Here is a 72,089-nt window from a genome sequence, read left to right as displayed (position 1 = left end):
CAGAGTGGGAAATGCTTGTTAAAAATTTAAATAGGTACCTGTTCCTTGAAAGGAGACGTTACTCAAAATCTCACACAATTAAAGCCATTTAAGTAATATAATTCCTACTGTCCACACCAACAGTTCATAATTCTTCTTTTAAAAAAACATTAATTCTCTCACCAATTTAGAAATATTCTTTAACTCATATATTAGTTTGTGTGTTTGTTTTTATTACATATTTCAGGCAAATACCTTGGACTCTAAAACAACTAGGAGTATTTTAGAACCAGAGGAGTACGAAGGCCAGGAAATGGGTTCGTCTGTAACATATAGTGTTCACAAAACGAGTCAATATTTCCAAGTTCTCAGAGAAAGATGTATAAGTAAATCTCACCTTCAGAAAATCCAGTCTGTGTATATTCACTTTACGAAATAGACAAACCACGCTGTAATCTCGTTGTAGGGAGATTTATTGCCACTCCTAACACAGCTAAAACAGAATTCACTTTATCAAGATTGCAGAAATATTTACAACCAAATCTCCCAGTCTCTATTAAGTGTTCAGAGCCCTGGTGGTGCAGTGGTTAAGAGTTCAGCTGCTAACCAAAAGGTCAACAGTTAGAATCTTCCAGCCCTTCCTTGGAAACCCTATGGGACAGTTCTACTCTGTCCTATAGGGTAGCTATGAGTTGGAATTGGCTCGCCAGCAATGGGTTTGGTTTGGTTTTGGAATGAGTGTTCAATTTTGGAGAACATCTATACTTAACTGTTGACCACGCATTTCAAATTGCCTTAAAAGAAACTCTCTCTGTTCCCACCCACCCCCCAAAAAAGTTACCCTCTTGTCTAAATTTTTAAGTAAATTTGAAAGGTGTTGTTGTGTATACAGCGTACAAATATGTTCTGATCCTTCAAACTTAAAGTATCGTAAAAAATATTCTTTTCCACAGAAAAACTGGCTCAAAGAACAGGCTGTACTGGATGCCAACCTTCAGAATTCTGGGAACTTGTATAGGATCCCAGAGGGATTTCCCTGCTCCTCTCACTCAGTAAATTCTCCGGGATCAGGGTCTTCTTTTCTCTGCAGTGCAGACGTATTAACTCTTCCAGTGACACGCTCATAATAAAACTATACTGACTCTTCCTGTATCGTGATTGACCTTCCTTTTTATCAAAGGGCTCCTTGTTGCTGTTAATTGCCTTTGAGTTGATAGGTCCCTAGGTAGTGCAGATGGTTAAGTGTTCGACTACTAGCTGAAAGGTTGGTGGTTCGAACACACCCAGAAGTACCTAGAAAAATAGGCCTGGTGACCTGCTTCCAAAAGGTCACAGCATTGAAAATGCTCAGGAGCAGTCTTAGTTACCTAAAGCCGCTATGACGGAAATATCACAAGTGGACGGCTTTAATAAACAGAAATTTATTCTCTCACAGTTTAGGAGGCTAGAAGCCCAATTCAGGGTATCAGCTTCAAGGGAAGGCTTTCTCTCTCTGTCAAACCTGGGGAAAGGTCTTTGTCATCAATCTTCCCCTAGTCTAGGATCTTCTCAATGCAAGGACTCTGGGTCCAAAGGACACACTCTGCTCCGGCTCTTGTTTCTTAGTGGTAATGAGGTCCCTTCCCTCTGCCGATTCTTTCTTTTATATCTCAAAAGAGATTGACTCAAGGTACGGCCTAATCTTGTAGATTGAGTCCAGCCTCATTAATGTAACTGCCTCTAATTCTGACTCATTAATTCACGGAAGTAGGATATACAACACATAGGCAAATCACATCAAATGACAAAATGGTGAACAACCACACAATACTGGGAATCATGGCCTAGTCAGGTTGACACACATTTTGGGGAGACACAATTCAACCCATAACATCTGCACACATGGAATCACTGTGATTCAAATGGCCAAGGGGGTTGAATTCATCTTTGAGATAAAGTCATTTCCATCAAACACCTTAATCTGGTACCAGATGGAGGCTAAAGATAATTCGGGCATAAAATTTTCAGTGGAAAAAGTCAAAGTGAGAGTCTGGTTCACCAACCACTCCAGATTCTCCCAAAATAGTAACACAGTCATTACAGGGCATAACCATAGTGGTAAAACTGCTGGGGGAAAAAAAAGTCATAAATCCAGAGAAGAGTATAAAACTACCAAAACATGTATTTACCAAACTGATCTGAAAAACTATGTCCAAAAAAAACATGCACACGAATGTTTATAACAGCTTTATTCATGGTCACCAAAAACTAAAAGCAACCAAGATGTTCTTCAACAGGTGATTTGATAAATAAACTGAGGTACATCATACAATAGAATATTATTCAGCGATAAAAAGAAATGAGCTATGAAAAGACATGGAGAAACCTTAAATGTATAGTACTTAGTGCAAGAGGCCAGTCTGAGAAGGCTACATATTATGATTACAACTAACTGATAGTGAGGACTAAGGTGCACCTGACCTGAGCCATGGTGTTTTCAATCGTTTCATATGCGTGTGAAAGCTAGACAATGGATAAGGAAAACTGAAGAAGGATTGAAGCTTCTGAATTATGGTGTTGACAAAGAATATTGAATATACCAAGGACTGCTAGAAGAACTAACAAGTCTGTCGTGGAAGAAGTAAAGCCAGAAACCTCCTTATAAATGAGGATGGCAAGACTTCGTCTCATGTACTTTGGACATGTTACCAGGAGAGACCAGTCCCTGGAGAAGGACATCATGCTTGGTAAGGTAAAGGGTCAGTGAAAAAGAGGAAGACCTTCAATGAGATGGATTGACACAGTGGCTGCAACAAAGAGCTCAAACATAGCAACGGTTGTGAGGCTGGCAAAGGACTGGGCAGTGTTTTGTTCTGTTGTACATGGGGTCGCTATGAGTCGGAATCAACTCAACCGTACCTAAAAACAATCTGATATTGTAGCAAAAAATAATAGTAAACAGCTTCATGGTTTTTAGGGGTTCAGTGGATTGGGAAACTGGTTGAATAAGCAAAGCATAGGGGGATTTTTAGGACAGTGAAATTATTCCACATGATACTATAGTGGTAAACACAAAAAGTATTTGTCAGGTACAAAACATTTTATACCATTAAGAATAAACTTTAACGTATACAAAAATTTTTTAAAGAGCATTTGGGGGTCAAGAGATCTCAGGATGCCACACATCAGACAAATCACAACTGAGGGACATTCTAGAAACTACCTGATCAATAATCCTGAGAACTGTCCAGGTCATCAAAAACATGGAGAGTCTATGACACTGTCAAACCAAGAGGAGACTAAAGACCTGTGACTAGCAAATCCAGTGTGCTGTCCTGAATGGGATCCTGGAACAGAAAAAGATTAGGGAAAACCTGAGGAAATGTGAGTAACATGTGGACTTCAAATAATAATGACGTATCAAGAACGGATCAAGAATGAATCAAAATTAACCTTTGCAATAACTTCATAAACCTAAAACTGTTCTAAAATATGGAACTCATTTAAAATTTTTTCAATAGTGTTATATACATTTATTTTATTTTATTGTGGTAAATACATGTAACAAAAAAAAATTTCCTTTTTATCCATTTTTAAGCAGACAATTCAGTAACACTGATTGCATTCACTATGTTGTGCAGCCAACACCACTACCTAGTTCCAAAAACCTTTCATCAGCCCCAAAACAAATGCTGTATCCCTTCAGCAATAACTCCCCATGTCCCCCTCCCCTCAGCCCCTGCGTGTGCTACGTGCCCTCAAGTCAGTTCTGACTCATAGCTACCCTGCAGAACAAAGTAGAACTGCCCCATAGGGTTTCCAAGGAATGGCTGGTGGATTTGAACTGCCGACACTTTGGTTAGCAGCTGAGCTCCCAACCACTAGGCCACCAGGGCTCCACTAACAAACTTTGCCTCTATGCATTTGCGTGTTCTAGACATTTCAGGTAAGAAGTGTCATATGATGTTTGTCTGTCTGGCTTATTTCACTATGCATAATATTTTCAAGGCTCATCCATCTAGGCATGTATGAGAATTTCATTTCTCTTTACGACTGAATAATATTCCATTGTATATATAGACTACATTTTGTGTATCCATTCTGTCTATGGGTACTTAAGATGTTTCTACATTTTGGCTATTGTGAATAGTGCTGCAGTGAACACTAGCATACAAATATCTAGTAAAAATGTCGTAGCAGCTGCATCTGACCTCCTCTTACTTCACAAAGAGGGGGAAGAATCAGTATCAACAGCCCAGGCTGATTCCTATGAGGCGTGGTTCAGCCATGCCTCCTCTCTACACCTCTCTGCCGCCTTACTAGCTCTCACACTAACTGTCCCTCCCATAACATACTCTCTACTTCTCTTCTGGGTTCGGTAACTCGTTGCAGTGGCCACAGAGAACTCACAGACAATACTCATGGTGATGGGGTTTATTAGGGAAGTAACAGGCTACAGTTCAGGCTCAGGGACGCTCAAGGATACAGTTCGTCCATCGAGACAGCCTTTTCCCAGCCATGCTTGCAGGCACACCTTGCCCTGGGCCTAGGCCTCTGCCCAAAGGCAGTCAGTTTTCTCCGTGGGCCAGGAAGCCCACCACGCCATCGCCTGTGGCCAGGTCTCTCCTGCCGGGCCTCATCTGCTGGGTCTTTCCTGCTACCACTTCTCACCTCTTCAGGATTACAACCCTCACTTTCTCTCTCTCCCTTCCCTGGTCCCAGGAGCCTCCCAGCACAGGGATCCCAGGTCCAAAGGACTCACTGGCTCCTGGCTCGTCTTCCTTGGTGGTATAGGGCCTTCTCTCTTTTGGTGTCATATTTAAGAATATCACATCCATTTTAAAACAATCTAGATATAAAACCACATCTCATTTCAGGATAGACAAGTTGAGACAAATAAAAGAACTTTATTTATGCTGCATTGTCCCTGAAGAATAAGTAAGAGTCTCTTTCTTGTTTCTTTTACCCCTAAAGCCAAGGTGTGTATGACAGTTGGAGGAGTTAGGAATATAAAATGTTTCCACCCCCTGATGCAATTTTTTCACTCTTTGAGTTTCTAAAGCCAGGGTGTATTTGACAATTGACAGAGACATTTAATATGGTAGAGTTTTTGTTTAGTTTGTTTTGGTTTCTTTTCTGGAAAAAAAGTGTTATTAAATTATGCATCTTACAATCTGTGATATTTTATAATTGAAGAAATATGGTATACGAACGCCATGCAAGTGTACAGAATTATATTGTCCTTCCCAAAAAAAGTCTTTCAGTTCCTGTTTCAGTTCATATGATGGGCTAAACTGCTCCTCCAGGAGGAAGTTTCATTTGTTTATTTTTATATTCCTAATTGTACTTTTTCAGAGCATAGGTCAAGGTTTACCGAGCACACAGTTCTCCACATTTAAATGCTATTTTACATACATTTGTCCAAGCCCTTCTAGCTGTCACCAGCCAAGCTAGACTCCAGGGTGAGGGTGTCTGAATGTTGTACCACTTTTTTTTTTTTTATGTCAAGGCTCTAGAGAATAGAGAATGTTCCTTGGGTAATATCAATGCTGAAACCAAAACTCAACAAAAGTGCAAAATTGGTGAAATTTGCATTTTTTTGCCAGCCATACTCTCTTAAAGCACGTTACTATCCCACCTTCCCCTCCTTAAAGGCCCTCAGCTGTCCACGGTGACTTCTTGAAATGGAATAACCAGTTGCCCTCCTCAGAGAAAGTTTTAAATCTTCAAATTCTCTCCCTGGGTTTTCCCATCTATAGTTCGCATTCTTGTAGAGCCCCTTCTCCTTACTCTCAGATGTTACAGGTATGATCATTGATGACACATTAATATTAATATGTTAATAACAGGGGTCAGCTAACTACTGTACATGGGACAAACCCAGCCTACTCCCTGCTTTCATAAATAAAGTTTTATTGGAATACAAATGTCTTAGTCATCTGGTGCTGCTGTAACAGAAATACCACAAGTGGATGGTTTTAACAAAGAGAAATGTATTCTCTCATAGTCTAGTAGGCTACAAGGCCAAATTCGGGGCATCAACTCAGAAAAAAGGCTTTCTTTCTCTGCAGGTTCTGAAGAAAGGTCCTTGTCTTCAATCTTACCCTGGACTAGGAGCTTCTCAGCTCAGAGAACCTGGTTCCAAAGGACTTGCTCTTCTCTTGGCACTATTTTCTTGGTGATATGAGGTCCTTCCCTCTTCCTCCTACCCCTCACTTCCCTTTCCTTTTATCTCTTGTAAGATAAAAGGTGATACAGGCCGCACCCCAGGGAAACTCCCTTTACATTGGATCAGGATGTGACCTTAATAAGGGTGCTACAATCCCACCCTAACCCTCTTTAACATAACATTACAATCACAAAATGGAGGTCAACCACACAATAGTGGGAATCATGTCCTAACCAAGCTGACACATTTTGGGGGGACACAATTCAATCTATGACAATAGCCATGCCTGCTTGTTTAAGTAAGGTCCATGACTGCCTTTGCTATGATGGCAGAGGTGAGCAGTAACAACAGAGATTGTACAGTCCTCAAAGTCTGAAATATTTATTATCTGGCCCTTTACATGGAAAGTGTGCTGACCCCGGTGTTAATATGCCATTTACGTTGGAGCAGAGGGATAATTGATTTGAAAGAGTCCTACTGAATAACAGCAGGTCATCCCTTACATTCAATTTTACTTTACAAGGGAAATCTGGAAACAACCCGTTAAACAAAGATTGTGATGATAATATCAAGAGAGAGCTTATGAACTAGAGAACACTGAGCATAAGCTTCCATTATTTCATCAAGATATCTGACAAATGTATCATGGCATCCTCATGATAAAAAAAAAAAATAGACACTGAGAAATACTGGTTCAATTGTAACAAGGTTAGGTGAATTTTATAACTATTATTTTCTACATAGTTAATCTGAATTAGGTGTACTTCAGAGTCCTGCTGTATTCAACAATTTTATTAAAGACAGTTGTAAGGACCTTTGCTGCATGCCGATCAAACTTACAGATGAGAGAATACGGATCTCAACAGTTTGAAACAAGAAGCTGACTGTATCCAGAAGTAATTTAACAAGAATTTCATGAAAGTCCCTAAACGTGGGTACTCAAGACAATTTGCTCAACTACAAATTATGTTGCTCGTAGATTAACAGCTTGGGTAGGAAATTTGCTAAGGATTTAACTAATAATAAACTCAATATGATTCCCCTGTGTAGGTCAAATGACAAAAAAAAAAGTTCCATTATTATGTATTTATCAGAATATATGTCCAGAAGGAGAGAGGAAATTGCCATATAACATGCAGATAGCGTATTGTGTTGCATCGAGTGTTGACTTTTCAGAGGAACGTTCACAAATTGGAGCATGTCTAAAGGAAAGCAACTAGGATGGTGAGGGACTTGAAGTTATTTCAAAAGAATAAGAGCAAAAGGAAAGGAACTATTTATTCTGATGTCTTCAAATGGTTGAAGGAATGATTGGAAGTTTTAATCTTTCCTATAGCACCCATCTTTGGTTCTAAACAAATATATCCATACGTACATACTTACATACATAAACTATGAGAGTTGACTCAGAATTAGCACAACTAACCGTACGTTTGTTATCACTGGGGCAATGAAAGCAGATGAAGAAGGGTCATTTAGGGGCTGGAACTTTAAGTTTTTTTTCTAAGGCCTCTTCCTTAGAAGGTTCTACGATTCATAATTATTTGGATTTTAGATGCTATGAAGTGTTGTCGATGAGGGTTAAAGAAAGGCCTGCCTCCAAGCACCTGGCCATGACATTCTCAATTCTTTCATCATCTGACTCCTATTAGAATTTTCGTCTTTGACTTCTACTATACCAGATTGGATTATTATGAAATGGCTGCTATTTGACTAAATCTTCCTTACAAAATAGCACTTCATATGGTTAAACCGAATAATATAAATCCTCTCCAAACATACGTAAATATTTCAACCTTTGTTTCAGTGATTCCATTTCTCCAACATGAGAGAACTTTCCAGGACATCATGTCTCCACCTCTGCTTATCGAATGGCTACCTTTTAAGGTTCAGTTTGCCCAATCATCCACGAAGTTGTCTTTAGTCACTCTGTTGGTGTCTATCTCTGCACACCTTTAGGATTTCTCACCTAGGACCAATGATGTTGTTTTTATGGTTATTTGCCTTTTCTTATGTAAGTCCTGGTTCTTAGGAGCACCCAACTTAGGCCGTAGGCACCATGTGCCTTTGCACACAGTAAGCACTCAATATATAGCTGCTACAGACGAGGTTGACAAGTTCAGAGCTGGCCAACCACTCTGCCTTTAAATAGAACCAATCTTTAATGAAACCACATAATGAGATAATCCCTTCGCACACCCTCTGACCCACGATTCACTATGAAATGTTGTTCTTACACAGTTCTCACACTTTGCAGTTAGCAGAGACAAAGGTGAACATTCACAGGTACACGCATATTGTAGGAAGGCTTTTGGCAGTACCGTTACTGAGGATTTTGTGCAGAATTATGAATTTACCAGCTTTGCCAAGGCAAGTCGAATATTCTTTTCTGCACAATGAGGTAGATCTTCAATTTTAAAATTCACTCCCTTTTTTCAGCCCTTTCTCTCTCTCTCTCTCTCAATTTGTTTTGCAAGAGCATTTTAATGCGTTTATCTCTTTCCCTCAGCTTGTGAAATTACTCACCCTTGAGATGCATAATTGAGAGGTGTCCTATTACACCCGTGGGCTTACAGCCTTTATGAATCACTTCGACATGAGAAAAAACGTTTGTATAAGAAGCACTAGATTTATGTGAAAAGGGTACAAAGAATTCTTAATAACCCCGGCTCTTGATTTGGGCAGGACTACAAGGGAGCATTTCTATACATGCAGGCTGCAAATTACATATCGTTGGCACCATTTAAATGTAAAATGCCTTCATGCCAGCAGGTGCTTTTCAACTGGGAATTTAGAGTGTACATTTCCATTGGTTTCTCCCCCTCAGAAGCCTAAGACTTTGACACACTGGAAGGAAAGTCTTTAATCCTCAGATTAGTGCATGGCAGAACTTTAAAATTGAAATAGCAATTTCCCCAAGCATAAGAACCTCTGTGGTACAGGAAAGAGATAATTATCTTTACAGAAGAGCTACTAGGATGAGTAGCCTGAGGGTAGAGATGAAACCCTCTGCTCATCTTTCAGAACACTAGAGCAACTTTTCGAAGCATGGATGTTCAGCTATAGTCCACTGGAAACCAAAGATTTTGTTTCTATGGGCAGAGGCTTTACATTCATCCTAGTCAAATCAAGGTGTGTGTATGCTGTTTATAATTTAACTTATATTCATTAAAATGAGTTCAAGGCTTTCAAGGATATTTGGAGCACTGGTGACTTCCTTGTCACATCAGGAATCACTGGAATTTTACTCTTTTTAGTCCCGTGAGGCCTTTTTCATAAGATGGCTAATCCTGGCAACAGTGCTGGGCCTAAGCAAAGTGCGAAATTTGGAAACTTTGAGACTTCTATTTCTTTGATAGTTCCTCCTCATTAGTGTTCCTTTTCTCTGTGCCTTTCTTTTGAAGTGTTTTAATTTGTTTATTTTTCAGAAACTGCTTTCGTAAAAGCATCTGAATCCCATTCACATTAAATGAAAATGAATCACTGAATGTAACAAAAAGATCTGAGCCGCATAGGAGACTTGGATCATAGGAGATTCAACAGCCTTATCATTTTGTAATAACAAAAGAAGTTAAGCGTGCAGCCAAATTATTGAAAAGTTGGACACCTAGAAAACATACCCATGCCTTCTCGTTGCTGCCACTTTGGATTTGTTTGATCAAATATCCTTCCCTGCCCCTGGGATGAATCTTGAGCTGAAAATATTGCTTTTATAGCCATTATCAGGTATTAATGAATAATCTGACTTTTCAGGCATTTAAAAGCCTAAAAAACCGTTGCCATCAAGTCGAATCTGACTCATAGCGACCCTTTAGCACAGAACAGAACTGCCCCATAGGGTTTCCAAGGAGCTGCTGGTGGATTCGCAATGTCAGCCTTTTGCTTAGCAGCCAAGCGCTTAACCACTGCGCTACCAGTGCCCCTTTAAAAACCTAGTCCAGTTTAATACAACTTCACTCTTTTATCTAATTAATAGCTTCACTCTCTTACCTAATTCATAGATAAATCCTGACTAAACCAGCTTTAGGGAAAGGGCCACCTTTGCTTGGGTTTATTTTATTATTCTTCCTGAATTTTGTACTTCTCCCATATTCACAATGCTGCTTCTGTCTTCTGTGGTATAGAAGAAGGATGGAGAAAGAAAGAAAGAAAGAGAACTCATATCATTTGTTCTCTTTTAGTTGTCCATAAAGATCCTGAAATGTTGGCTTTATCTCCCATGGGGTACCTCTGGGGGCTTTTCCAAGACAACTGTCATGACCAGAGATCTTCCAGATAAAGACTCAAAAAAATACCACACGCCATCTCCTCTAGCTATCTCTCTCTCTGGCCTTCCTCAGCCCCTACTTCGAGGAGTCCCGCAGAGACCCTCCTGATGTAACCATGCCCCTCTGTGGCTTTCTTAATCAGGGTCCCTTTTCAGAGAACTCAAATCCAGCTTCCTTGTCTTGGGCCATGGAAATGCCTACCTTAGCCTTAGCATTCCTTAGTCGAGAATAATGATAAAAACTAGCACATACTATGTGCCCATTCCTGTCCCAAACACGTCACACATTTTTAGCTCATTTTATGCTCACAACAAACTCATTTGCGTTACTTCCATTTTTTATATAAGAAAATGAAGCCACAGGAAAATTAGCGAGATAACCATGATCGGTTAATGAGTGCTGAAGGTAAGATTTTAACTCAAGCAGTAGAGATTCAGAGGCCACCACAGTCTTAACCCTATACCATATGGGGAGGACAACCAAGTGTGTGTCTTCCCCTCTGAGTCTGTCTCTTTACTTGGCATCACAGGAAGCTCCGCTGTCTCATTTTTAGACCTTTTCAGGTGAAAGTCAAGCACTCTTCCTTGTTTTCACCCAACCGAAGGAGTGCATGCTAAGCTCTGCCAAGGCCTTTTAGAAGCCGGCCTCACTCACTTTGAGTGAAAGTCCTACCTCCCCTCCCCCACGAGGAGTAGGGGAATAACCAGAACCTTAAGTTCTCTGAAGAAATTTTCACTGATGAACTTCCTTTTCTTATGAATTCTGCAGGGTGTTGATGGGCTACAGAGGAACCAAAAATGGTTTTGGAACCCCCTCATTTATAAATTCTACTTACATGGTCTAGAATCTCCTATTAGAATATGGAATTACTTGGTACTTGGTATTTTCAGTTTTGAGGTTTTAGATGAACTGCCAAAAAAGGAAGCATCTAATTTTAACATTATATTGAATGAATTGCTCAGCATCACACAATTAGCTCTTTGCTAAGCCACAAACAAAGTTGTCAATCGGCTAGTAACAAGTTATTAAATCCTAGGGAGGCTTGCATTTTTTTCAGGGACCAAAGCTAAAAGGATAAAACACCAATGCGTACAGGTGGATTTCTGGCATTCAGGTGTGTGTGTGTGTTTGTGTTTAATCTCTCTGCTGCTATCCATTCTCCCTTCTTAAAATAACAGGAAACTGATGTTTTTCTAAGGACACTCTGCCCACACCTCAGGCTATGTGGTTCAGGCAGGATTTACCCAGCTCGCATAGTTCCAGGGATGGGTATAAGACCTCGGTTCCGTCAATCATCACATGCCATTCCTCAGGCCACAACAACTGGTTGAAGGATGTACAAGTGATCCAGTTTAGTACAGTGAGAGCTTCCTTGGACATTTTGGAAAATAGGTGCTTTGTTTCTACTGGGGTTGCTAAACTGGTTGGATCTAATTAGTAGTCAGTTTTGCTGCCAATGAAAATGACCTACCTAAGTATGAAGCCAAAATGTAGAAAAGCAGACCAAAGGGACAGAAAATCATGATGGCATAATCAGAAATACTGGATCCAGTCATGTCTGAAATCAAGGACTTACGCTTTGAAAATTTTAGTTACATCCAATTAATAAATTTCCTCATTTAACTGGTGACTAAAAGATTATAATATTGTTTTCAACATTAATGAAAGGTAAAGAATTTTGCAGAGACTATCACTGGGTGTGGATTAATCACCCTGACATCATTGAAATTATATTTCCTATGCTGTTAATTTCCCATCCCCTATGCTCAGACATTATCAATGCTTTATCCACATACTTTGACAAAGGTTATCATTCCTCTGGCCTTCTCATTTGTGTAGAACCATGGGATTCCAACTTCTAGTACCTGTGACTCTTTGCTTGAAAACTTTCCATGGTTATAGGAGGGTATTCTGCTCGTACACTGGTCAGCCAGATTTCTGTGGAGTTTATGCTTCGTGGGAGAAATCCTCAACTACTGGCTGTTGTAAGTTGGTAGATAAATATCCCAGCTTCCTCACACCTTACTTGAGATGACACGTGGCCTCCCAGAGGTCCCCAGCATGACTGTGACTCTATACCCACAGAGATGGCCTTCTTAATAGTGAGGTCTTCATTGGCTTCCTTCCTTCTTCTAGCTTCACCACTTCCCACTACCCTATTGGCTTTCTGAGATCATTGCTCAAATGAACTACTTGCGTTCATATCCCTTAGGTCTACTTTTGGAGAAACCTAACCTAAGACACCTTGCATTGGCTACACATCCTCTGAAACACGCGTGTGCCGTGGTGATGGTTCACACCGTCGTTGTACTTAACCCCTCTTGGGCAAACATCACTACCCTTGGGCTTTCAAAAACACCTCAAGTACCACCGCATCCACCTCCCTGGGGCAGGTAAAAGGCAGAGAAGACTCTTTTAGTGGTATCCTTTATCAATTCTGAGGTTCCCAACCACTCAGTAAATAGGAGAACCTTGTCCCAAGAAAGGACCTTGTCCCACCCCCCACAACTGCACTAACTTTTCAGAAAAGGCAAAGACAGAAGAGTAAGACAGGTAGCCCTCCAAGCGAAAGGAATTATGGAGTCACCTTGATCTCTGAAAATCAGTGTTTCCACTACTTTTCTCTGAAGGAAAATAAATGAAGATATTGGAAAGAAATGGGACAATAATAAAGATTAAAAAAAAAAAACCTGTTGCCATTGAGTCGATCTAACTTATAGTGACCCTATAATATTTTCCATAAATTTTATCATCTATTCTGGGACAATTCTGAGAGCAAAATAATTACCCCAGGATAACTGGTTTCAACTGGGATGGTCACATGCAATGTAGGACATATAGTTACCATAGATAAAACTCAAGATAAAAAAAAAACAAAGTGAGAAGTTTTTAGAAGTTTACACAAATACCTCTGCTAAACAAGACTTTAGTGCTTCCAAATTGGCCTACCCTCCCCTGCCACGTCTTAGATTCTAAAATTACCTTTCCATTCTTCAATATATTTCCCATACTATCATCTATTTCCTCTTTCCTCAAACAAGATTTATGTCCCCTAAAACTATATTTAAGACTATAACCACTCCACCAGCGGCCTTCCAGGGACATTTGTGCTTTAAAATACAACACTTCTTAAATTTTAGAATGTGCTATTAGTTTAGAAAAAATGGAGATAATATGACAAAGAAAGTTCTTTTAAAATAATATGGAAGTGATATTTGGTATCAGAGAAACTATTATATACTCTGTTAAAAGAATAAATTGAAATTTACAGCTCCAGATTCCAGGTGTAGAGATTTTCAGTGGCGTCTCAAAATAGCCGTCTGTCCCAGGTAGACCCCTTATTGTATGTCCTTCTGCGTGAAGGGTGCCCCCTGAAGTTTCATGAGAAGAGGGCCCTGTCCTGGGTCATTGCCTCCTGGAGGTCAAGCATGGGCAGAGTCCATCTGCTTGGACAGTTTATATGCTGGGATCTCGGGAGCCCATCCCTCCCCAAACATTGACCAATTCCGGTTCCAATGTATTCAGACTTCATAGAGTCATGAGTTCATGTTTTGCTCCCTTGATCAGGGAGCCACTACCTAAGCACTTTTCAGAAATGACATCCAGCTGTTCTATTTCTACACCCATCATGTCACCACCATCTCCTCCCAGTTGTTGCTATTTCTTCCCATTTTATCGTACCATGAGAACAGAAGTACATGCCTTTAAGCAAACACACACAATCTCTCACTATGCCATTTAGACATAAGTTCTCACACACAAAAAAAAAAAAACCCAAGACAATTAACTTTGACTTTTAGTCATACACTATTGCTCCTGTAATGTTTTGAACATTTCTAATGTGTTCTTTTGCATCTCTGAGAAAATTAACTTTGCCCGGAGTCTGTAACATATTCTAGGCGGAAACTATAAATTCTTAACAGGAAAAATCCAAAGAGAGAGAAGGAGCCAATTGTATCAGATAAGAATTGAGTTTGACTACTAGTAACAGAGATCTGACCATAGTGGGCTACGTTTTGGGAATTTTATTCTCTCATGTAAAGGAAGTTCAAATTGGAACATTCAGCGTTGTTATGGTGGTTCCATGTATCACAGCCCCAAGCTTCTGTGTTGTTTGTATTGTTTTTGCTTTACTATCTTTAATGTGTGGCTTAAATTTTCAAGGTCATATGATGGCTCATGGAGTGTACCTGTCACATTGACATTCCGGGGGAAAAAAAGGATGAGGCCCTTTTTTAGGTTTGGGGTTCTTTCCAAATCTCCATCTGATAAGTCCAGTGGAATATGGTAAGTAAATGGCCAGTCTCTTTTAAGCCATAGTCTAATATGGCTGTTTGCAAAAACAATCACTTCAATTAATGCTAAGTATTCTCTTGGAAAAACACAATGCTCAGTTTCTTCTCCAACTAATGTCTACCTCAGCTTCTCTCTCTAAGGTGATGTGCAATTTTGAAGGAAGAGTATGTGGTTTGTGTGACCTGGTGTCTTGACAAGGAAATTCAATCCCTGGCTTAATGCTGGGCCTTGCCTACATTCACGGATCTCTTGTGCCCAGTCCTTGACTGCCTGTAAGTCAGGTGTCACGCTCACCTCCAGGGGCAAAGTTTGTAGCTGCTGCAATCATGGTGCATTTTTTTGGCTGCAATGAAACATCTTAATTCAGTTTCCACTCAGCTCTTACTGAGTGTAGACCCAGGCACTTCCTCCGTATCCTATATTGAGCCTCCTACTTTGCAAATCACCAATAGCCTGTGTTCTCAACCCAATATCCATACTACGTGGGAAATGAAAGAAGCTGTGAGGTGACTCTAGAAGTTCTGACCATGCCACACTGCTCTTTTAAATGCACTGGGTTGCCACATGTTGGTCTGGGATACCAAGAAGATAAATAGGGCAAGAAATTACTACCCTTGGTATCACCATTACTTATCACATATACTGCCTCTCTCTGGGTCAAAGCTGGAAGAGGGAAGTCTGGATACAGCATCTGACCTCTTGGAAACATTAATGTGTTTTCCACTTTTGCTTTTCTAAATACATGAACTCATGAGCTTGGCACTAATGGACCTAAAGTATCCATCTGCTGAAGGAAGATTAGAATTTATTACAAAAGGAAACCATTTACTACACTGGGAATGAAAAGAGGAAAGAGATATTCTGCTTCTGATATGCAAATAAGATTAAGCAGTAAGAAAAGTGCCTTGCAAGCCAGGGCATTGTCTTGAAAAAGAGCCTCCTAAAATTTTTTTTCACCTGGTTTTCCCTACTGGTTTCCATTTCAAACCAAGTCTGGAGGGTTAGTCAGAGTTTTCTGCAGTTCAGAGAAAATAACCCTGTTCTCCATTAATATTTGAGAGGAAGATAGAATTGAAACAGAGGGAAAGCTCACAGGGGGTGATAGGGAGAAGAGGAAGTGGAAAGAGAAGAGAAGATACTGATTGACTAGAGAGCAAGACAATCAGAGATGTCCCAAGCCTTGAGCCTTGACCATCCATACGTCCGTATAGCACAGGTTGCAGTGATCCTGTCAGGAAGAAGGAGGCCCTGACATTTAGCTTTCATCGTCACCTTTGGCTTCTATATAGCATGAAGAGAATGTGGAAATGGTTGAGAATCTGGTATGGAATTTGACAGACAGGGTGGCTTTGGAAGCGACAAGGTGGTTCTATGGAGAGAGCTATAGATTAGACTACCAGAGGGACAACAGAAGAGTCAGAGCAGTCTATAGTACCATCAGGTACTGCAGTGAGGCTGGGTCACCCAGATATTTCTACTAGACCCTTACCAAACTATCAGAAAGATCCACGCATGAACCATTCCACCCCAGCCGTAAATGAGAATGCCAAGTGGATAAGCATCAGCCTGGTAGAAAGAGGACATGTCCCAGAGGCCAGGGCAGGCAGGGGAGGCTGTGGCCAAGGATAGCAATGCTCCCCTCACCCAGTATACTCAGTTACCACTTAGGAAGAAAAGCAAGGGAGAAGAAGATGGCTCATACTAACCTTTCTCTTTTGCCAGTGAAACTGAGTATTGATTGCCTTAAAAAAAAGAAAGAAAATTACATAAGTCATCTAAAAGGTTAACTTTTAAATTGGATTGAGTATGTACTAAATTCTTTTCCCAGTCCCCAGGGGTAGAGTGTCTTTTCTCTACACAGCTGAATTACGGTGAGAATTAAATTTTGACTAGCATTGTATTAGAATTCCTTCTCCTAAATAAAACTTAAAACCCCATCCAATCACTTGCTCCCGCATTTCAACATCCTGGGAAAAAGATATAAAACAGAACATATTCTACAATAAACCTACTCTGTGCTGGTTTGTAGGAATAAAGATATATGGTTCGCAGTCCTCGGTAGCTATATTGATGAACCTAACAATGAGGACTGTCACAGCTCTGCTTACACGTTTAGTTTAAGGTACACTAAGCCAAACCTTCTTGCTTCTCTTTTGTCCTTACTCCCTCTCCTTTCCTTCTCCTTCCTTTATTTATTCTTCCAAAGCACAGAAGTATACAAGCTTTATCAGACACAGACCAATTCAACCCCCATGTAAAAGAGAAAAGAGGTCCCTATATAGGTCTAATCATATCCCATTTATTCCACTTAGTAAAGACTCAATCTATTTTGACTCTCAAGTCTTTGAAATGGGTGAGGGCATTATTCTATACGTTAGATAGCGATGTCCCCCTCCTGCCCTCCTGCTTCCATTTTTTCTTTGAGACATGTGACGAGCACTCCCTGAAGATTTTCGTTGTCAGGGCAGGGTGGCAACTTGATCCTTTGCTGACAGCCTAAGAACATTTGCAGGAAAATTGTTTAAAAGTTGGGTCCTGCATCTGATTCTACTTTATAGTCATGAAAGACTTTCTGCGAAGTCAACTCTTTCCCACTTTGTACAAAGAGATGCAACAATTGACTAGAAAGATAGGCCTTCTCCATACCTCTCAAGTGGGATATGAGTATTCTCATATGTAGGAGTGTGCCAGCAAGTGCGAAAAATCACCAAATAACTACTCCCCAGAGAATTAACTGTACTTAAAGACTTGAATAAAAATCATTATTGATTTCACATGAATTTGGGCTGAATCAGAACTTCAAAGGCATGTCATGCTTGAAGCATTCAGCTTTGAGCTATGGTCCCAAGTCATCTCTTACCCCCACTGTCAGAAACAGATGCTGTCTCCATTTACTGCCAAACTCCCTCATTTCAGAGAGAGTAGAAGCTTTGGATTTCTTTGTACAGGCCCACCTAAAACTCAAGAGTAATCATACTTAAGAGTAGAATAGTTTTAGGGCAATTTTTATGATTATGGTCCAGCGATGAAGTCAGTCAGAATGTGGGGTGGTGTGTGATTGTAATGTACATTCAAGACAACTTAACAGGCAGGTTCATAATACAAACTCTCAGAGATGCCCAGAGTTCTGAATATTCGGAAGGAGGTTACCCATATTAAATGTCCTAAGCAGTACCATTTAGATATTGAAAGAAGTAAGATTAGGAAATTGCAATCATATAAATTATGCTATTATTTGGGCCTAATTATGTGTATGTGTGTGTATGTGAGTGTGTGTGTGTATGCACTTGGGGTGGGGCTCTAGGGATGTGCGTGTGTCCCCATTCTCCCCTTCAGAGCGATGTTTGTTCTGCAAGCTGCTGGCTTGCTTTAAAACTTCAGAAACATGAGTGCAGTTCCAGTCAAAACATTTAGACCTTTATTTCAATCCCATAATAGTAAGCTTAAGTAATGTCTAAATATTTCTTTAAGCCACAATATCCTATTTTCAGCAATGGGCTGTGAACCATAATACCCTGTATCTGCTCCTTTCTGACTTGGAATAAGTCCCCATGTGGGATGGCTGTGAGTGTTTTGAAATTTGTCAACTGCACCAAGGTAGGAAGTAAGACTGGAAAAGGAGATGTGTTTGAATCCCCTCTCTGACGGAAAAATCCAGATTAATTTTGCCTGCATGTTCTGCATCTGATTGGGTCCTGCGCTGGCATTTGCCTCACTTTGAGCAGAAGCACATCTGTGACTATTCAAAGGCCGAGAGCCGTCTTTGAAATTACAATGATGTGCAATTAAGGAAAAGTTATTTCAGTTATCAGCACACAGTAACTCAACTGGCCATGGTTAAGGAAGGGTATAATTTCCAAAGACATTCCAAACATCTGGCCTTGGATGTTTCTCCCTTTCCATAATTGATGCGTTAGCTGCTTATGGGTGAAATTGCGTTAGCAGAGCATTTTAGTGACATCTGCTTTAAGTTAGGGTAAATTAATTTCCATTTGTGTCTCTTGTTGTTGTTGTCCAAGATATACAAGAAGATATAGATTAGGGGAAAAATGCATTTGCAGGAACGACTTTGTATTTAAAAGCATGTGTTAAGATATCTATATATACAATCAATATGAAACTTTCTGGAATGTTCAACCATGACCTAAGTCTGATAACTGTCCCTAAAAATAATAGCTAACACTTACTGAGTAATTAGTATGTCCTATAAACCATGGGGAAGCTCTGGTCACTTAGTGGTTAAGTGCTACGGCTGCTAACCAAAAAGTTGGCAGTTCAAATCCACCAGATAGTCCATGAAAACCCTATGGGGCAATTCTACTCTGTCCTGTAGGGTCGCTATGAGTCAGAACCCACTCAGTGGCAACGGATTTGGGTTTTTTTTTCTTTTTTTTTAGTTTAGTCACTGTGTTCGCAGGAGGAAGATGTGTCAGTCTGCTTCCGTAAAGATTATAGTCCTTGAGACTCTATGGGTCAGTTCTACTCTGTCCTACAGGGTCGCTATGAGTGGAATAGACTTGAAGGCAAAGGGGTTTTTGGTATGGCTAGTCACTGAATTAAGCAATTTGCATTAATTATCTTCATTAATCACAAAGCATTGTTATTCACACTACTTCCCAAATGAAGAAACTTAGACACAGAGTGGAAAGTGGAGACACAGAGAGGTAAAGTAGTTTGTCCAACCACACACTGCCAGCAAAGAGAACAGCTGGAATTCTAATCTAAGTGGCTAGGTACCAGAGTTCCATTGTACCAATAGGTTATAAAATACCACAGTGACCAAGCCCTCAAGTGGCATTGATGCTGTGTGTAGAGTCTTATATGAGGTATTACCAGAATTAGAGAAAACTTTAAAAACTGATCCCCTTTTGTTCCATTAAGTCTGTGTGACTTTTCTCAAGTCTCTAAACCTTCCTGAATCTGGATACCTGGCCAACATATACAGCAGGGTTGTTAGGAGGATCTAGGGAGTTAATACATACTAAAACGTTTCTCATATTCTAAAGAATGTTTTCCCAAAGTGTTAAGTCAAACTCCCCCCCCCCCCAAGAAATGGTAACAGCTGTTCTGAGTAAAAAAAGTTCCCAGTCAAATTACTTCAGAGAACTCTGCATACTGCTGTAGACACCCCCGTGTGGAGGATGTGTGTTGCATTGTTCAGACTCTCTGCCATACTTTTCTGGTAACAGGGCCCATGTTGGGGAATCACTCCTCCTCTCATTTCATGTGCTGCTGGTAAGCTACTACTCACCTGGAGCCAAAGGCCAGGCACACAACCCAGCCTTCTGGTCTGGGACATTTTGTGGCACAGCAAGGTCTGAGAATGTGAGTCCACAGCCACTGGCGGAATCAATCTGCAGTAGAGACAACAGCATTTAACTCAGTGTTTTTCTTTTTTTTTTTTACTTAAGCTGCTTTGACATAGGTTTCTGTTTAATATACCCTCCATAGAAATTCACTATGAGAAATACTGGAAAATACCAGCAAATCGCAATGAAACATTGTTTGGAATGTCAGATAAATAAGAGGATTTTTCAATGTTTATTCATTTAACCCGTGTTCATTTAGAAGTCACAAAAATTGTCGCTTACATACCAGTGCGTAGTGACACTGAATAGGGGACTCACTGGTTAGACCTACCTGTAAGGATGTTGAAGAAAGAAATTAAAGCAACAATAAAGAAATTGGCAATCTATAACATTCTTTTTAATTTTGATATTCTGAGATTTTTTTTCCAAATGCTCTAGACAGTAGTCTTTTTGTTGACTCTCATGGCAATAGTCTGAAAATATCATTGATATATGACAATCTACTGCTTTAGCTATATATGAAATATATATATATATATATATATACGTATAGGGCCTAATAAAATGCTTGATAGTGTGTGAAGTTCCCCAAAACCTACATCATGTTGGTTAATTTTTCAGCCCTCATTCTACAATGACTTTGTTGTCTCAATATAGTAATAGTAATCAGGATGCAGAGAGTCTGAACAAGACCACACACATCCTCTACAAAGGGGATGTTTGCAACAGTATGCAGAGTTTTTCTAAAGTCCAGAGTTCTCCAGAGAGCAAGGACAAACAAAAGAGAGAGAGAGATTGATTTTAAGGAATTGGCTCATATGATTGTGGGAACTGCTAAGTCCAAAATCTGTGGGCCAAGTGGCAGGCTGGAAACTCTGATAGTCTTGAGTCCAAATCTCTAGGCCTTTGGCAGGATATCTATCTTACAGTCTTGAGGCAGGATCTTTCCTTCAGTAAAATATTCAATTCGGGCTCTTAAGGCCTTCAACTGACTGGATGACCCCTCCTGCACCCCTCATTATGGAGGGTAATCTGCTTTACTGCAACTCACTGATTGCAAATGTTAATCACATGTAAATATCTTCACAGCAACATCTAGACTAGTGTTCGACCAAACCTCTGGGCACCATAGCTCAGCCAAGCTGACGCATAAAACTAACCATCACAATGATGATGGATCAAAACATTTCATATCGTTTAATAGTAATCAATTGGGTAAAAACAAACAAAAAAGAGAGAAGTTTTCAAAACATCAGGGATGTTCTAGAGGTAAGACCATAGTCATTGAAGCTGGTGACTGACTATATAACCTTAAACATTTAATTATTTCCAAAAACGTAGATTTTAGAATAATGGACTAATTCTAACTTGGTCTTCATCTAATATCCTATGTATCAAATAGTAGAGCTTAATAAATGCCCGAGTTAAATATCATCTTCAGGTATTAGCCCATGGTCCCACACTCAGTAGAAGCCATGAGTTTTCAGAAATGGGGGTATATTCTTTAGCATGTTTTCAGTAAAAGTAACAGAGGATTCTTCTCAAAAGAGTATAAATCGAAGGAGGATTTATTACCTCACGTATCTAGAAGAATTTTGTCATTAACCTAGGTACAGTCTATCTTTCTAATTCCTCAGCATTGCCTTCAGGCTTATATGTTCTACTTAATTACAAATTGGCTGCAACCACCCCAAATATTATACCCTCACCCAACAAAGACTACAAAAGACCATACACCAGCCAAAAACCAGGCACATTGCTGTCAGGTTGATTCCAACCATGGCAACCCCATGGGAGCAGAGTAGAACTGGCAGATCGCTAGGCCTGTCTTCCAAGGAGCCCCTGAGCAGTTTTGAACCGCCAGTCTTTTGACTAGTAGTTGAGCGCTTAACTGTTGTGCCACTCAGGGACTCCTAAGTGTGTGTGCGTGTGTGTGTGTATATGTGTGTGTGGGTATGTGTACTTTTTTAAAGAACTGATACTGGTTCTGTAGGAGAGTAGCAGAGCCCAATCTAGATTGATTTTGTTTATAGAAAACATTCTTCACCAGATGCCTTATATACAGACCTGTGAAATATTTATCTCTCTGTAAATGAATGTATTGGCACTGTGCCCCACAGAATTTTATAAATTTGAATCCTTCCTAATTCCTTTTATTAAATCAGGTGTATCTATCATATGACAAAGAAACATCTGGTAGGAGCTCTAATTGTGTTTCCTCATCTGCCTTCTAATGCCTATATTTTGAGGGCAGTTGTTAAAAACAAGTGCCTCCTTTCCAACGTTACAGCAAAAGGCAAGCACTTCATCGAGCAACTCCCCACAAGGGTGAGGATGTGGTTCACTATGAGCAGAGAGAGTTCAAAGCAGGCAAGTATCAGCCCTTATGCCGGTTGCTCTCTCCTCATTTCTATCACCCTCTGTCCTTAGAGTTAGATATCCTGGCCTCTGGCTTCTAGATGAAAAACATGGAAAACTCTCTGTTTCCCAGCTCTCCCTTTACAATCCCACACAGGCACATTTTCAAATGTGCTTAAAACTTCTGGTCATAGTAGAAACTTCCTATCAGTTCAGACTTCTTTTAATACCCTTGATGGTTATCTAAGTGTTAAGGCTAAGGACATAAAGGTAACTACAGAATAATTCACTCATTCTTTCATTATTCTTTAATAAACATTTATTTATTATTTGCCAGGAACTGTGTATAAAGAGATCAAGAATGGGTAGTCCGTACCCTCGAGGAGTTTTCAGCTAGAGAGAAAGGGACAAAATGGTAAAAAGAAATATATACAGAAGGTTAAGCAGTGCAAAAAACAAAGAATGCACAATGTGCAAGTAGACCACTATCTTAGACTGGGTTCTCTAGAAAAGCAAAGCCAGTGAAGCTCATATAGAGAGAGAGAAAGAGAGAGAGATTTATATCAAGGAAATGGCTCAGGCAGTTGTAGGAGCTGGAAGGTCCCAAGTCCATGGGTCAGGCTCAAGACTTCTCCTAACTCATGTAGCTGCAGGGGCTGGCAAACCCAAGATTGGCAGGTCAGATGCCAGAAAGCTGTCATCTGGCTCACAGGCTGCAGAAGCTGACAAACCCAAGATCAGCAGGTCAGGTGGCAGGCCTCTGGCTCACAGGTTGTAGGCTGATGGGTCATTCTCAAGATTGGCAGGTAAGCTGCTAGCTCAAGTCCCAAGAACCACGGGGGTCAGACAACAAGTCGGATGTAGGATCCAGAATGAGGAAAAGCCAGCAGGCTTTGCCAGAAAGTCCACATATATTAGATACAGGCCACATTCCCAAGGAAGCTCCCATTCAACTGATGGGCTTCTCATAGCAGATCTCGTAATGGAGGTGATTAATACATTACATAGCTGCCAAAGAATATTGTAACCACCAAACCACTGAGAATCATGGCCCAGACAATTTGACAGACAACATCAACCACCAAGGGGGAATTCTGCCTGAGGGGTTCAGAACAAGGTTGGGAGATGATATTTTGTTCATAAATAATATATGTTCACTATATCCCACCATGACAAAATAAGTAGATAACTCCGTATCTCTAAAAATTGCCAAGTAGATTTAATACTAGATTTACTCAGTCCTGCTTGGTTGCATTGGATTAAAGTTTACTTTCTTTCAAAACAATATTTTTAGTCACTAATTTTACAATCAGTTCTTAGCGACCATAAAAAGATGATAAACTACAGCAGTTGTTAATAATGAAAAAGGTTCTCTGCCACTGTTTGTTTAGCAGAGAGAGACAGTGACAACCCAAGCCCAAACTCAATACATGCAAAAGGTTGCCCACTGGGCAAAAGTCTTCAATGAAATCAACTCTGAATCTGTACATTGGGTCAACAGGCAATGAATTGAGAGGTATGTTGCTTAAGTTCTATTTACTCTATAGGAACCTTTTTGTGCCTCATTGCTACAAGTAACCGTAAAAACTTCTCTCGAGCTAACTTAGTTTAAGTTGTCAACTACACTTAGGGAGGCCATAATCCCTGGATCATTGACCAAACAGATAGTGATAGCTCAGCCTGTCATATCAAAGCTTAGTAAGAGAGTGTTTATTGTAGTTTATCGTAGATGCGCTAAAAACCCTTCCAAATTCTCAGAGGAGCTCCTTAACTCTGCAAAGAGAAACTCAATCAATAACTCAATATTTATTTCAGGTGTTTGCAAATACTACTGCTCTGAACTTGACTAAAAACTAAACTAGTTCTTCAGCCACAAGGCTTTCAGCTTATTCACTCACTATTGGGCACACATGTGGCTAATTCTTCGTAACTAAAGATCTTTGCTACTTCTGCTTTTTTTTGGCAAATTTCGTTAGACTCAGCTGCAGGGACCTGAATGACTTACGTTTCTCCATACTGCTGTCTCTCATTCACATTGTGGTATACAGCAGGTGGCCAAAGATTCACAAAATGGAAAGAGATGAATGGTCTAGTAAACAACACCTGGAACTCTCACATATGTATCTCCTAGTTTGTTGTTGTTGTTGTTGTTAGGTGCCATCAAGTCAATTCCAATTCATAGCAACCCTATGTACAACAGAACAAAACACTACCCAGTTCTGTGCCATCCTCGCAATTATTGTTATGCTTGAGCCCATTGCTGCAGCCACTGTGTCAATCCATGTTGTTGAGGGTCTTCCTCTTTTTTACTGACCTTCTACTTTGCCGAGCATGATGTGCTTCTCCAGGGACTAATCTCTCCTGATAACATGTCCAAAGTATATGAGACATAGTCTCGCCATCTTCGCTTCTAAGGAGCATTCTGGTTGTACTTCCTCCAAGACAGATTTGTTCATTCTTTTGGCAGTTTGGGGGTGTAGATGTAGGGGGTGTAAATTCAAACAGTGACGATTGTGAGAGAACATGCTTCAGTTGAAAGGGGTCTTGGAATAATTGAATGAATCACAGTGACTGAGTTAATATGAAGTTCAATTTAGTATTTAAGAAATAGTACACTTGAGGACTAAGGACCCTCCTTAAAAGACAACTTTGCCCTTTTCTTAGTCACCCATCACATAACAAATAAGAATCATATAGTGTTCCAGGAGTGAAGTAGACCCTAGAAGAAAAATGTCCTGTAGAGCCATTCCCATCAGATCCCTTTGGCCCTTGGATCATTCATTCATTCAGCAAAATTTATGGGGCCTGTTGTAAAATGAAAATGCTGGGCCCTTTCTTTAAAAAGTATTAAGAAATTCAAGATGGCGACAGTAAGACCCATAAACCAACGGTGGACCCTTGTAAGTGTGGAATTCTATGTGATTGCATAGGTCATGCACTTATGAAGCCAGCCTTGTAGTCACTTCCTACTGTTCAATATGCTAAAAGTGCTTGGGCTAAATACTTCAGTGGACACAAGTATGAATTAATAAATAGCCGTTGCCTTCAAAGAGTTTATAATCTGGTAAGGAAGATAAACCAGGTTCAAAATCTATAAACAAAGGATAGCCAATTACCTAAAAATGTTAAAAACACAGTTTAGAAGAAGTAAACGAGTACATTCACTTTTGCTGTCTGGTTATGTTATTCTATCTAGGTGCAATTTCCTCTAATGCTATGTTCCAGACACACTTATATTTTCAGGAAGTTCTTCAGTAATTTAAAAATGCTATTCCTTCTGACTGAACTGCTTTTCACCTAACTTTTGCTTGACTAATCCTGCTCATACTTCAGCTGTTACAAGCTTTACCGAGAGACCCCCAAATTTAAATTGGATCTCTCCATTTTGCTCTCGTGGCTCCCCAGATCTTTTCTTCTAAGTGCTGGTCGTGAAGTTATAGTTTTATATTGAACTCAATGTCAGTGGGTGTGTTTGTTTGTGTTATCATCTCTATGAGCAGAAGGACAATTTTTCATCACTGTTCACTCATACCTCCCTAGGTACTAGCTTAGGACCAGAAACATAATGGCAGCCAACAGATATTTGATAATAAAAATTCTGACGGGGAAAGGAACCTGAAAGGGAGAAACATATACAAAAAAGGTTGAACACATCTCAAAGTTATATTTGGAAAGACCCCAGTTGGGCCAAAGAGTGAGTTGTGATTTATGCTAAGAAATAGAAGGAGATAAAGTAATCGAGGAGACCCATGGAGCCATCTTGGAAGAAGGACAACAAGAATGCTACTTGGAAGCAAGAATGGCTAGACTGCATCTCACATACTTTGAACATGTTGTCAGGAGGAATCAGTCCCTGGAGAAAGACATCATGCTTGGTAAAGTAGAGGGTCAGCGAAAAAGAGGAAGACCCTCAATGAGATGGATTGACACAGCGGCTGCAACAATGGGCTCAGGAATAACAAAAACTGTGAGGATGGCAAAGGACTGGGCAGTGCTTTGTTCTGTTGTGCATAGGGTAGCTATGAGTCAGAACCAACTCAATGGGACCTAACAACAACAACAACAACATATTGTAGAAATGCATGAGACTCTGATTGAGGAGTTTGTATCTAACTTGGTAGGTAATGGAGAATGGCGAAAACTTTTTGCCATTAATTTTGTTGTTGGTATTGTTTTTAACCAGTGACTTTTTTAAAGTAGAGTATAAGAAAATACAAAATAGAGTAGTATTTAAATACAAGTGCTTCCGAACAAGTTATGAGCTTGACGGAGGCAATTATCTTGGAAGAGGTGATTGTCTAGAAAATAGATTTAAAGGAAGTTAAGTATGAATTTGAATACAGGGAGGGAGTCTGGGATGAATACATGAAAAAATATGAAGGTAAGAAAAACACTTAAAATTCTGTACATGGGGTGATTGCATTTAGTCGTCTAACTTGTCAATCTTGGGGAACACTTTTTAAAACAGCCCTTTCTCTTTTTTCTGATTCTTTGTTGAATTAGTAGAGAAATTACTAACTGCAGTACATTTGCCTAAAATAAGAAACTTAGTTGAGAAACGCGTCTAAGCTCAGTCTACACTAACCACTTGCACAGTTTCATTTTGACTAATTTTAAGCTACAGAACTGCAATGAGAGACCGATTCTTTAATCCTGTTGCTTTTTTTCTGAGCTATTTTCAAAATGAATTATGAGAAAATTACTCTCCACAAGAATTCATATGACTCAGAGGCATCTGAGAATGTTCCGAAATGGAAGTGTTTACTCTAAGTAGAAAAAAAACACCCAAAAGAAAAAAAAAATCTAGATCTAACATAAAATTGCATAAATAAATTATGACCATGCTTGGAGAAGATTTTTTATGTAAATCAGATGTATGAAACAGAAATCAAATAAATGAAATGATTTGTGTATTCAATCGCCATCTATCTAACAGTTTATTAAATTGCCTTAGAGCATTGATGCAACACAAAGGTGCAACCACTACCTCTATTAAAAGAAAACACAAGGCTACTAATGTAGAAGAGAAGTCATTTCTGTGGACTCTGTATGACAGGCTGTTCATTTCACATCCTGACATATCGCTAACTGAACCTGGTATGTGAAACTGGATGATAGTAAGAGAAGTGCTGAAACTTAATGGGCACAAGGCATACTTTATTAAAACTCAAGGGCTTCTATAACTGAGTTTCTGACTCGGATGCTATTCCTAATAGGGTTATTTTTTTTGTTCAGTTTTGAAACTCCTACTAGCTAATCTACGAAGATGAGTCATACCCTGCTTCAGATTCTTCATCCAATTTGAGACTTTCCTCTAAACTACTCAAATTATTAATCAAGTCAATGCATATTAATGATCACTCACATGTGATTTCAGCAAGTATTATTGTCTATAATGTGCCAAGAAGTAAGTAGTGAGATACAAAGGATAATAAGATAATATACCTAAAAAATACTGTTTGGTGCTCTTTTACTCTTATAATCAATCATTCAGAAGAACATTGGCTGTGTGGTTGAAGTCACTGCGTAAACTAGCAGTAATACAAAAATATTTTATTTCTCACACCAAGCAGATCATAGAGTCTATTCTTTGTTTTTTATTTTATTTTTTTATTGTACTTTAGATGAAGGTTTGTTCTTATTAAACCGTTAGTACACATATTGTTTTAGGACATTGGTTAAAAACCCCACAACATGTCGACACTCTCCCTTCTCAATCTTGGGTTGCCTATTACCAGCTTTCCTGTCCTCTCCTGCTTCCAGTCCTGGCGCCTTTGTTGGTGTGCCCCTTTAGTCTTGTTTTGTACTATGGGCCCATCCAAACTTTGGCTGAAGGGTAAATCTCAGGAGTGACCTCATTACTGAGCCGAAAGGGTGTCCAGGGGCCATAATCTCAAGGTTTCTCCATTCTCTTTCAGGCTAGCAAGTCTGATCTTTCTTTTTGAGTTAAAATTTTTTTCTATATTTTTCTCCAGCTCTGTCCAGGACCCTCTATTGTGATCCCTATCAGAGAAGTCAGTGGTAGTAGCCAGGCATCCTCTAGTTGTACTGAACTCAGTCTGGTGGAGGCCATGGTAGATATGGTCCATTAGTCCTCTGGACTAATCTTTCCCTTGTATCATTAGTTTTCTTCATTCTTCCTTGCTCCCAAAGAAGTGAGACCAGTGGAGTATCTTAGATGGCTGCTCACAGGCTTGTTATTTAGTTTATGGATTTCTAATTGTTGTTTTTGTGTGACTTCTAGTTGTGCATTTATTTTGGCATTTTCTTCCTGTATAATCTTTCTGAATTCTTCCATTTCTTTTTCTGTATTTTCCATGAATTTGTCTACTTTTCTCCTGCTTTTTTGCTTCAAATCTTGGATAGCCCTGAGTATTAGAAATTTGAATTCCCTATCAGGTAGTTCTACTGCCTTTTATTCTACTAGAAAGTCACCTGGTGTTTTACTTTGGATGCCTACTGGAATCACCCTGTCCTTTTTTTTTTTTTTTATGTTTTGATAGTGTGTGTGTCTTTGGGTTTGGTGTCTTTGGGACATTCAGCAGTTATTTTCTTTGTTTATTGACTGTAGATCTGTTTGTTTTGTCCTGTTTTTTGTTTTACTGGGTTATGTCTGAGGAGGTGGACTGTGCATTCTTTGTTGTTTGCTTATCTGTGGTCACCATGCTTTTCACACCCTTGTCCAATGGGCAGGGCCAGTAGCTCAGCTATGGTGCAGCAGGGCAGGTCCATCTGAACGCGAGGGGCTGGGATGGATTGTTTGTGGCACATACTAGGGCCAACAGAGCAGGCCAGGAATCAGTGCTGGGCAGGTTCCAGTAGGCCATACCTGTGCTGCTCAGGGGTGTGAGGTTTAGCACACAGTGCAGGTAGGCAGGAAAGAGGGGGGAGGTTGTGATGTGTGAAGCTAATATGGGTATGGGAAAGAGGAGAGATAGGAGATAGAAACAGGAGGAAAAAAAAAAGAGAGAGAGTACTAAGGGAGATTGCCACTGGAGTGAAGAGTTGAGAAACCAAGAAATGGAGAAATGCAGAAAGGAAAAAAAATAATCAGATTAAAAAAAAATTTAAAAAAAGAAAGATAGAAAAGCCCCCAGGGGTTTCACCAGTGCAGCTGTGAAGACTGGAGAAGTGACTCCCTGGCTGCACAGTATAGCCTGGCTAGAGAGGGTATAGATGCCACACAGCACCAGGCATTCAGGAGATGGGAAAAGAAGTTAAGTATAGAGAGACAAAAACTAAGAAATGAAGAAAGACAGAAAGAAAAAAAGAAGAAAGAAAGAAAAATAAATGCCCCTAGGTATCCCACCAACGCTGCTGCGCAGACTGGGAAATGGCTCCTAAGCCATGCAGCATAGCACAGCTAGAAGGGGCTCCCAACCTGAAAAAAGAAAAACAGACAAATAAAATGAAACAAAGCAAAAAAAAAAAAAGCTCTGTGGACCCCACCAGCATGGTGTCACAGGCTGAGCGAGTGGTTCCCTGGTCAAGTGGTGCTTCACAGCATTTCAAGAAGAAGCAAAGATGGCACAGGGAGCCAGGTATCTGAGAGACTGAGAGGGAGGTGGTGGGAGGCACGGAAGAAACTAAAAAAGAAACAGAAAAAAACAATATCAGCAACAGAAAAATGGCACTCAGGGAGCGGGCCAGTGTGGGTGTGGTGAATCCAAGCTGCCTGGGGCTGAAGCAGTTGCCTCCTGGCCAAGAAACTGCGGCTAGCAGGGAGCAGAGGAGGCTGAGGGGGGAGGAAGAAGAGTGGGGGTTAGGAAAGCATATATTGCTGGTTACTGGGTGTTCTGACTCCTGCTGGGAACTTTGTGAAGCTGCTTTCCTGTACTTCTGTCCACTGATCTCCCATGTAGGGAGGGTGAATCCAAGCAGCACAGGCACTGTACTTCCCAGCTGGCCAAATCACTGCTGCCAGCCAGGAAGCACAGAGGTAGAGCAGCAGGGAGAGGATGAGGAGTGGTAAAGTGTTTATGGCTGGTTACCGGGTGCTCTGTCTCCTGCTGGTAGCTCTGTAAAGCTGCTTTCCCATACTCCCTGTCCACCTATCTCCAACAGGAGTCCAAGATGGTGAATCCATGCCGCATTAGTTGATAGGGGACCTCCACACGTCTCTCTCCTCGCTCTTTCTTCTCTTTCAGTTTCTTATTCCATTCGGTGCTTGGCTGAGTTCTTTATCTCTTCATTTAACACTTTGGGTTCCAGGATTGACGTTTGTCTCTGTTTTACTTAGTTTTTTCAGTCTTTGCTGTGGAGGGACGGCTTGGTGCCTCTGTCTATGGTGCCATGTTGGTCAGAAGCCTCCATAGATTCTATTCTTGAGGCCAGAATAAAGCGAAATATGCACCACGGATAATGTAAACCACATTCCTAGATATCTTTTCACAGCTCTGGAAGGATAAGATTGGCTTTCCTGTGGGCTAATGTGGCGAGAGACGGAGCATAAAGAGCTGTTTGCAAAGAGGCTATCTCTATTGCAGTATCTGTATTGCATTCGCTGTCTTTGCATTTAGTTTTTTGTTACTTTATAAAAGAGCCTTTCTGAAATGTTCCTAAATCTCCCCACATTTTCTGATAAAAGAATTGAGGTTCAGAAGTAGCCTTAGAAGAAATATCCATGCTTAGGTAAATGAGAAAACCCATCAAAAGGGCTTAGCACATTGCGTGGGGTAAGTGACCACTCGCCACATTTTAGCTAGCATCAGCACAGCATCTTGTAAAGTTAAAATTTTTAACTTTACAAGATAATGTGAAAATTGTCTCACTTATAACTATTTGGTTTCTGACTACCTATATACACCTGGAAGAAGCAGATAGGACTTTTTCAGTAATGCTGGCAGTATTCCTGATTTGGAAAAAAAAAAAAGATTGTGTGAAAAGGAACCAAAACATGTGAAACAAAATAACATTTATGGATATAAATCTAAAGAAAATTTAGTTTTCTCTTTATTTTCTATTGTTCTACTAGCATATTTGTGTTTATTTCACATTGATGAATCATGTTAGAAATTGAAGCATACTTGTGTTGATGTTCTAAATAGAAGAGGAGTCAAAACTCTGGTCCATAAACCAGAAAATTGCTGTGTAACATAGGCATATCCTTCCATCATCTTAAGCATTTATGGATTGTTTAAATTCTCTGGTTTTGGAGATTTTGTTTGTTCGCTTTGATTGTTCTTGTTGCATTTCTTATTTTGTTTGTGTTTTGCTTTTTTTTTTTTTTTGTCTATAAAATAAGTCACAGCTTCTTGACCAAAGACAAGAGAAGATTAAATTGTTACTGCTTAAAAAAAAAAAAAAAAACTGACATTAAGAGCTCTCTCACTTCCCTGGAAGGCTTAAGGATGTGGTAAGCAGGGGAGGGATTTGGAGAAGAACGTAAAGACATAAAGACGTGTTTTGCATGTCATTTTCTGAGGGACGGTTGCAAAAAGGAACTCTCCTGCAGACACTAACCTGAGACATCACAGGGTTTCTGAAGATGCCATGAGGAAAGGGATGGTGTAACACAATGCTGTAAATTGATGTTGACTTCAGACAGGAAAGTGGGGCAGAGAAATTATGGGGTTTTTGTCAAGAAAGCTGAAAGCTAGCATTGGTTTGCCCCTAACTATTTATAACAGAGGACCCCTTGTGGCACAAACAGTTAAGCGTTTGGCTGTTCAAACCCATCCAGTGGCTCCTCGGGAGAAAAAACATGGTGACCTGCTTCTGTAAAAATTACAGCCGAGAAAACCCTGTGGGTCAGTTCTACTCTGTCCCATGGGGTCGCTACGAGGCGGAATCAACTCGACTGCACCTAATAATAGCAACGTTTATAGCAAAGGTTTTCAAAATTTAGCAAGCATTCTTGGATTATGCGCTAAAATGTAGCTTGCCAGACTCCATCTACAGAGTTTCTGATTCAGGATTTTTGGGGTGAGGCCTGAGAATAGCGAGCAAGTTTCCAAGCAATGCTTATGTTTCTGAGGACACCATTGAAAGAGGATGATGATAAGAAATGCAGTCTAGTCAAATGTCATGGATTGAATTATGTCCCCCCCCCAAAAAAAATGTGTGTATCAACTTGGTTAGGCCATGGTTCCCAATATTCTGTGGTGGTCCTCCATTTTGTGATTGTAATTTTATGTTAAAAGGATTAGGGTGGGATTGTAACACCCTTACCAGGTCACATCCCTGATCCAATGTAAAGGGAGTTTCCCTGGGGTGGGGCCTGCACCACCTTTTATCTCTCAAGAGATAAAAGGAAAGGGAAGCAAGCAGAGAATTGGAGACCTCATACGACCAAGAAAGCAGTGCCGGAAGCAGAGTGCATCCTTTGGATCTGAGGTTCCTGTGCTGAGATGCTCCATGACCAAGGGAAGATGGATGACAAAGAGCCAACAGAGAGGATGCCTTCCTCTGGAGCTGATGCCCTGAATTTAGACTTGTAACCTACTAGACTGTGACAGAATAAATTTCTGTTCGTTAAAGCCATCCAATTGTGGTATTTCTGTTATAACAGCACTAGATGACTAAGACATCAAACTAAAAGGATATGAACGTGATTCGCCCTGTTTGCATCTGAAACTCAAAAATCTTTTGGGATCCTTCTGTAGACTATTGAGATTCTACACAACACAAGGACAAGCTTGATTATGACTTGATGATATTTGTTCCCTATATTTCAGAAACAGAAAACTAAAGTTCATGGAGCAAATTAGACAAAATCATGACAAGTATCTAGGGATCTAGGAGATATCTTGCCACCTGCTATGGGTGAGCAATCAATAAAAGTCCTGGACAATGAGTACCCAAAAAAACCCAGTGCCGTCAAGTTGATTCTGACTCATAGCGACCCTATAGAACACAGTAGGACTGCCCCATAGAGTTTCCAAGGAGCGCCTGGCAGATTCGAACTGCCGACCCTTTGGTTCGCAGCCATAGCACTTAACCACTATGCCACCAGGGTTTCCAGACAATAAGCAGCTTAGATAAAGCAATAAGTAATATGTAGCCAAGAGCTAGTACTCAAGGAAACAGGAAATCACATTTATTGGGTGCCCATGATGTATGGCACAGTGGTTAAGAACTTGGCTGCTAACCACAAGGTCGACAGTTCTAATCCAGCAGCCTTTCCTTGGAAACTCTAGGGGGCATTTCTCTGTCCCATAGGGTTGCTATGAGTCCGAATATGCTGAAAGGCTACGAGTTTTCAATACTTGTTACTTGGCTTCTCTGGGTAACATATCAGAGTGAGATAAATCATTTCTAATTTACAAAAGAATAACCATACCCATGTTTGAGAATCAAATGATATAACAAAACTAAAATACTCAGGCAGAAACTCCCACCGTAGGGCACCTGTTCCAGAAATATCATTTCATCCTACCTCTTTGAGTTCACGTTATAAGCCAAGACAAAGAGAAAATGTTTTTAGTACTTGTTATCAACTCTCTCTTTTTCTTCTCAGCAGTACTTCGTCTTAACTTTTTCTTTTGTTTCCTGTTCCACTGGTCTCTTCCTCTTTGTAATGCTTCTAAGCTTTTACTGGGTAAGAATGTCTTTTTTCTCATTGCTGCTTTGCAAAATACATACCTAAGCTAGATCCTAAAGTTCTCTGGAGAATAGACAATCTATCTGAACACAAAGTTTAAGCAGGGTGAAATTGCAGAAGCCTGATCATATTCTATGACTTAGTGTTATGTTTATTTAAAAAAAAAAAAAAAAACCAGTACCTTCGAACCTATTTAAATACTTCTAATTTTTTCCTGATCATAAAAATAAATATGCTCATTGTAGATAAAATACTAAAAATATCTACATTGATTTTTTTAAAAAAGGAAAAGTCCTCCAAAATCTTGTAACTCGGCGGGGGCGGCGGGGCGCCAGACTGTTAATATTTCAAATATTGCCGTTGGTCCTGCTCTCACTCTGTGTGTGTGTATATATGTGTGTGTGCATGTGTGTGTGTGTGTTACCATGTGCAAGAGCCTAATTGGGTCCTTATGCTTTATTTCACTTGAAGTTATATCATACACTGTTTCCCTCATCATTGGAAAATAATTTAAATGCATAGTTTTTAATGATTGCATAATATTTCATCATGTAGCTAGCCCCATTTCTTGTTTGGTTGTTACAATTTCCCCATAGGAAAAGAACCACAATACAAATATCTATTTAAATTACCAGTGCTTGAAAAATAGGACTAATGGGAAAATGCATGGTTAGGATGCATGTTCAACCTCATAATTGATTACCTAGTAGTTTGGAAAAGCGTAGAGTCTACCCAGCTGTGGATTTGGCAACAAAAAAAATGAATTGAAATATCAGAAATTCAGAAACAGTGACTCAGGAATGGTTTTATAAGTTCATGTTATTTGTTGTTACCATTAAAGTGTTCGAGGACATACAATTTTTGTTATCATTATGAAGGCAGTCATTTTCTATAAGTATTTGTTGAAACAACTGAAAAATATGAATGATTGCATTGTCTTTATATTCCTATGATATAGAAAGTATTTTTCAAGAACAGATTTACTGGCTCCTACTTTATACCTTATACAAGGAGTTGCTGGCTGGTGCAAATGTTCAGCTGCTAATGAAAGGTTGGAAGTTGGAGTCCACAAAGAGGCACCTCAGAAGAAAGGACTGGAGATCTATTTCCAAGAAACCAGCTACTGAAAACCCTATGGAGCACAGTTCAACTCTGACACACATGGGGTTGCCATGAGTCAGAATTAAATCAACAGCAAATGGTTTTACCTTACAAAAATATACATACGGTCCATGGATAAGGGTTTATATAATTGCTGAAAGAAAAAAATTCCAGATTTTAGAGGGTCATTATTTTGTTGTGTCATATCTAAATGGCTCTATCTATTCTTTATTCACACTTAATATATGAATTCAGAAACCCTGGTGGCATAGTGGTTAAAAGCTAGAGCTGCTAACCAAAAGGTCAGCAGTTCGAATCCACCAGGCACTCCTTGGAAACCCTATGGGGCAGTTCTACCCTGTCGGGTAGGGTCACTACGAGCTGGAGTCAACTGGACGGCAATGGGCTTAATATATGAGTTCTTAAAATTTGGTTAATGTGGTCTCTAAAAGTGAAGCATAAAATCATGTCAGTACTGTGTTTTTGAGGGCAAGGAAGAATATGCTTTAAAAGATTTACTAAGGTTTTTTTGTTTTTGGCTTTTTTTCAGTTATACTCTATCAATTATGTCAAAAAAAAATCGGAAGTTAAATAAATGTATAAAGTGCCATGGTTATAGCCATTGATTATAAAGAATTATATTCTGGTTATTTTCTTATTTCACTATAATGATCACCATTAAATATTTATTAAGTTCCAATATTTATTAAGAAGACCTATAAGGACTATAAACTCGGTTGGTCAATAACCCAAGAAGACTAATTAAATAATTCCAACCCAATCCAAAGACACAAGCATGCATAGACACAAAACATGTGGGGGGAAAAATCTGTTTAACTTTTTCTTAGGAGCTCTGGTGGCGCAGTGAGTAAAGCACTGGGCTGCTAACAGAAAAGTCAGTGGTTCCAACCCACCAGCCGCTCCACTGGAGAAAAACGTGGCAGTCTGCTTCCCTGAAGACTTCAGCCTTGAAAACCCTGTGGGGCAGTTCTACTCTGTCCAGTAGGATTGCTGTGAGTCGGAAACAGCTTGATGACAGTGGGTTTGGTTTAGTGTTTTTAAGTCCATTACCGCAGCATTATTAGTTTTGATAGAACAGTCATTTCAGTAAGGAACAATGAATGCAAATATCCCTTTACCTTATAATATACAGGATGACAAAGGAAAGGGCACGTTTTCCAGGATTTCAATAGTTTAAAAATTTTTTAGGATAGATATGTTTTTGGTGGCTCAAAAAATACATTCTATAGGATATTAAGGCATTCTATAGGATATTATATATATAGGATATTCTATATTATATAAAAAAATTATGTATAGACTATATATTCTATAGGATATTATATATATATAGGATATTATATTATAGGATATTAGTTTTGAGGAGTACTTGAGTAGTTGCAACCTTATCGTAGGAAAGATAATTAAAAATAATTAAAATGTACATTCTTGCTAGTGTCTTCTTTTTGACTTTTCTACCTACATCAAATTTTCACAGTTTTTAGTAATATCTGTATAATGCAGCACCATCAGATTAAAACATAGAAGAAAGGTAGCCAGAGCTTTTGTTGGCATTCTGGAGATGAAGACATCCTTTACGAATTACCTTCACGGGGTGCACGTAGCTGGGGGGGGTGGAGGCGAGGTCAAAGCGGTGATAGAGCCTACCAGAGGATCCTTTCAAACCATGGCTTCTCCTCCTCACTTCTGTCTTAAACATTGCTCAGACTTTTTAAAGAAATCTGTAGAAATATGTTTGAAGCCCAGCATGCATCTCTTATTTTGCTGATAAAGACTCTCTGGCATTAGTCAAACAGACTTCATGGAACAGTAGCCATTTTTAATGGCAAACTATCAAGTCCTCTAACAAAAAACCTCCCCTTTGCACTTTTTCTAAGCAGTTTGCTTATTCCATGTTGGTACTTGTTTCTTTCTTCATCTGATCCTAAAATGCCTTGCATTTTGGCAAAGTAACTACTTTCATTTTTTGGCTTCTGAATTATTTAAAGCAGAAAAAAAGGGGGAGGCAACTGCTTGAACTTTCCTTTTTATATCAATCAATACCCCCTGCTCTCCTTTTCAGAAAAACTTTTCTGTAGGTTTAAAGGAGTCACCCAATTTTGGAAATTACAAAAATAATTAAATACAAAGAAAGCATGGTCCTTTACAATTTCAACTACCAAAAAACTGTGGCAAAGACTCAAAATGTGCATATATCCAACCTGCAAGATCTAGAAATATAAGCTGTTAAACATTAACTTTAATGTCAGAAATCTCACAAGTGCCTTCTCTACAAGCCACGGTCTTGCAGAAAACCATAAAAGGGAAGGAATATAATTTCATTTGCTGGCACTAATCGAAATGTGAAAATAGAATAGCCAAAGAAATCATATTTGCCAGCCGTAACTGAAGGAGTTGTGAAATATCATCTAGGAAGATTTTAAGTTATTTCAAAAATATTGTAGTTACCATGCTAGTCTCTATATTTTAGAGAAGCTGAAACTCTTGTTTAGCCAACAATTACTTAGAGCAACAAACAGCAATTAAGTAACACAAAGATCTAAATACATTGTTGCAAAATGTATCACATACAATGATAAGAAGCATTTTGAAATTTGGCTTTGAGTTGAAATACAGTATTCAAGGTTGATACTCTCTGATGAGAATCTCAGATTTTTGCAAGGAGAGTTTCGAAGTAAGGTAATTATACCTTTGTAATCGTTCACGTCTTCTTTTCCAAAATGTTGATGGGCGATCATTTATGTAAGAGGCTGCTGTCAGGATAATAAAAGTGTGCTGTTTATTTCATGAATTCTGGATTCCTGAAAGCATATTTTGGTGTATTAACGTTAACTAAAGCCTACTTCTAATACAAAATGGATTGATTCCCAAAGTGAGTTAGTGCTCTTTTTAAAGAAAAGTTCATTCGATGATGACTTAACCCTTTGCAGTATAAAGATTTACACATATTGCAAAACTCGCAAGCCTTGAATGAGAGATAGGTGTATGGACTTGGAGGCAAATGGAGAAAACTTTCGTAAATGACACTTTGCCAGAGCTTTACAAATTAGTGCCAGCGACGAAGTCTTTTTGCTAATGCTGAGATAATACACACATTCGTTCCCCTTAAAACAGGACTCCCTGTGCTGACTATCACAGTATGTTATTACATATTTGTGTGGTTTTATGTGTACATGTAATATCTAGGTAATATCCAAGGGCACATGACAGCTGTGTAAATCAATTTGTTGTTTTTTAAGAAGGAAAGCTACACCATTCTAAACTTTTTTCCAGAAATTGCTTTCTGATACCGTCTGCATAACAAATATCTTAGAATTTAAATTCAAAGATGAAACCCTGTTCTAAGATATATATTTAGCATTATTTTTTTCTTTCAGAGAACTTTGTTCCCTGTAAGAATAATTTCTATAGTTGAGGCACTAGTCCCAAAATAGTTTTAAAGTGGAAAAAGTGGTTTTTAAGGAACACAAATACTCATTTTCTGTCTTATTTGGATTTACTATGGCCTCTCTTTTTTGGGGGGGCTCTTCTCTTCCCATCAGCCACCCTTTAGGTCACAACACTGCAAAAATCCCCCCAATTAACTAACCACTCCGTATTTCCTCCTCAGACCAAGCCCTTTGCTGGCTGCCTCACGGGCAGTCCAAAGCCATGACAATGCAAATATTATGCAAATAGGTCCCCGGGACACATTTTCATAAAAGTTATACAACACAATGTTGTGAAGAAGATGGGCTCTGTGATCCCAGATACTGAGCTCTTACATGTTTGCAGAATAGGTTTAGGCAATGGATGAATTTACATACAGCTCGGTGCTCTATAGGGAAGCAGGGTTGCTTCACAGTCAGAACAACAAAATCTGGCTTCGCTGAACCTGAGAGAAAATCTTGACCCTGCCTTCTTCCCCATTTTAGAGGATAAACCTAAGGTGAACACCCTTAAATTATTTGGGGAAGGAGATGGTTGGTTTATTGGTTTTGTGACTTGGCTAGACTTCTCTTTTATATGCTTTCCAGCTCTAGAATGTGATTTTTCCAGGTGTCTCCAACTCCTGGAATGTTAAAAACTCTTCCTCTCCACTCTCTCCTTATTTCTTGTCATGCTAGGACTTGTATCTCAATCTCAGTCGTCCATGAAATTTATTTTTTCTTTCCCTGGCTTTCTACCTATGAAATTCCCCAACTAAATTTATGGCTTTGAATTTCTGTATGGAAGACCATGCATTTCCTCTCTGTTCTCTCCTCACTCTTCGTTGAATCTCTCAATGTATCTGATGACATAGAGTCTTAAAAGGATGAAGGAACACAAATTAAGAGGAAATCAGTCAGTTGTTCTAACCCCACCAAGAAAATTAGTAACATTACACATAAAATACCAGTTGTCATGGAGCCAATTTCTACTCATGGCAACCCCATGTGTGTCACCTAGCTGGTTACATTTAACTGGTATGAATCTAAAAACTCATTTATAAGTGTTTACAAAATTGCATATTCTTTTATTATCATAATTAAAAAAAATTAATTCTGGCTCCGAGACCCTTTCCCTTTGGGGTACAAGGAAATCCAAACCCAGGTACCTTAATAACAACCCCCTCTTTCCTCCTTCCCTCCAGGGCCCCAGAGGAAATAGAAATCAAATGCACTGTCTAGGCAGTAACGGGTAGCCTTTTAGCCTACCAAAAACCCATTCTGACTCATAGAGACCCTATAGGACAGAACAGAATTGCCCCATAGTGTTTCCAAGGAGCAGCTGGTGAATTTGAATTGCCAACCTTTTGGATAGCAGCCAAGCTCTTGACCACAACACCACCAGGGCTTCTTTTAGCCTTTTAGACTTTGTCTGTCCCTTCAAAATCACAAGGGAGCCCTCAGATTTCTCCTCTTCTAAAAAGTAAACCATTTTCTTATCCATCTGCTAGTGTTTCCCTAAAGCACACATCTCCTCCTTGTCTTCTGCACTTGGGCCAGGCAGATGTCATGCCTGAGAAAGAGGGCCTGATAGCAAGACAGAGAAAGATGATAAACAAGGCAAGCACCTTCTTTTTTAAACGAGGACACTTATGACCAGCTAGGTCCTTGGTTGGCACAAATGGTTTGTTCTCAGCTATCAACCCAAAGCTTGGTGTTTCACAGCCAAGAAAACCCTATGGAGCAGTATTACTCTGTAACCCATAGGGTCTCCATGAGTTGGAATTGACTCAATGGCAACGGGTTTATGACTAGCTGATTGTTGATTATGTTTTCTGTGGTCTCCTGTGTCCTTAACAGAAATCATAAATCTTAAATTTTATGTGAATTTTCCCAAATTATAAATGTTTATTTAAAAGATGCAGTTTAAATACATACAGTGTTGAGCCAATTTAGGCCACCTACCACCATTTTAAAGCTTCTTTCTTGAACTTGATAAATCCCAAAGAGGTTCTTGACATCAGGCTCATCTGCTTTTTGCTCTGCCTACCTGCTTGAAATGAGGTAGGAGGAAGGAAAAAACACAGAAAGAATGGATAAAAATATCATTTAAATAAATGCCACACACATATGGGAATGCTAGACAAAGTCCAGAAATTAGTCCTAAGTAGGCCTCCACCAAACTAAAGATCCTTGAGGAAGGTTCTTAACTTTTCAGGACCAACGGCCTCAGTGTAGATATGCACTTAGGTCACTTCCACTCTAACATTTGGTGAGTATAATTTATTTCATAACACTTTGTGCTTCTGGGCTTCTCTGGCATTACAGAATACACACACAGGCAAAACAATAACAAATTAATTATAGCAAAGAACAGACATCGCGTGAGTTTGTAATTAAAAAGGATAAATGAAGTAGAGTGTAAACCACGCTCTACAGCAATGACATTAATTTCACCCTCCGAGTATAAAGTGGACACCGTCCTGAAGCCATTCCAAACGTGTCCTGTAGCTTAGCAGTTAGTCACAGAATTCAGGGGCTTCTACGTTCAGATTCCGCTACTCCAGCGTTTGGAAGGAGCTAACTCAGTGTGTTATTTTGCGTAAAAAAAAAAAAAAAAAAGACACAGTTGCCATTGAGTGGACTCCAACTCATGTGACCCCATGTGTTTTGACTTTGACTCATGGAGACTCGGTGTGTGTCAGCGTAGAACTGTGCCCCATAGGGTTTTCGATGGCCGGTTTTCTGGAAGTAGATCACCAGGCTTTTCTTCTAAGACACCTCTGGGGGGACTCAAACCTCCAACCTTTCAGTTAACACCTGAACGCATTAACCATTGGTACCACCCAGGGAATAAAACCCATCGCTCTTGAGTCGATTCTGACTCACAGAGACCCTATAGGACACAGTGGAATACCCCATAAGGTTTCCAAGGAGCGACTGGTGGATTCAAACTGTTGACCATTTGATTAGTAGCCAAGCTTTTTACCGCTGCACCACCAGGGCTCCAGGGCATACAGATCCTATTTTCTCTGACATGGTACAGTGATGAACTACCCCATGGTTATACAGGTGACTTGAAACATTTAACCTATCCTGTGTGTTCAGGGACAAAACTACCAATTTAAGGTTGAGGCAGGGGATTCAGGAGAAGGAGATGCTGGCAAAATTTGTACATGTAGCAAAGCCATGATTTAGTATTAACCAAGAATGATTTTCTTGGGGTCAATGTAAAATGAGATAACACAACAAAGCTTCAAGACAGTACTTCTGAGAAAGGAGATGCTCAAGAATCCATTGCCATGAGTCATTTCCAAGTCATAGAGACCCCGAGTGTTGCAGAGTAAAACTGCTCCCTAGGTTTTCTTGGCTGCAATCTTTACGGAAGCAGATTGGCAGGCCTCCTGCTGAGTGGATTTGAACCACCAACCTTTGGATTGGTAGTGGAGTACAAACCATTCGTGCCACCCAGGAATCTGTTAGATGGTCAACAAAGGTTTAATAAATAAAAACGAAAAGAAAAGCCTTGTCATACTGAAAGGAACTGGAAGAAATGTCAGGCATATTGCTTTATTCTTTGCAGCTATTCCATAACCCCAACACTGTGGAGAATAGATTAGTAAAAGGAGGGACTCTGGAGGCTAGGATCTCAGTGCACAATGTGCTTCAAAAGTCCAGGAGAAAAGGTGATTATGTGAGGTTTGAACTTGGACCTGGGGGATAGGAAGTTGCAAGAAATAATTTAAAGTAAAATGGATGATTTGGTACCAAAAATGTAAGGACTGTGAGGGGAAGGAGGAAACCCTGGTGACGTAGTGGTTAAGTGCTATGGCTGCTTACCAAGAGGTCAGCAGTTCAAATCCACCAGGCGCTCCTTGGAAACCCCACGGGGCAGTTCTACTCTGTCCTATAAGGTCGCTGTGAGTTGGAATCAACTCGACGGCAGTGGGTTTTTGGGTAGAGGGGAGGGAGGTGTGGACATATATGCCTAAATTTCAAGGACTGAGTGATTGGAATAATGAAGGCTCCCTTAATCAAAATTGGAATAAAAGAGAGCTAGTTTGGGAGAGGGACTCTCTGGGTGGTGTAAACAGTGAAGCGGTCAACTACTCACTGAAAGGCTGACAGTTCAAACCCACGCTGAGGTAGCTGGGAGGAAGGGCCTGGTGATCTGTTTTCAAAGGGCCACAGCCTTGAAACCCCTATGGAGCAGTTCGACTCTACACACACGGGTCTGCAGTGAGTCAGAATCGACTTGACAGCAACTAACAACAGGAAGTTTGGGAGGATCTGTAATCTGTCCTATTTTGGATAAATCAGATCACGAGGTTCTGTGTCTTAAAAATCTCCGCTGGCTCCCCAGTGCTCCATGGGACAGATGTTAACCTCTGCTACTTGGTCTAAGAAGTTGTTTAACATATAAACTCAGACTCCCTCTCTAATATGCATACTGCACCCTACGTTTAGTTCTTTTTTTTTTTTTTTTGCTGTTTCCAAAACATGCCAGTCAAATGCCTTCCCCTCGTCTTCTGCACCTGGCAAACACCCACCCGTCCTTTGAGCACCAGCATTGAAGATGCCACCTCGGTGAAGCCATTCCCAGCACACCCTGGCAGAGCCGGTCACTGTTATTCCCTCCTACGATAACTCTTGCTCACAAGTGTGTTAGCTTATAGCATCTCTAACCCGTGGACTTCTTGAGGAGAGAGGTTACAAAATATCGATCTTTATACAGCCAGAACCAAACCCCACTCTTGGCCTTTAAGTCTTTAAGTTCCGAAAAGATTTGGAAGACCTAGACTTGTGTTTGCCGTACTTTTAATTACTACTGTTTCAGAAAGCTAAATAAATATTCAGAAATTACAGAGACCAAAGTTTATTAGTGCTTACCAGGTGTGGGAGGGAGGGAGAAGAGAGGGATTAACAGTGATGGGAAAACCACATTGATTAATGGTAGGGTGGCACAGCCGATAATTGTAGTTGCTGTCAATAAGTTGTACACCTGTGAGAAGTTGAATTGACAAAAGTTGCATGATAGATATACTCACAACAATGACAAAAAAAATAATAAAATGTAGCTGCTGAGGCTGCTTGGGTACAACCAAACAGTTCATGCGGTTTAGTTCCTTGATTTAGAGGTTTAGGGTCTTAGTTTCAGGGGGCATCCCAGTTAATTGCTCTAAATAACGCGTTTAGTTATCTGTTCTACCTCCAAGTTCATTGCGTAGTGCCTAAGGTCTTAAAAGCCTGCAAGTGGCCATCCAAGACAAAACAACTGGTCTCTGTTCACCTGGAGTAACAGAGGAAGAAGGAGAGTCAGGAATAAGAGGAGGCTATTTTTTGTATGTAATGTGAGGCTGATTTCCTCCATGAACAACTGCCTCCTTTGCCATGACACCAGAAGAACTTGAGGGTGCCCGGCTACCACTACTGGATATTTTGATCAAAGATTCCATGGAAGAATCCTGATCACAAAGGATAAAATGCAGATCAGGTTTTCAGATTCTCATGGACTCCAGGTTTTCTGGAGCCAAGGATGGTGAATGAACCCCTGAAACTATTGCCCTGAGATAATCTTTAAAACTTAAACCAAAAATATCCCCTGAAGTCATCTTAAAACTAAACAATAGTTTAGCTTAACTAGTAAGAAAGATCTGCCTTGAACATTGTGCTCTTTTAAGAACTATCAATATGGGATCAAACTGATAACAGCAACTAGAAAGATTAGATGGGAACTTTAGGGAGCCGTGAGTTTATGTTAATGAGGGAGGAACAACTCAGAAAAGGAGGGTGAGAATGGCTGCACAACTCAAAGAATGTAATCAGTGTCACTAAACTGTACATGTAGGAACTGTTGGATTGATGTATGTTTTGCTGTGTATATTCTTAACAACAACAAAACAAACTTTAAAAAAATTCAGAAATTAGTCTTTTGTGTAGAACCTAGAGGATACTCTCAAATCTTATATGAAACTTCTCAAATTATTTGCAGTTTTATATTTTCTAAAGCCAATATATTTTTAGTTTCCAGGATATTGGCAAGTTTAAAAAAAAAAAAAAGACATAGAACTATCAAACAAAAATCAGTTTTTGATTGTTGTCCTTTATTTTAGTGAATATGGAAAAATATAACTTTTGTCTAGCATATAATTTTCCTATGGTGCAAAAATAGAAAAAATTGTTCCATGGTTAAACAGTGATCAAACAGCTCATGCCCCGTTTTCTTCCCCTTCGGAAAAGCAGTGGCTAAGAGCTCGGCTGCTGACCGAATGGTCGGCAATTTTTTTTTTTTTTTTCCTCTGTCCTATAGGATCGCCATGAGTCAGAATTGAATTGATGGCAATGGATTTACTGGGTTTTATGGTTGCCAAATCACCAGAGTCACAAAAAGGTATAGTTTAGGAGAAGAGAGTGAAGAACAGATCGGAGAAGACTTAATGGGGTTGTTTTCGTTCTTGTGCTGGTGTCTGGCTCTGTTAACTCGGTCACCGTAAATTAAACCCACCATGTTTATAAATTCTGTTGTACAAAGAGTTATTTCCCCGCGTGTGACAAGAGAAATGCTAAATATAAACGGTAATTTTTTTTTTACTTTCTATGACTATGAGTCAGAATCGAATCGACAGCACCGGGTTTGGGTTTTTTTTTTTTTTTTTTTAATGACTATTTTACTATCAAAGCTCTTCTAACTGCGGATTTGCAGCATTAATGAGTCTATTCAGACAGCTCCCGTGTGCCTGAAACAGCTCTTGGTTTTATCTTCTATGCGTCTCCTCCAAGCTACTTTGATCCTTGTGAAGACGACTTTTAACTTGTAGGTAGTGTTTATTTGTATCTCTAATAGTCATGTTAATGTTAGGTTATGTTTGTTTGGTTGGTTTGGTATTTTCATGTTGAATTATGAAACGTTACATATGCCTCTTCAATTATCTTCTACATTTTCAAGGTACTGTTTAGACTGTAAAAAACAAAATCGGCAAACATTAAGAGCATAACAAACATGATCCTGGGATAAGATCCATTAGTATTCAGTGTATTGGTAATAGGCTCCCACCAGTTCCCACCCAACCTGTTTCCCCTGTGATCAAATCCTAAAGCCAGCTGAGTGGCAGGTATGTTGAACACGTGTGAAAAAACAGAGATGCACACACCTCACAGCTCTGGGTAAGTGAGGTGTTCAAATGACCATGCTAATCAGCATTCAGAGTCCCTGGGTAAGACAAATGGTTAGCGCACTTGGCAACTAATGGAAAGGTTGGAAGTTTGAGTCCACCCAGAGCTGTCTTGGAAGCAAAGACCGGTGATCTCCTTCTGAAAAACTAGCCATTGAAAACTGTGCCATAGCGAAGTTCTACTCTGACACAACTGGGGTCACCATGTGTCTGAATCCACTCAACAGCAAATGCTGTTTTTTTTTTTTTTTTAAATCAGCATTCATTTGTTTTTAAAAGAAGTCTCGTTCTTTCTCTCCCCTCCCTCCCTCCTTTCCTTGGTCTCTTTCTACTCCTGTCCCCTAAAATATATTGTCTAAAAGTGGTTCTTGGTGTAGCTCTTGCAACTAGATGGACATTTGTGATCACATATGACCAGGGCTTACTCAGAGGTAAACCTTTGTGCAGAAACACTGGGTTGAGGAGGTCTTTCACTGACAAACCAGTCAAGATAAGGTTCTTCAGAGTTGTCAGGAGGGGACACACACAGTGTAGAATGGTAATGAGGTCAGCTAATTTGTCCCTGCCTTCCTCCTGTCCTTTCACTTCTCAGAAAGGTTCAGAGAAAAAAGTCCCACAGCTTTCACTGTCACTCATCCCAGTGACTCTCCTAACCTTGAGGCTAAGAAGTTTCCTTCTTCAAAATATCCACCCTTCTTTCTTCGTAAAGCCATTTACGTTCTTTTTGTTTAATTCGTGGCAGCTGTTCAGGCCTTTCAGTGTCCCTTCCTAATACTCTCTGATAATATTTGATGTGCTCATTATGTTTGGCTTATGTCAACCCTGTTCCTTCTGACTTGCTTCCGTAGGCACAGGCTCAAAGTTTTCAGCCTTGTTCAGATTTCAACATCTGCACTGCGGTTATCTGTGTCCTTGTCTGTATCAATTAGGAATTTAGTTTGCATACATGGCTGAGGCTTAGGGGAAAAAAATGTTCTTTTATTCAATGTAACAAGAAATCAAAATAGTTCTGGTGCTGGTTCACTGCCTCAAGAATGTTACAACTTAGAGCTTTCTGAACCCTTTGACATTTGCGATCACAAGATGTCTGTTCTAGTTTCAGACATGAGCTCCAAATTCCAGACAAGGCAAGTAGGACAGGAAAGGACCAAGGGCCACATACCAGCTAAATCTGTTCGCTCATTTAAAAAGCTGCACCCAACAACCTCCAGTTACATGTCATTGGCAAACACTGTCTCCAGGAAGGACTAAAAGGTGTAGTTTTTTAGCTAAGCTTGTTGGCCTCCACACAAAAATGTTTTGTTCTGATAGGAAGGGAGAAAGGATAATGAGTATCATGTAAGCAAACAGCAATTTCTACCACAGCGTCCTCTCTCTCCTTTGGGATTGTAAACCTTTTCTCCAAAAGAAAAGAGCATAGGACTGTGGACTAAGAACGCTGGGTTTGAGTTTGAGGTCTCAGAATTACGAGCTGGGTGATTTTGGACAGGGTACCTGTGACTCAGGATTAGTTGGTGTAGATTGGGAATGTTAGGGTTGTGATCTAAACACCTTGAGTAGGTGTGTGTATTGGGGTAGATGGAAAGGATTCTTGGATCTTGTTTCTGTAGCCTTATTTCAACTGTACCTTCATTTGTATTTAAATTGGGTTTTTGTTGTTATTTTCTTGTTTTGCTTTTTTTTTTTGCTGATTTGTTTTTAAAATACTATTTGAGGAAGCAGATCTACTGATAAAATAACACAACAAATGAGCTTGAAGTTTCATTCTAGCTCTAGCAAATAAGTGTCATAATTAAATGGGTTCAGCCTAAGACACGCTGGGATCTCCAACTGGTAAGGCCAGTTGGAACTGTGGCTAAATGAACTGATCCCCAAATTAGCTGGGCTCCCTCAAAGTAGCCAATAGTCCTCATGACAGTGCCATAAGGAGAGGTGCAAATTTAAACTTGAGTGGTAAAAACATGTAGCTGTTCAGTCTAGAGGGTGGGGAACAGAGCAGGAAGGGAGTTTTCAGACAGTGGTGTTGGCTGAAGTCAGGTGGGACATGGTGACCTGGGTTAAAGGCGTTATTTGGTGTGGTCTGAAGATGCTCAGCTGTCCCTCCACTGGAGGTGGTGGAGATGTTCCTGACATTCTTGTTCCACAGGAATAGATGATTTAATCTTGAAACGCAAGTCTCTGTTTTCCTGAGCAAGCCTGGCTAGATCTGACACTAAGACAACGCCATCTTTTTAATGCCAGAGACCCTTTTCCTCAGGATACACTCCATAAAAATATATTAAATAAATAAATCCCCTGTAACACGGCAGCTCAAAAATTGAGCCCAAAGATCAGCAGTGTATTGAATATAAAAATATCATGCCCATGTGCGTTAGGAGATGTTCTTACTAGATAGGGGTTCATTAAGGTTCAAGAGATTATTTTCCCTCCTGAAAGCAAATCTTGCTTTTCTAATTGTGGGAACAATTCTGAAGAAAGAGTTCAACAGTGTAATTGGTCTGTAGTACAGTAGACCATCTTACTACTCATATTGTCTCTTTTTTTTTTTAATTGGGCTACATGAAAAGTTCTCTATAAGGAGAAAAAAACATTTTTATTATAATATAGTGAAATATAAAACAAGTAGAGTTTATTATTGGAACTGGCTCTCTCGTTGACCCAGATTTGGTGAAATTTGACCATTCTGCATTTTTCCTATCATTCAGTGTATTACATAATAGCTTTAAGAGAGGTGGTTTGGACAGGAACGGTGATATCAAAACATAGTTTCAAATCAATTCATAATTTAAAAGCTCTAACACTATAGTGATGAAGAGCACACATACATATATATTAATTAGTAGTCATGGTGGCACAGTGGTTAAGCATTTGGCTCTAACCAAAAGGTCAACAGTTCAAATCCACCAGCCACTCCTTGGAAACCTTTTGGGGCAGTTCTACTCTGTTCTGTAGGGTCACTATGAGTTGGAACCAACTCGACAGCAATGGGTTTAGGAGCTCTGGCGGCACAGTGGTTAAGAGGTAGTCTGCTGACCAAAAGGTCAGCAGTTTCAATACACCAGCCACTCCATGGAAATCCTACGGGGCAGTTCTACTCTGTCCTATAGGGTCACTATGAGTTGGAATCAACTCAATGGCAATGGGTTTGGTTTTTTTGTTTTTGGTTTCAAGTCCTGAGTCTGAAAACTTACTAGCTGTGTGACCTGAGACAGGTTTCATTTCCCTAGCCTGTTAAATAGGGAAAATACCAACAGTACCTGAGACGTACTGATTTTGAAGATTATATAACAACTTCTATGGAAAATGCTGAGCCAAGTGCTTGATACACAATGAGAGTTTTTTTCCATGTTGAAACAAAGTGATGGCTAGGTTTAAATAGGTATAAGTTGCCTTTCATTTCTTAACTCTAGATGAAATCTAGTAAGTGAGTAGCCATCACAATTATCTCCTATTTACAGAGTTTATTGTTTGTGCATTAAAAAATATCGTCTTGACAGTATCAGAGTCTAAAGCATCCCTGCTCACTCTGGCTTTGGGGAAATGCTCTCACGATCCTTCAGATCAATCAATGAGGGAGAGGGGATGAGGTCAGGAAAACCGGTATGAAGGACGAGGCGTGGGGGGACAGGGAGGGACAGAGGCAGAGAGACAGAACGCTGTGCTGTTTGGTTTTGTGAACAGTTTATGACATGTCGAGTAATTGGAACTGAGAGATCAACACTAGGGCTGATTAACAATTGCACCTCAGCTCCCCTTTCCCCAGGCACCACTCCCAATGGGCATTGCTGTTTGTTCAAGCCCTTTTCTTCAGAGTGGTACCACTGAGGTTGTCTCAAGGTGATGATCACGTGAGCTACTTTCAAGCTACCTAGAGATTAATAAATTGCAGCTCCTGTTATTTTACTTGCAGTATATTTACTTAACATTTAGGAATTCCAACTCTATGGGGGTCACAATTAAGGAAGAAAGGGGGGAAGTAAATATTATGAAAGACACTAAGCTTAGGAACCACCGAGGCAAACATTCAGGTTACCCCGCCCCCCAAAAAAATAAATTTTGACTTGCTAAGTACTGAGAGATGAGGCACCTAGTTTTTACCAAGAGTTGAAGGGCTTAAAGCAGAGGCTAAAAGCAGGGAGTCTGCCAACCAGGTGGTGGTTGTTAGTTGTCTACCGTGTGTGTTAAAGTAGAACTGCTTCATGGGGCTTTCAAGGCTGTGGCCTTGAGGAAGCAGATTACCAGGCCTGTCTTCCGAGGTGCCTCTGGGTGATTTTGAACTGCCAGCCTTTCAGCTAATAGTCCAGTCCTTTGCCATTTGTGCCACCAAGGGACCCTGCCTCCCAGGAAGAGAAGGGAAAAAAGAAGGCATACAGAACCGTGAATGTCTGGTTATGTTAATGAAGAAGCAATAGCTCTTTCAAGGACATCCGTGTCATTGTCACTCTTTTGAGCTGAGAGGCAAGCCGGGACACAAGCTGGAAGTCTGAAACCATTGTATATTTCAAAAGCATCTTGATCAATACCTCTAATCCATCCTGCTATGATAGGAAGTCTGTCTCTGTTTGATTATTTAGCTTTAAGCACTACTCAACTGGCAACTGAGTAATCATGGTTGCTCACAAGTCTGTATTTGAATAACATTTGCCATATGCCCCCCCTTTTTTTTTCTCTTCTTTAGTATACTACTATTGGCAGCGCAGATTCTAAGTTCACATCTATAACTAAAGATATTAACATTTCCACTTTTCAACTTGTCACTTGTTCCGGTGGAAGCTCTTCATCCCAGGCAGGAAGAGTGAGACGATCCATAACTGAGGAAGACAGCTTTCAGTCCAAGTGGGTGTTTCATCCTGAAGCCCTCAAAACCCTCAGGCAAGAATTTTGTAACAGACACGAAAAATGCCTCAAACCTGATACATTCAATAATAACATTTAGAGCTTCTTGCAGGAAGAATTCACATACATGCTGTTGTTATTTTCCTTATCTCCATACTGAGTGATAGTGAGATGAACAGGAAAGAACATTGACTGTTAGGCCTCACAGACCCAGGATTGAATCAGGACTCTCCCACCTACTCTCACTGTAAAACCTTGAGCAAATGACCTCTTGGAGCATCAACTGTCTCTACTATAAACACGAGGTGATGCCCACTTTGGAGGATTGTTAGAATGAGATGAGAACATATATCACTAGATTTAGCATGTGGTAAACACACACAATAAGGTGCCCTGGTGACGCAGTGGTTAAGGTTTGGCTGCTTGCTAACCAAAAGATCAGCAGTTCAAATCCACCAGCCGCTCCTTGGAAACGCTATGGGGCAGTTCTACTCCATCCTACAAGGTCACTATGAGTTGGAATTGACTTAATGGCAATGGGTTTGGTCTTTTTTCTTTTTTTTTTTTTTTAAGCAATTAATAAAGGATCCCTGGTGGCACAATGGAAACCCTGGTGGCGTAGTGGTTAAGTGCTATGGCTGCTAACCCAAAGGTCAGCAGTACGAATCTGCCAGGCACTCCTTGGAAACTCTATGGGGCAGTTCTACTCTGTCCTGTAGGGTCGCTATAAGTCAGAATCAACTTGACGGCACTGGGCACTGGGTGGGTGGCACAGTGGTTAAAGCACTCAACTTCCAACCAAAAAGTTGTAGTTCAAACCCATCAGCCGCTCACTCCACCGGAGAAAGGTATGGCAGTCTGCTTCGGTAAAGATTCACAGTTCTACTCTGTCCTGTAGGGTTGCCGTGAGTTGGAATTGACTGGACAGCAACAGGTTTGGCTTTTCTTTTTATTTTTTTTTAGCACTCAATAAATTATTTTTGTTTTCATTATCTTTTTATCACTAATCATATTTTCCCATACTATCAAATAGCTCTAAGTTATTGATGATCTTACATATGTCCTACGAAATTATCGTACTTTGCATACTTTACTAATTAGAGAGCATTTGTCATTGGACAAGGGCTCTTGAAAAGGCAGAGCTCCTAAAGAATCGCATTTTAGAATTTATCTTGTGTTGATTATTTTCACTTTCAGAAAACTTGGTGTTCAATTCCTTTCTTTACAAATTTGGTAGTTAAATAAATGCAAAGTAAGACACAGTTCCTGCCTTCAAGATAAAATCAACCTAGTGTGGAGGAAACACAGGGAAAAAATCCAGTGATGCTGCAAAAATGATACAAAGAAAGACATGGTTGGGCTGCTGGATCAGTGAAGGCTTTGATAGCCCTGGACAGATTTAATGTGGGGCCATGAAGAACTTAACCAAGAGGAGGAAATTGGTAGAGGGTCCAGCATGGCAGTACATACAGGAAGATTGGTGCCTGCTTTGTAGAAAATGGTTCCATTTTACTTGAAAAAGACTTTGCATAGGAGAGTGGTAAGAGAGAAAGCTGCAGGAATGATGCAGAACAACTTTTTCCAAACTCTTTCAGCAGATCAAAATTTCCAAAAAAAAAAAAAATTGTATGTAGAACCCTACTATGTAAATTTTTTCAAGGTAAAAATTAGAAGAAAAATTAGGGGAAATTCAAATTTAGAGCAATTACTCCTAGAATGTTCTGGTCTCACGACACCTACACCTTTGAGCCCCAAGTTAACAGCTGACAGCTGCAGTCTAGGCATTCATGACATTTGAACTAAAACGTCATGGAACTCCGAAGCACCTCTTTGGATCAGTAGGAGTCACAAGAATGCATTTGAAAAACCACTTGGGTAGAATACTTTGAAGGCGAGCCTGATGGGTTTGTCCTTAACACAACTGAAAATGAGGACCTTTGAAGATTTCTTGGTGTGTGAATGATACAGGGCAGCACAAATCTAGAAAGATTAATCTCACAAAAAGAATTAGATGAAATGGAAGAAAGAAATGTTAGACCTATTTCTTAGTAGGCTGTTGAAATAATGCAGATGAAACCAGGGCCCAGAATTAGGGTGGAGTAGGAAAGAGCTATTCATTAACATTCTAGTTTAAATCTGAGCTTTGTTTTCTAATGAAAGAGCTCTACCTTAATTTTGGAGCCCTGGTGGCACAGTGGGTAAGAGCAATGATGCACCAGGCTGTTAACCAAAAGGTTGGCAGTTCATATCTACCACTAACTCCTTGGAAACCCTATGGGGTAGTCCTGTCTGTCCTGTAGTGTCGCTGTGGGTTGTAACTGATTTGACGGCAATGGGTTTTTTTTTTTTTTTAGGGGAAGGGTTAATTACCTTAGTTTCAGCTTTAATGGCGCTGTTTACTATTACTTCTACATTAAACACATAAACGTTGTTTTTTTTTTTTAATTTCAGTACTTTTAGAAATTAGCTATTACTTGAGAAATGGAAACGTTCGTAATTATTCTGGAGGGTCAGTCCTTAGAATTGTGTTTGGTAAAAAATTCTAATCTCAGTAGGATTTTTCATAGGATTTTAGTTCCTTACTTCTTGGCTCGTAAATACTCTCAGATCGCTCTCTCCAATATAAGGTAAATCAGATGTAAATCACATGTCATTCTTTAAACACATAAAATTTTTAATAATTTAGTTTAAATGAGTCCAGACCGGTTAAATTCAGTTTCTATTTTTCCTTACATGAACTTAACATAAGGCAGGATCATCCTTTTTCTTAAAATCTTTCCCAAAGAGTAGACTTTTTACCTGATACTGGCAACAGAGTTTGGAGAGAAAAGTTTAGAAAAGCTTTGTTTCAAGGATCTAGAAATCAGAGGCAAATATTTGAAGACATAAATAGCTATGTCTAAAGATTTTACGGCACCTCATTTATCAGTCATCACCAAGAAAAGTGGTACTCCGCATATGTGAAAATTCCAAATAACGGATGCTTATCACTTCAGATGCGTTTTTCCATTTCAATCACTTTGAAGGAAACCTTCTAAAATGCATTCCATGTTTCTTCGCTTTTGAAACAATGGTATTACTAAAAAAAATTTCTTAACACTCTTTTTCCAAATTCTGATTCCTTCCTGGATCTGCTGTGGCTATTTCTGTTTTCCAAGTGCCTGATTTTTGTCGGATCCCTCATTTGCTACCACTTCTCAGCCTTCATGTAACATCAAAACAAACAATAAACAAGTTAAACAAAGGTTGCTACAATTGCATGTAAAGTAAAAGTCAAAAGTGAATGATTATCTTAAAAACAACTTTGTAGCAGTTTTAGAGTAATTCGGAGGTATTGTGTTCCTCGTATCGACTACAAATGGTTAAGGTGATTGGATTGTGAACTCTGATTAAGAGGAATATTACTTTAATATTCTGGTATAGTTGTAACTTAAACACTTAAATTTGGTTCTAGGGAGGTTATGTTTAAAAACATAGCAAAAGTATCTCAATACATTAACCAATGTTTTAGGAGACCTGGCTACGTGGAAAGATAATCAGCTCAGTGTGGATGTTCTACTAGCTGCTACAGAGAAGTTTATTTTTTCTGACCAGACATCCCTGTACTCCAATTGCCCCCTCCACTTCTGCATATCATGGTTCATGTCATGTTTTCTTGTAAATTTCTTGTTAAAATCTTTCTTCCTCTCTAGACTGGAAAAAAAAAAAAAAATACCAACCTAAGGGGAAGAGTATGCCTGTTTTATAGACACAAAGTGGATACCCAGTATGCACTTCTTTTCTGGTTGTAATTGAAAAGAAAATTAGGTCAATTAAAAGGAGGCAGGTGTAAGAAACTGAAAGGCAGGGAGGAATAACTCTTTCTCTCTGTTCCAGTCCTTGAGGGAATCTCTTAGGTCACAAGAAAAACAAAAAACCCCAAAATGCTCTGCTAAGCCCTGTAGCCTACCTTGATCCTAGCTTTTCTTCATAAAAATTATCTTTAATTGCATGCCATTTAAAAAAAAATTTTTTGTCATTTTTTATTGGGGTAAACACACACACACATATAAAACAAAACAATTGCTATTTTGACTTTTTTTATACGTACAATTCAGTGACATTAACTGACAATGCTGTGCAACCTTTTCCAATACTTCTGCATAACGATTCCCGCTCCGGGCCAGACCCTGGCTCTATCCCACTGATCCTCAAGTACTTAGAAAAGAAAGGGCCCTGAATATGTTCATCATTTTTATTTTGAAACCGAGAGTTTATAAACTTGCGAAGTGACAAAGAGGCAGCAGGAACTCCCAATAACAGCCCCCTTTTATCTTTCCCCAGTGTGTGCTTGATACAAAGGTAAGGTTTCTGTACCCCTTCCTTGTATTCCTGATAAGAAGTGACTTTTTGACCCATTTTAAGGACATAAAAGGAAACTTCAGAGAGATTAAGTAAGACACGTGTCCAAGGGCACAAAAGAGAAAGTTATAGATCCAGGTTGAAGCCAGGTTTGTCCCATCCCACAGTGCACGTCTCAGAGAAAACAGTACCTTCACGTTCCTGCTCTCTTCTTTCACTGTGAGGAAGTCTCCATTTTCAGAAGCATCCCGACACTTTCATGGAAACTCCCCCTCACAAAGTCTGTCTTCCCTAGTTTCCAGAGTTCTTTTCCTTCCAGGTTCTGTAAACTTAAGAGCATTTACGTGTGGAAACCAGACTGATACACAGCAGCCAGGAATTTGCATTTCCGTAATGGACCTTAGCAAAATGAAAAAGTTTCAGGAACATGCCAGAATTTCAGGCAGTGCAACCAGACTCTTGGAAAGTATTTTGGGGCGAGGATATTTACTAGAAACCCATTGAAGGCAGAAAGCTGCTTCCTGAAGATTGTATAATCCAATCTTTTCTAGTCACAGGCTGACTATTTATAGTCAAGAGTAGTGGTAGTTGGAAAAGCTGCTTTATTTAGCAGGGAAGAGGAAGACAGATGAAAATGGCTGGCATCTCTCTGTTTAACATATAGATTGAAGAGGAAGGATGTGACAATCCAAGTGTAAGGCGGATGGGAGGACATGACAGTTGAAAGACATGTCAGAAGGAAAACAAACGCACTACTAGATTTTCTTCTCACAGAGTAACAGTTTCTTTACTATGGCAAATGACGGAAGGAAAGTAAGATTTCATGCCTACAGATGACAAAGCGATTTTCTTCACTTTACCATGTCTCTCTACTGGGGTGTTGTCCAATAGAACTTCTGTAATGATGGGAATTTTTTTTTTTTTTATATCTCAGCTGTCTAACATAGTACCGGCTAGCCACATATGGCTATATGAGCATTTTTAAATGTAGCTATTGCTACTAAAAAAAATGATTTTTTTATTTTAATGAATTTTCATTGAAATGGCCTCCTGTCTACTGGCTACTGCATTAGTGCATCAGGCAAAATAATATTTGAAAGCCCATCTCTCTCTCCGCCTCTCATTCATGCCAAATTTAATAAGACGAGTTTTGTCATGTTTATATTTATTTTTTTCTCAGTATTATGAAGGATTCAGTGTTACATTTCTGAGAAGTCTAAGGCAAGTGATATGGACTAGCTTTCCAAGTCATAGAGCCATAATGTCAGCTATCACAAAGAGTGTAACTAAAATAAAAATAATTTCACAAATATCCATTAATAAGAGTCTCTCCAAACACACAGAATGAAGCTCATTTTTAGGAAATAGCATAGGATACTAGTAAGTTAAAGTGGAGATTACTTAACCTGATGGCTCCTTTTCTGCCAGGGAAGAATGTGGTGTCCACAGAGACATCAGCAAACGAGCCTCCTCCCTTAGTGGCTCCACGCTGGCTTTGTAAACTCAAATACCTACAGCACCCATGTCATGTGTGAGTGGCAAATCCAGGCTAAGTGTGAAGCGGACAGTACCCTCCCCACAAAAGGCATTCCATTGCTCTGGTTCCACCTGCTCAGCCAATCTGCCCTCACCATTGCCACCACCACCCCACCACACATCGCAGCCGCCTGGCCTCTTGCAAGCATGTTTGAACAACGCTGCACTAAACTTCTGAGATCTCTTTCAGTTCTAGCAACCTTTGATTCTATGGTTGCGGATCTAATATCTTGGATGGGGGGGAGTATTTCTTTGCTTTGAATCAAAATACTTTGATGTATAAGAATAAGTACTACAAACACTTATGGGGGGGAGAATTTAGAGAATATTCTATGCAAAACATGTTTTCGTATGTAAAGTACCATTCACTATTTACACACCAACCCAGAGCCCTAAATTAGGGGACCATCCAGAGCACATCCTAGCCACTCGTATGTGTGCTTGATATATCATGCAGAACACCACCTTCTAACCATCTACGCTCCCACAAGTCTAGAAACATACTAGGTGCTCAATTAACATCTAAAGAATGACTGGTGCAGAGTTTCCTATAAGTGAATATATAATCAGACATTTTTCCGATTGCACAGTAAGAGTAATTACCCAGCATCGTCACACTGAAAATTTTTAAATCCTTTTATTGTGACGGGGCCTGACGTCATAGCTCTCATTTCGTTCTGTGATTTTGATTTAGTTCAGGGTTCATTATGCAATGGCTTAATTGCTTCTTTTGCAATACATTACTTAGGTTTTTATTTGAACACTCCACAATAAAAACAAGAGGGCGATATTTTTAAAGCTTAAAATTGAAAATTTTCATGAGCCAGGAAAATATACTCGGTGATGAGAAAATACACCCCTTTAGTGGTCCATGATTGACAAATATAATCCTCTAGGAATTTGTATTGTGACTGAATCTAGGTAAGTTAAGAGGCCACAGCATGACATGATTTGAACAGAATCTACCATTCACTGCCTTAATTCCATCACTAGGAATTCATTTGTGTGTATGGGCGGGATGGAGTAGGGACAGGCATTGCATCTTTTTACAAGTAAATGCCTCTGGTGAGTCACACATTAAGTCACTGCCATCGTAGAATTACTAAGTTTATAGGTGTTTTCCTCTAAGATGGAGCCTGGGTGGCACAGTGGTTAAGAGCTTGGCTGCTAACCAAAAGATTGGCGGATGGAATCCACTAGCCACTCTTTGAAAACCTTACGGGACAGCTCTACTCTGTCCCATACGGTCGCTATGAGTTGGAATCGACTCAACGGCAATAGGATCACAGGATTCCTCTAAGAGAGAAAATGGACAAAATGGATCATTCCGTACATGTACGTTTGGGGAAGAAACCCTAAAAAACTGCAAGTGGGTGGGAGGTAGGGAGAGGACACAGGCAATGTGCTCCAGTCTAGCCTAGTTTTCCTGGAGCCCAGTCTGCGTGTGTGCAAAGAAAAAAAAAGGATAGAAAGAAATTAGAGACATGTGAATAGCAAAGTGCAGTGAAATCGGAGCAGGCTGTGTATCTTAAGCTTTGGACAAGATGCACATTTTACCATCGGTATTTATAGTAATACCACCAGAAAAGTAAGCGATTAATTTACTTCTAAATGCTAGGTGATTTTTACTGATGGTTGGGTGCCATATTAGATTATTTATACTTCATTTTCATACAGTGAGATGAATTCCAGGGAACTCAGTGGAAGGATATTATGATTTTAGATGAATAGTTCAAAGAGATAAATAAGGATAAGTAGGCAACTCTTATTTCTTTCATCCTTAAATATTATAGTGTTTTGAAAGTTTTGAAACCCGAGGATTGGTTTGTGAAAATAGCTTATAAATTGTACAAAAATTCCAAAAAAAAAAAAAAAGGTAGCACTAACAAAGATTTTAGAAATAATCTGGTCCCAACGCCAACTTTTTTATAAATGAAACAAATAAAGCTCTGTGGTTTTAAATTGGCATGGCTGGTTGCTGGCAGAAACCAGGGCAGAAGTGCATCATTACCATACATATACCAGGAAGACTCTCCCAAAGGCCGGTTAAAAATTACAATAAATAAAATATGAGCCCTAGCTCTCCTCTATCCAACTCTCTGCCCTTATTCTTGCCACTTATATGTCTCTAGCTCCAGTAAACACCTTTAGTCATGTGTGGTGTATACATTTTTCTCGATTCTAGGCTGTTACATACCCTCAACTTTTTTTTTTTTTACCTTCAATATCAGGCCAAACAAAATTTGCCCAATAATTAAAGTCAATAATAAAAATTTATACCTGCCTGTTGTGAATTTGGAAACCCTGGTGGCGTAGTGATTAAGTGCTAGGGCTCCTAACCAAAAGGTCTTCAGTTCGAACCCACCAGGCGCTCCTTGGAAAGTCTATGGGGCAGTTCTACTCTGTCCTATAGGGTTGCCATGAGTCGGAAAGGACTTGATGGCAACGGGTTTGGTTTCGGTTTTTTTTTTTTTTTTTGGTTGCAAATTCTAGGAAACCCTGGTGGCGTAGTGGTTAAGTGCTATGGCTGCTAACCAAGAGGTTGGTCGTTCGAATCCACCAGGCGCTCCTTGGGAACTCTATGGCACAGTTCTACTCTGTCCTATAGAGTCGCTATGAGTTGGAATCAACTGGATGGCAGTGGGATTTTTTGGTTTGGTTGTGCATTCTCAGGGATCTGCTAACAGAATACTTCAGTTACCTGGCCCTTATAGGGGTTTATTTCAATCATAACTTAGCCCTAACTTCATCTCCTTCCTTGTCTCTATACCAAGGTCCAGTCTCAGAACTTAGCTCCTTATACTTTTGGGTATTTTTTATGTTCTCTTATAACTCAAGCTATTCTGCAAGATTATATGTTTGAACTATTGGGAGTTTATGTAAATTCTTACCAGTAAAAGGGGACACAAATTTTTCATTATAAAAAATTTCTTGTCGTTGATGTTGTTAGGTCTGCCAAGCCAGTTCCAACTCAGCCATCCTGTGTACAACAGAGCAAAACATTGCCCTGTCCTGCGCCATCCACACAATTTTTGCTACGTATCAATCCATCTTGTAGCGGGTCTTCCTCATTTTTGCTGACCCTCTATTTTACCAGGAATGATGTCCTTCTCCAGGATATGGTCTCTCCTGATGACATGTCCAAAGTATGCCAGACGAAATCCTATTGTCCTTGCTTCTAAGGAGATTTCTGGCTGCGCTTCTTCTGAGACAAATTTGTTTATTCTTCTGGCAGTCCATGGTATATTCAATATTTTTTTCACCAACACCAAAAAATTACATATTGATAATTATTGAAGATTGGGAAGGAGTTTAAAATGTAGAGTAGAAGAATTTTAAAAATCCTGTAAAATTAAATCGTGTTAATTAAACCAAGGCAAATGTTCAACCTTTCTTGAAAGCCAGTGCCCTGATAGATTATTTAAATCAATGTTTTTTTAACACGTTTAAGATAATGAACATCTTTGAGAATCTGTTTACAATAGGGGAGAGGAGCCAGTCTCCCAGAAGGTGCTCTTAAACTCTTCTGTTTGTGTGTGTGTGTGTGTGTGTGTGTGTGTGTGAATTCAGTTGGCTGACAGATAGCCTGAAGCCCATATTTGAAGATCCATGGACTTCCAATAAAATATTCTGCTTTCAACTAGGATGTTACATAGAGTTTTTCTTTTTTCTCAGCTTTTTTTTTTTAGATGTAGTTTTCCTATAATAAAACTTACTTTAAGTGTTTTGTTTACTGAGTTTTGTGGTTTTAATTTTCATTTTCCTGATGACTACTGATGTTCAACATCTTTTTTATTTGCCTATCTTCCTTTGAGAATATCTCTTCAAATATTCTTCCAGCTTTCATTGGATTATTTTATTAAGTTGTAAAAGTTCTTTATATGTTCTGGATAAAAGCCCCTTGTCAATACATATTTTGCAAATATCTTTCCCAGGATATGGTTTACATTTTCATTTTTAAAGCTGTGTCTTCCAAATATGATTTTTTTATTTTAATAAAGTATATTTGATCAATTTATTTTATGATCTGTGTGTTTTGTATACTATTTAAGCAATCTTTGTGTAACCCAAAGTCTCTAAATATTATGTCCTTTTTTTCAAGAAATTTTATAGTTTTATTTTTTATGTTTAGGTCTATGATCCAGTCCAAGTGAAATTGTTATGCATTAAATGAGGTAGGAGGATTTGTGTCCTTTTACTATAATAAATCTATAACCATAAGTACAGATTCTCTGTGAGTTCTGTGAGTCATTTCAATGAATTAGCAAACCCAAAGGAAAAGGGGGAGCCAACAGGTGAAAGCGAGGGTGTCGTGTAGGCTCTCAGACTTGCGCCCGGCACCTACCTATTCGGCAATCTAAAGGATGATGTCCCTTTAACCGTGTAAAATCTTCCCTGTCTCCAGTGGCTCGGGTCAGAGAGGAAGAGTATACACAGCACGTGTGGCTGGTGTCAGAAATGACTGAGAAATGGAAAGGCGGGGACTAGATCATTGTCCACATTCAGGGAAGTGGGTTCATCGTGATTCTTTTCCACAAAGTTATTCCTGAAACAATGAAGGTGAAGTCTAGACCCTATTACTCCCTCGTGGCCAGAAGCAGACTCTCCTGCTTTACAAGCCTGTCTTCCTCGGATGCTTGTGATTTCACTTGTCGTTATAAAACACTAGCTCCCCTCACCACTGTGCTCACATTTGTACAAAATAAAAAATGTGTCTGAATAAATGATTATTTTCTCTTAGGTTGTTTCTTTTCTCTGTTCTCAGAATAATATAGCATATATTTGATGTCGATTTTGACTGCATCTATGAAGCCACTTTTGGATGAAACACATTTGTACCCTAGATGGAGAAGTAGGTAGAGATACATGAGAAGACAGATTTGGATCCTATCCTTTCTTAGTCTGAACTTTAAGTTAAGTGGTGGTCCTTGAAGTTACAGGCTGCCAGGAGAATGAATTTTAATATCAATGCAAATAAAATCGTGACATCAAATAGATTTTTAAGCTAGTCAAGGCAAGGTATTTTCCCCAGGTGGTTGACTTTTGCTCCCTATTGTAAATGTTATGTTTATCAGTAAGTTTTCGGTGCAACTCAAGATGCCGTAACAGAGCTTCCATATGAAAAATTCCTGAAACCTCATTTTAAATATAACTATGAAGTTAGGCAATTACTATTTATTCCAAATCAGAAAGAGGATGTAGCTGCTGACTTGGCTGCACAGAAATTATCATATTTTACCCTAGAATATGAGGAATAGATAACATTTCTTGAAAAATTGGTCTTAATATAATCATTATGACCACATAACTTAATAATTGTGCTCCATTTCAATGAAAAAAATTCACAAGTTTTATGGGATGCAAATGGTACTAAGATATTTTATCAGTGTTTTATTTATATCATTAGTCATATCTTTATAATAAAATTTAACTGGAAAATTTTATTTTCTGGTGCAGAATCAAGAAATGCTATGGGCCCTAGAAGCAGGATGCCCGAAAGACTTTTTATTTTGATGTAAACCTTTATTCAAGGACATTCATAACTTAATAGTAATGTCGTGTAGTGTAACCAAGAGGTTAGCAGTTCAAACCCACACACCTGCTCTGAGGGAGAAAGACCAGTCAATCTTCTCTGGTAAAAATCACACCCTAGAAAACCCTACGGGGCAGTTCTACTCCAACACGTGGTTCCATTTAGTTGAAAATCGACTCCACCAAACTAAAAACCAAACCCACTGTCATCAAGTCGATTCCAACTCATAGTGAACATATAGGACAGAGTAGAACTGCCCGATAGAGTTTCCAAGGAGCGCCTGGCGGATTCGAACTGCTGACCTCTTGGTTAGCAGCCATAGCACTTAACCACTACGCCACCAGGGTTTCCAAGGACTCCACGGCACCTAACAAAAACAATGACAAAATACTACGCCCATAAGCACCACCACTTCGCCGTCACCCTTCTAATTAGTAATAGGATTTCCTTGTGAGAACATTTCTTTCAAAAACAACTATTGTAATGGACGGTTTTTCCACTGGATTCAGTAACATTTCTGGTCTTTTGTAGTACAGTCAAAGACTTTACGGTTTTCTTGGCCAAGTTAAAAGAAAACAGACACAAGTAAATCAGACAAAGATGTGAATCTGGCATTTGAGTAGACAGAGGGCAGAATTCATTTTTCTCCCTTGTTGTTTAGTTAAGCAATGCTCAACATATCTGTTATTGTGAACAAGGGATAACGCTTTAGTACAACAACTACTAAGTTTTTCCAGTTCTGAAATTTGTAATAAATTAAGCATTAGGAAAATTAAGAGAGAAATGATGCCAAACCCAGGAAAGCTACTAAACAATTGGAAGACCTCCTTGTCACAACTTCAAGTCCTTAAATGTCTTCAGTGCTAAAGTTCACGTTCATGTCAACAACATTCATGTTATTACCTGGAAGCTTTATCCCTCAGCCTTACACACCAATTAAGTTGCAAAAGCAGCTCACGCATTGAAATCACTCATTCAGTAAATATTTATTGACTAGCATTTATAGATGTCAACGATAAATAATGTGCTAAGTGATATGGGGGAAACAAATTACATCTGGTCCAAACGCAGCCGTCTTCACACAGTGAGACGAGAAGGAGACATTTAGTACATGACAGAGCAGAACTCATTTACTTCAACTTCCAATAAATTCACATTAGTGATTTATAAGAATTGTCTTAAAATGGACTGATATGACCAAAGTTTTCAAAATTAATGTATCCATGAGTGTGGACATTTTCAAGGAGGGGGCAAACTAAGTATTAGCAGAATGAAGACAAAAACGGCCAACTGAAGTCTATAGATACTGATGTTCTTGGGTTACAAGATAACCTGGATACAGTATGAGAGCATACTAGTTACTCTCCGATTAGTTGTCAAGAATCTGTGAGTTTAAATGGGAGGAAAATGTAAATATCTTCTACATTCTGAGAATAGCATCTATTGTTTCTTATTAAAAAAAAAAATTTTCTGGACAAATATTTCAGTACTGAGGCAGTGCCCAAACTTCTACCAGGAGATATCAAATCTTATTGTGTTAATTTTGCTTCTATTCTTAACTAATTACTTTTATGCAGTAAAATAGAGAGCAAAAATATGAACCGTAGATAATTGTGTTTCTTTTTCTCTCTCTTTTAACACAATTTTAAACAGAAAATTATGATAGGTTTAGGGACATGATAATTTTTAATAAAATACATCTGTACAAATAAACCAATGAAGGAAAGACAGGATATTGAAATTATTTATTTATAAAACCAATAGATCAATACTTATAACACAGGAAAGGAGTCATTTAAGAAAAAAAAATTTTTTTTTTTTTTTTTTGCTCTAAGTTCTCTCTCTAAGTGGAGGAGAATTTTCCTCCTTGTCACCTTTCCAAGATAATATTTGATATCACCATGGAGAAAGAATATGATTCATCCACAATTCAGGAAACGTTATTCAGGCTCCAGGTCGACCAGTTTTTAGAAAAAAAAAAAAAATTTTTTTTTGTTTTTAAAAACAGAAGATATTCTCACATTTAGAGTATACTTTAAAATGTTTCTATCCTTCAGCCTTCCTAAAACCAAACAAACCAAACCCAGTGCCGTCAAGTCGATTCCGACTCATAGCGACCCTATAGGACAGAGTAGAACTGCCACATAGTTTCCAAGGAGCACCTGGCGGATTCGAACTGCCGACCCTTTGGTTAGCAGCCGCAGCACTTAACCACTACGCTACCAGGGTTTCCTCAGCCTTGCTACCTAGTAGCAAATGTAATTTTACAAAAGATTTTTTTTTTTTAAATCAATGATCACCAATTGAGAACTGTTCATTTCTCCTCTTCACTACATTTTAAAGAACTAAGGGGTTAAGTCTATTGATTAAAAAAATTAAAAATTACTTCCTGAAGAACTAAGAGTAGAAAATAATTTGTTTTAATACTTGAATAAATTTCATAGGTACAAATTGTTTATAATTTTTGGAGACTGCAATATTTTGACAGGGTTTCACAATGATAAATGTCTATGAGTCTAAAAACTATGCTACAGATATGAAATAAACAGGTTTCCTTATATATATATCAAAGAATTCCAAAGTGTATCAGTGTAATTTTATCAACAAACATAAACCAAAACTAATTATGTACCAGGCAAAGAACAATGTTCTATTTACAAAATTGTTTTCAATTAACTGTCCATCCCATCATCAATTTGTTATCTTTCTAGTCTGCCTTATTGAATTTTTGAATAATTTGACTATTGTCATTTTTTTCCAGTTTACATATAATTAATGAGTAATTAAGAACATAGAGATGTTTTACTCCAAATCTCATCATTTACAGATGCAGAAACTAAAGTAAAAAAGGTTGTGTGACTTTTTCCTTATATTCAAATTTTTTACACCTATAGAAAAATTGAAAGAATAGCACAATAACACCTATATAATCTTCATTAATTGTTAACATTTTGACAGTTTTGCTTCTACTCTCTTTTTTCACGCACATATGAATAAGTATGTATATATAAAAAAAAAAAAACCTGTTGCTGTCGAGTCAATTCCAACCCATAGTGACCCTATAGGACAGAGTAGAACTGCCCCATAGGGTTTCCAGGGAGCACCTGGTGGATTCAAACTGCTGACCTTTTGGTTAGCAACTGAACTCTTAACCACTACGCCACCACATGTATGAAAAAAGACCCGATAATCTGCTCCAGTAAAGATCACAGCCTAGGAAACCCTATGGGGCAGTTCTGCTCTGTCTTATTGGATTGGTATAAATTGGAATCCACTTGATGGCACACAACAATAACAACTGCACCATCATCAGGGATCATCTGATCACAGTTGTCTTTTTGGGTAGAGATCTCTGTCTCAAACACACTCCTCACCTTCACCTTCAGCTTGGCAAATGGTTCAGTCCTTCAGCACGCACTAAGCTCTACCAGCCTGGCCATCCCAAGATGCCTTGAGAGTATCCATTCCCATTTCTCTCGTGGCTCTAAAAGGCTGAGGAATGATTGAACAAGAGACCCAGAAGAAAGAAAGGACTCAGGATATGAGTTCAGATTCAACATTACAATTTAATGAAATAAAAGTTTAGGTCTCAGAATTAAGGCTGAGAGGCTAGTTATTTAGTTACATTTTTAGTAGGCATTTTCAAACAGTATAGAAGCAGAAAGAATAGCAAAATAAGTCTCCAAATAGTCATCATTCAGCTTCAGCAACTCTTTAGTATTTTGCCCAGTTTGTTGTCTATATTCCTCACCACAAATCCCATACACCCTGTCATTCCAACTTTATTGCATCAGTAGGTATCACTAACGAATAGGGTTTATGGTAGACAGAAATCTAAGATGGTCACCCTTAATTCATGGTCCCTGGTGTACACAATCTCTCCTAGTTATTCAATCAAACACTAACCTAGGCACTAATCTAAAGAATTTTGCAAATGTAATTAAGATCCTAAATCACTTGTCCTCAAAATAGAGAGATAATTTGGGTGGCTCTGAACCTGATTACCTAAACCCTTTAAATCAGAGACAAGGAAGTCAAAGATTTAACATGTGAAGACGATTTGACATGCGAGAAGTCCTACACCGCTGGCTGGAAGATAGAAGGGGCCACATGGCAAGGCACGTCTTTAGAGCTGAGAGCCATTCTTGGTCAACAGTAAGCAAGAAAATGAGGATCTCTGTCCTACAGCCACAGAGAACTGAATTCTGCCCACAGCTTGAGTGAGTTTAGAAGAAGACCCCAAGGCTCAGCTGAGATAGCAACCCCTGGCCAACATCTGGATTTCAGCAGTTTAAGACCCTCATCAGAGAATGCGATCGTGCTGTACAAGACTCCTGGCCCGTAGAAATTGTGAGATGATAAAATTTGTATTGTTTTAAGCTGCTACATTTGTGGTCATTTGTTACAATCCATAAAGAACTAAGCATTTTTTTTTTTTTTTTTTTTTTTAGTAGAACTACCAAGCCATTATTACCACTAACAAAATTAGCACAGTGCTTACCATGTGTGACATATGAGGGACATAAAGGAGCTTGGTAACTTTGGCTGCTACTTTATGTGTTATATATAGGCTTTCCGAACCAATCCGGAAAGCTAACAAAGTTTAATCTTGTAACTCTGGGAGAGTGAATTCAAACAAGTTATATACAAATAAACTTTTGGATCACATACTAATAAAACTTCAAGTCTGTCTGTATTTCTTAAGTTAATCGGTTAAAGGGTTATAATCAAATGACTGCTGAGACGGAATTCCTTGGAACATGTTAAATCATGCCATGGTTAGCCTCACCTCTCTGATGAGTCTCCCCAATGTAAGTCATTCCAGTGAGTCATTTCTTTAAAAAGTTTCTTGAGCATGTGCGTCATTTCCATTACATATTAGTTTTTTCTCCCAAAGGCGCTCCTTGCTCTGCAATCTCTTGTATAATATCCCTGGAACTTTCCCCAGTTATCTCTTGTACTTCATGGTTTTGTTGTTAATGGACTCTATAAAGAAGAAAATACCTAACAAAGGGGTACCTAAACATTTTTTTTAATTATTCTGATTATGGGTACACAGGTGTTAGTCATATTATTTTCTGAACTTTTCTTTATTAAAATTTTATTTCCAAATTAAAAAGAAACCGATCATTTTTTAAATACTACTGCTGCTCCTTCCGACATGAATTCCTTTCTGAATTTTGGTCTCATTACCACAAAATACTCACTAGATTTTTCTTTTAGAGTTTGGCTATATATCACCCTGAGAATTTCATTTGCTCAGCTAACTTCCTTGAAAATTATAGCTCTTTCCTTAAAGGTCTCCTCCAGACTCCGTCTCTTTTTAGAAGCCTTCTCAGGCTCTGTGAAAAGAAAGCATTGAGACATCTTGTTTACCCTTAGGATAAGAACCAGTAACACTTAATTCCTGAGGTCATGTAATTACTAATTCCCAAGCCGTCTCATACAAGTTGCGGAATAGCAGGGTTCATAGCAAGTATTCCTGTGTGTTCATTGATAACAGCAGAAGCTACGGTAGTTGAAGTTGCTTTGCACGTAAAATGATCAACACAGCCACACAAGCTTGGCTTGCTATTAAAAGATTTCAATCAGTGGTTCTAAATTTGTGGGTCATGGTTTTTACAAAAGGTCTTCAAATCATGCATCCATGGGTATTGCAGTTGCCTGGATATACATATTATGTAAGAATGTGTGCTACTATTTTCAAATGCATGTAGATGATGGGGCGATTAACAACTTTTGTACTGCAGAATTTATAGTAGCTTTGTCATCATGTGTTTTCTCATTTCATGAGTACTAAAAATATAAAGGGTGTTATACAGGATTCTGCTATGTGTTTAAGTAATATCTTTTTTTAAATAATCCATATAAACATATATAAAAGAGTATGGAAGGAGGTACATTAAACCAAATAGTAATTTTCCCAAGCTGATTGTAATAGTGATCTTTATTGCCCTATAGTGTTGTTATATTTTCCAAATTTTTTTATTTATTGTGCTTTAAGTGAAAGTTTACACATCAAGTCAGTCTATTTTCCAAATTTTTATAATGACCACATATGGCTTTATACCCCCGACTCACCGAAATGTGCAGAGAGATATACAAAAACAAAACATTTCCCAGAAGCAAAGTGGACCGTGTTCCGATACTCTAAAAACCTTGAGAACCACTGATTTAGCTGGGGACACAGAATAGGGCGTTAGTTTCTCTGGTGTGTGCCAGCAACTTGCGCTTTCATATTTTTGTGAATTTTCAGTCACTGTGAAATATAAGCAACTTCATTTGAAGCCTTCTTAGAAGCTGTATAACTGCTAATAATTGGCATTTGGAAAGAACAGAATGCATTAAGGCTCAATTTCTCAATGTTTTATAACAAAATAGCACATCCTAAAGCTACTCAACATGACCACGAAGGGCACAGTCTGTAGTGGCCACATGGGTACCCATACTTGCCATCCACTCTTGGAATTGTCTTAAAATGTCAAAAATAGTTAACTCTATTGACAAAGACGTCTGCCTCCAGAAGAAGTAAATTAAATCTCCCCTAAGAAATACTACCTTCCTTTTTTTTGCTTGTAGTCCCACAAACTGTGAAATCCCACGTCAGATCCAAATATGCAATGCCATCATGACTCTAAACAAACAAAAATCAAATACACGAAGCTGCTGTATCATGTTATGAGAGCTTTCAACACTGACCAGCACCATCGCTCCCTGGAAGTCTTGTTATTAAAGCAGCCACACCCATCCAAAGAAAAAAAGCCAAACCCGTTGCCTCAAGCCAATTCCCACTCATAGCCACCCTATAGGGCAGAGTGGAGCCCTAGTGGCATAGTGGTTAAAAGCTCGGCTGCTAACCAAAAGGTCTGCAGTTCAAATCCACCAACTGCTCTTTGGAAACCCTATGGAGCATTTCTACTCCTATAGGGTTGCTATGAGTCAGAACCCACTTGAAGGCACCTAAAAACAACAACAACATAGGACAGAGTAGAACTGCCTCATAGGGTTTCCAAGGGGTCACTGGTGAATTCGAAATACCGACCTTTTGGTTAGTAGCCGAACACATAACCACTGTGCCACCAGGGCTCCGCAATATCCCACGAGGCCATGATAAGCTGTGGCCACCACCAAAGGCTGCTGTGTTGCCTTCTCCAGGTTTAGGTGTGGTCAGTCCCCAGCAACTTCCCACTGAGGACTTTTTCCTGACCTGACCCCCGTTTTGGAACACATTCCTCTGTTGTGCAGTTGTGTGATTTTGACAGAGAACATATCCTTTCTTTGTTTCACCACAGAAATAACAAACATAGCCTTCACCCAGTTGAAGGAAACAGAAAATATCTCACTCACCATATAAAATGCTTCTGCTCAGGAATTTAAAATGCTTTTACAATAAAGGGCGTTTTTTAACAAAGAAATGTTTTCTGTGACTGTAATTCATTTTTCAGGAAAGGACGACTCTCAGAATTCATAAACCATTTGATTAAAATTGTAACGAACTTCCAGGAACAAAAAGTATTATATCTTTAAATTATTTTACAATTGTGAAAAAAATAGAAGAAAAATGGAGTGTTGGTAAGAAAAAATTTAATCAAGAAGTTATTCAAATAAGTTAGATTTAAAATTGATAACTATTTTTTTAGTGTCCTACTTTATTTTTTGTTACTTATCCAAGAAGGCTAGGAAGGCTATTATCTGTGCTTCATTAAAAATATCTTGTCTTAGGGATCACAACAGAGGGTCCCGGACAGAGCTGGAGAAGAATGTAGAACAAAATTCAAACTCAAAAAAAAAAAAAAAACACCAAATTTACTGATCTGACAGAGATTGAAGAAATCCCAAGAGTACGGCCCCCAGACACCTTTTAACTCAGTATTGAAGTCACTCCTGAGGTTCGCCCTTCAACCAAAGATTAGACAGACCCATAAAACAAACAATAATGTACATAGTTCAACCATGTATACAAGACTAAGTGGGCACACCAGACCAGGGGCAAGGACAAGAAGGCAGGAGGGGACAATAAAGCTGGACGAATGGAAATGGGGAACCCGAAGTCAAGAAGGGGTGAGTGTTAACAGTTCACACGGTTGGCACTCAATGTCACAAAACAATGTGTATATTAACTGCTTAATGAGAAACTAATTTGTTCTGTAAACTTTCATTTAAAGCACAGTAAAAAAAAAAAAAAAAAGTCTTGAGAACCTACTATGGACAAGGAATTGGGATGGGGCAAACAAAGTAAAGCTTGTTTCTCTCCTTTTAGAGTTGACAGTATACAGCATATTTTCTCAATTCTAAGACCCTTATTGTTTTCTTATTTGAGCAGGTCTCAAATTAGAATTGATCTTTTGATCCATGCATATATTAGAATTTTTTAAAAATCATTTATGCATCTTACATTTGACTCCATCATTCCACTGTACCTGATGAACTAGAAGTAGGAACCAGAAAGCCAAGGTCACTTAACATCACGTTCCAAGTTTCATCAGGAGGAAAAGACTGCACGGACAAGGTCTTGAGCAGATGTTACCCAACACCAGATTATTTCTCTGACTACCTTACTCTAAACCAATAGGTATTTTTGTCCCTAGAGAACATGACATATGTGCTTATGACCCACGTAAGAGGATTGTAAAGAAAGCCATCATTGATTTGACTAGGATGTCAGGAAAGACTTTAAGATGCTATAGCTGCCAGATTGTTTTCCTTGAAGCATCGCTTTGCTTACATCATTTCCCTGTCCAAAAATCTTAAATCACTCTCATTTTAAGGGCCTGAAACTTGACTGCACACTCAATTTCAACTGGACTTCGATCTGCTCGCCCTATAAGCTCGGATGTACAGTTAGGGCGCTGCTGCCCAGTGCTACCGAGCACTTGAAACGTGGATAGTGCAACTGAGGGTTGACCTCTACTAACCAAAAGGTCAGCAGTTTGGATCTAGCAGCTGTTCCTTAGAAAACCCGTGGACAGTTCTCCTCTGACATATAGGGTCGCTATGAGTTGGAATCGACTCCACGGCTGCAAGGAGAGAGTTGTAATTAATATACATTGGGTTAAATAAAATACTAAAATTAACCTCACCTGTTTCTCTTTAATGTGGCTACAAGAAAATTTACAATGACACATGTGGCTTCCATTAGATTTCTGTTGGACATTGCTTATTTAGGGATACTGAAAAAATTTACTTTTTTTGTTTTTGAGAGTCAACCCTTCGAATAAGGAGCCCTGGTAGCTCAATGGTTAAGTGCTCAACAGCTAACCAAAAGGTCAGCTGTTCAAACCCACCAGCCTCCCTGAGGGGAAAAGATCTGGCAGTCTGCTTCCTTAAAGATTTATATCCCAGGAAAACCTATGGGACAGTTCTATTCTGTCCCATAGGGCCCCTATGAGTCAAAATCAACTTGATGGCAGTGGGTGGGCTACCCTTCAAATAAAATGTGCCTCCTCCTCAGAGGAAGTGACAGAAATCTAATTCAAGCTAGTTTTAGGAAAAAAAAAGAATTTACTGGTTCAGTAAATGGGAGAACAGAGATAGGTGTTCAGGCATAGGGTCAGGGGGCTCCGATAATGTTATTAAGACTCTCTTTCTTCCTCTTGCTCTCTCAGATCTGTTGTTCTCTGTGTTGGCTTCAATCTTTTGCTGGTTCTCTCATCAGGGGGGTCCCTACGAGTTTCAGGCTTACATAAGTCTTACAGCTAACCAATTCCAGTACAAGAAGAGTTAAGTATTTACAGAAAAAAAAAAAAAAAAGTCTTCTTGGCTGGTTTGAGTCACGTGCACATCTTTGAACCAATCACTGTAGCAAAAGAAAAGGATTTGCCAGATATTGGTCACAGGCTTACACCTGGGGTTGGTGCATGAAGAAAACCAACTCCTTGGCTGATGCCGGGGAAGGGGCTGTACCTCAGAGAAAAATTAAGAAACATGTTACCAGAAGAAGAATCACTAATGGATGGGAAAAGGAACAGATATCCAAAAGAGCAGATTGCCCACATTAAAAGTAACTATTTACTTCTTCAGGAGTCGTAATTCAAGACACCATTCTTTCCAATGTCTTCCATCTTCTGGTGCCTCCTACCTCTCTCACCTCATCTATTTTCTCCTTCAGCACCTTTTTTCTGAAACTGCACAGCTTATGCCTCCCAACTAGCACACCACAAGCGGCTCCATGAATATGGTACTATTATCTGAGTTCCTGCCTTTTTCACCTTGCCCTCACCTTCCCAAACACCCATGAAGTTG

This window comes from Elephas maximus, chromosome 23, assembly GCF_024166365.1.
Source record: "Elephas maximus indicus isolate mEleMax1 chromosome 23, mEleMax1 primary haplotype, whole genome shotgun sequence".
NCBI lineage: Eukaryota > Metazoa > Chordata > Mammalia > Proboscidea > Elephantidae > Elephas > Elephas maximus.
This window is presented reverse-complemented; position numbering follows the sequence as displayed.